This window comes from Peromyscus californicus, unplaced genomic scaffold, assembly GCF_007827085.1.
Source record: "Peromyscus californicus insignis strain IS unplaced genomic scaffold, ASM782708v3 Scaffold_22__1_contigs__length_63687245, whole genome shotgun sequence".
NCBI classification, from domain to species: Eukaryota; Metazoa; Chordata; class Mammalia; order Rodentia; family Cricetidae; genus Peromyscus; species Peromyscus californicus.
Genome location: NW_026294525.1, coordinates 35,247,546 through 35,319,634, shown reverse-complemented (window position 1 = coordinate 35,319,634; position 72,089 = coordinate 35,247,546). Strand labels below are relative to the sequence as shown.

General features: G+C 43.4%; 1 protein-coding gene and 1 pseudogene across 17 annotated transcripts in view; one reads left to right on the top strand and one right to left on the bottom strand.

Moving 5' to 3' along the window:
* The window catches only part of Ptprk (protein tyrosine phosphatase receptor type K), a 536,300-nt gene extending 522,058 nt beyond the window's left edge, over window positions 1-14,242 (bottom strand). For 5 of the 17 annotated variants that reach the window (XM_052751250.1, XM_052751252.1, XM_052751256.1 and 2 more), the window contains exon 1: window positions 13,788-14,234. In XM_052751250.1, the coding sequence (XP_052607210.1) occupies window positions 13,788-13,884 (97 nt within the window). In that variant the 5' untranslated portion in view covers window positions 13,885-14,234. Of the gene's footprint in view, window positions 1-13,787 lie in introns of all 17 variants that reach the window. The other 12 variants (XM_052751253.1, XM_052751251.1, XM_052751255.1 and 9 more) reach the window with 6 other exon arrangements.
* Window positions 14,243-17,531: 3,289 nt separating this feature from the next.
* Window positions 17,532-50,867, top strand: LOC128118750 (40S ribosomal protein SA-like; annotated as a pseudogene).
* The last annotated feature ends 21,222 nt before the right edge of the window (window positions 50,868-72,089 follow it).

Genomic DNA, 72,089 nt, shown 5'->3' with positions numbered 1-72,089 from the left:
GTTTTAACTGAGTTTAGGTCTCCAGGGGTTAAGTCATGTACTGTTTGGTCTCAAACTTCCCACAGCATCCGGCTTGCTTAAGAAATTGTAAATATATCTTCCAGGGCTATAGGAAGTACCCTAAAAACTAATGCTGCTCTGTACCCCTTCAGCTCCTTCATTACTATTACTGTTCTATTTTGGATTATCTCTTTTAAATGTGTTTGTTTATTTTCCCAATCATTCTTCACTGTGATTCTGAGGCTGGAGTAAAGGCTCAGCAGTTAAAGGGTACTCCTGCTCTTCCAGAGGACCCACAACCACTTATAATTCCAGCTCCAGGGGGATCCAACACCGTCTTCTGACCTCCACAGGTACCTACCCACACACGTGTGCCACAGAGATGCACACACACACACACACACACACATAATCAATTTTTTTGTTAATTTTTAAAGATTCTCAGGCTCAGGAACTGGTGTAAATTTATTTTCATAAACATTGAATTACACATTCCTTACAGTGCTGTGTGTGACCTCTATTGTGCTGGTTTAGTTCAGGTTACCTTATTATCTTCTCTGCTGGCTTATTTAAAAGTTAAAAAAAAAAATCTGCCCCTAGAGGGTTTTGAAAGAAAACAGCAAGGGATTAGTTACTCAGCAAACATAAGTTGACTTAGTCCAGTAGTAATGAATAGATGTTATCAATGGGCGGGATACTCTTTTAAGTACTCAAACTCAGTGCTCCTGAAAACACATATCTGGAACAGATATCCCCATTTCCTCATTATGCAAATGAGAAAATGAAAGTCGAGGGACTGAAGGAGAGATCAAGAAAATGTCACAACCCACCTTTGAACTTACGCTGTCCAGCCCAGTGCCTGTGAGCCTCTATATTACCATATACACTGAACAGACACCAGCATGTGGGTGTGTTTTACTTAAATATGAAATGGGCACAAAATATTAGTGACTAGGTTAAAAGGGATTTGTTTTCTATGCTTCTGTTTTTAATGCTTATGTCCATGGAATTTGGAAGTTTGAGCTTTGCTTAGAAAATGTTTACCCATCTCTAAAATTGCTTCTTTTCTAAATTCACAAAGAGCAGACTGCACAGGTCTCCCTGAAGAAAGAAATTCCAGGGTCTCCATTTCCCATTAAAAATGATGGGTGTGTTTAAATATGAATATCAACGTCTCACCATAATGGGCGGCCAAAGGACCAGAGTGCATGTGGTGTTTCTGGGATACAGGTGCTAGCTGGGGCATTAGGAGGTTGGATGTCCTCAGCCTACCTTCATTCCCGAATGTCAGAAATGGAAGGCACAGCAGACAGAGCCTCCAGGCCCCTGGAGTCCAGGTAACGAAAGCCATAGGTCACAACAGATAAAAATCCAGCCAAGAACTCTCTCTGCCTAAGAGCGTGCAGGATGTAAATGTGTGATTATGTATCATACAGTGGAAGCCTAGGCCGAAAACCCTTCCTGTTCCTGCCTCAGGCAGGAGAGTCAGTGCCGGCCAGACTCTAGAACACAAAGATGTTCTCTCCTCCTAGGTCTTTGTTTACACTTCAGGTTACTCAACTTTGGGGAAATTCCACTCAGTGGAATTTCACTATCATGATGGCCATTTTTTTTGCACAATTCTCCTTCTGCAGCCTTTGGCTTTGGGGAGGAGAGGGTAGTCTCAAGGACAGCAGACTCTAATGGACTGGAATTATCCTAGGCAAGTTCTGAAGTGGATCAGCAAATTGTGAGAGACAGCCTGAACTCTGAGACTTGCCAAATCATGAAGGGATGGTCAGTCACAAAATAGCCTCGGGCTGCACTGTGAGTCATTAGGTATGAAGTTGACAGGGATGCCTCCTCCGGGTCAAATACCTGCTCCCCGTGCTCCAGGACAAGGCCTTGCTCACCAGCAACCTTAGTACTAGCCCTGGCACTGACACATAGCAAATGCTAAAGATATGAGGAACAGAATTAATAAAGGTATCAAAATCATGCCCAGAAGCCAAAAAAAATAGAAAAGCCAGCTTGGATGGAGAAGACTGGGTTTTGATTTTGTAGTTGCTTTTCTTTGTTTGTTTGATGATTGTGTTTTTGTTTTTGTTTTGAGACAGGGTTTCATGTACTCCAGGCTGGCCTCAAGCTTGCTACGTGTTCAAGGATGACCATAAACTCCTGACCCTCCTGTTACCACCTCCCTAGCTGGAACTACAATCGTGTGCCACCACGCCCTGTTTTATGAGGCGCTGGGGATCAGCTCTGTGCATGCTAGGCAGGTACTCTGCTAAATGAACTATAGCCTCAGCCCCCAAAAGAGTATTTTGTATCTCTTCATAACTATAGAAAGGAAAAACTATACATATAACATGTTATGCATGATTACATACTTAACAACATATGCTTATCCGTGTTCCATGGGAAGGACTACCTTATCCAGTGTTTATTGGCCTAGCTAGAAACCATGTAAATGTATGTATCTGTAAAATGAGATGGGGGAGCTACATTGGGTGATACATGACGGCAGGATTATCCATTGTTCACCGGAACCATATAAACGCTTATTGACTATTACAGCACTTTCGCCAGCATTTACATAGGCACTGTATAACTCAGACATGAATATATATGAAGCATCTATGGCTCTCATTTCCATTCTTCAGCATACACACTTCCTATGCCTTCAACAATAATTTATTTATCACCAAAGTTTATACCCCAAACGGAATTTGCATTTTATGTGAGCTTACAATTATAGGAGAATTTCCACATACATTACTCATCTTATCTTTAAAGGTGTCTGGCTGAGTAACGAGAGAAGACGTTAAAATCATTCTTCATTGGAATAGGCCCACGGTACTGTTAGGAAATGAAGGATTAAAGAGAGAGGAATTACGGCTAAAGCTCAGAAAGTTCCGGGTTCCCTCTTGCTGCAGGTCCAGTACTCTGGGCCCAATCTCCAACGCCTTTTGTTCCCGCATTTGTTCCTAAGTATCTAAATATGAATTTAGGTCAAGAGGTAAATATGAACAATCTGCTACCATCCAGCCGAATCGTTACAGCAAATTTTGACAAACTTCAAAGCCATTCAGACACAGTTAACACAACCCATGCTGACATAAACAGAGAGACAAAATCAGAGAGAAAGCAAGAATGCACAAGAGAAAGCATGGTCATTGAAGGAGTTCTCTATACCAACTAGCAAAGGGATATTAAAATAAGCTCTGGTGGCAGGGAGATGCAGAATGAAATCAATAAGCATCTAGTTTGATTGCTGTCTTCACTTTTATATGCTGAGCCAGATGCCTAGGCCAACACATCCATTATGGGTGATGGAAGTATCTTTGCCTAAGCTGGTACAGTCATGTTCCTCAGTCAACCCAAAGCTTGACGCACTAGTACAAACATTTATCTAAGTGAAGCTGGGTGTGATGGTTAAGTGTCAACTGTTATATTGACACAGCTTAGAATCACCTAAAAGAGAAAAAAAAAAATCTAAATGAAGCATGGGTCAGCAGTTAAGAGCAGTTAAGAGAACCAAGATCAATTCCCAACACCCAAATCGCAACTTAAGAATCATCCAGTTCCAAGGGACCTCTGTGGCCAGTTCATGCACATGGTACACAGACTCTCCCAAAAAAAAAAAAAATTAAAAATTAAAACAAATCTCAAAAGAAAAAGTCTTTAAGAATCTCAATGAGGGACTGCCTAGATCAGGTTGGCCTGTAGCCATGTCTGTGGGATTATCTTGATTACAATAACTTAGAAAGGAAGACATGATCACTGTAGGTGGCACCATTCCCTAGGCAAGGGATGCTAGATTGTATGATAGTGGAGAAAAGGAGCTGAGCATTTAGCAAGGATGTATTAATTCATTGCTCATGACTATGAATGTAATGTGACTCTCTACCCTGGGTTCCTGACACCTTGACCTCCCCAGCAATGTTGAACTGTAACCTGGAATTGTGAGCCCAAAACACCCTATCTACCTTAAGTTGTTTTTGTCAGGGTGTTTTATCACAACCAGCAACAAAACTAAGATCCTGGGTAACTTCTTCACTAGAACAGTAGTTCTCAACCTCCCTAATGCTGTGACCCTTTAACGCAGTTCCTAGTGTTGTGGCAACCCCCAACCCATAAAATTATTTCGTTGTTACTTTGTAACTGTAATTTTACTACTTTTATTAATTGTAGTGTGAATATCTGATATGCAACCCCCAAAGAGATCTCAACCCACAAGTTAAGAACCACTGCACTAGAATAAGAGTAACTGTGCACGCAGCTGCTACTTATCTTCATTTTACTCATTACCCAATACCTCAGATGTTTCTGATAGCATCTCTTCCTAATTCCCATGTTCTACAGCTATGTGTCACAGGTAGCAGAAATGAGTAGACAAAAATCATGCAAATTCACCTGCACTTCACAGTTTTCAATATTAGTTCCCAAAGAGTAAGGGGTCAGTAGGTTTTATTTCACTGTATCAATTGTAATCATTGACCATAGCTTAGATCACACTTTGTACTCTATCAATTCTGTTATACATATACATATATGTATAAATAAATCCTACCATGATACCTGAAAAGCAAGCAACTACCTGACCAGATCTTTCATTCACTCGCATTATTGTCCCTTTGGATCACCAGATAATTGTAATCAAAGCCCAATGGATAAAACAGGTTTATATTTTGAAAACACTATTTTTAAAATTCTAGATACAAAAAAAAAATTATAGAAGACTTTCTATCCATATAAATTACCAATAGGCAAAATGGCACGTGTGTTGTAACAAACGTGACTCAAATAATAAATCAGTTTGGGTTCTGTTCATTTCGTGAGCCAAGGTCTTCCCAGATAGCCTTGACTGGCCTAGAACTCACTAGGTAGACCAGGCTGGCCTAGGTCTCACAGAGACCCACCTACGTCTGCTGGAATGAAAAGTATGTACCACCACACCCAGCATCAAATACCAAAGCTTAAGTTCTTCCAGGATATACCACTCTGAACAAATTGTATCAGACGTACAAATCTTTCCTTTAATGTTGGATTTCTTCAGTACAGAGAATAAAACAATGAAAATAACACATTCCTACTTTAAAGTAGGGTTTAAGGGAAAATAAAAGACTAAAAGTTCCCTGACTACAAACATCTGCTCTGTCCTGCACAGAAACCTGTCAAGATAAAAACTCCTTCCTCTCCTCTCCTCTCCACCATCCTTAACAGCTAAGACACAGATGCCCCAACCCCTCACCCCACCCTGTTCCCCTGATGTGGTATCTGACCCAATGTCTCCCCGATATTCCCCACCCTTCACTATCTCCTTCATGCCTATCAGATAAATTATAGACACACACACAGACACAGACATACACAGACACACAGATAGACACACACACACACACACAAAACACACACAGACATACACACACACACACACACACACACACACACACACACACACACACGCGGTCCTCCATTTTTTCTTCTGACTGTTCAAATCTAATGTAATTCCATTCCAAGTGACACCCTAGCTGCCTCTCCAGTTTGTTGCATTTTCTGCTAATCTGAAACTAAAATGTCTAATCACCACATGTGTGTGCATTCACTCAATAACGAATCTTGTCTCAACCAGTTCCTCAGGGGATCTCTCGAGACAAGTGACTCCCTTCCCTCTCTAAGTCTGTGTGTAGAATGGATACAAAAGGATATCGCAGAGATTTTAAAATATGTAACACATTGATCCCAGCTTTTACTAGGTCATAGGCCCTCACCAAATGGCAGGTCCTGCTGTTTTTGTAATTGCTCTGGGGAAATCTTTCTTTTCCAACAGATAAGAGAATAAATGCACCTAACTATGGCTAACAAAAATAAAAGGAGACCTAGTAAATTGGAATAAAATCAGAAAAAAAAAATTGATGAGACCATTCAAACTCCAAAGCTCTTGGAGGTGTATGAAAAACTCTGAGGTTTTCCATGCCTGCTTGTGATTTGTCTCTAATTAGATCTCCCTCTTAAACCCCAAAGTATTAAGTAGATATGGAATTTATCAATCTGCAACTTATTAATCCCAACAGCTCTGTTTCTCACAGTTCAGACACTGTAGACTAAGTTGATTCTTACTGACATCATCAAAAGCACAGAGAATCTTGGTATCTACCATCCCCAAACTCCAGCTTCTACGATCACAGTATCATCAATGAGCAGGGGTTCGCATTAATTTAAACTTCTTGCCTCTCATTACTCGCTGCTGTAACCATGCCATTACGCCAGTATTTTCCCAAATCACCAGTGAACAGCAAAAACAAATATAGCAGTTGTGATTTAATCAGAGACTTCACTGTTAAAACAGCTAGCAAAAGTAGACACATTTAGAATAGTAAATGGATAGCAAAAAAAAACACTTACAGACTCATTAATAAGAAGGCAATTAGGTCTTCTGGGGAAATTCATTTTCTGAAAGAATGCTCAAGCAAACTATAAAATGCAAGGAAAACTGTGTTTTGACATGAATAGTGTACATTGTCTATTACATCATAATTTTTCTCTGGAGAAAACTGACAATCTCTGTTCTTAAATATGAGCAGAAAAAAACAGTGTAAAAAGAATCCCTGTGAAATTTAATGTATTCTACCTACTAACTCCAATTCATTAAATTTGACGGACCTACAAATGCGCTTCTTACTACAGAGATCTTGGAAGAAAGAGAGAATGATAAAGTAAGAGACAACTGGTACTCATGTGAGAGGGAATATGATTTCCTGTACTGACCTTAAATCAAGCAAAAAGAGTTTACACATAGTATTTTCAGTTCCTTAGATAGTATCTGTACCTATAAATATTCTTTTAAGAAACATCAGTAACTAAAACCACTTAGCTTTATATTTGTCTTCTTGTAAAAAAAAAAAAAAAATTCTTCTCAAGTCTGAGAGTTCATTAAAAAAAAATCTATGTAATCTTAATTATTTTGATGTGTCTGGGATGCTAAATTATTAACAAGTAAATATAAATAATAACTATGAATCTGGGTCTAGATAGATGGCTCAGGAATTCAGAGGATTTGTTTTTCAAAGGACTTGGGTTTGAGATTCCTAGCACCCAACAACAGCTCACAACTGTACATAATTCCAATTCCAGGAGAGCTGATGTCCTCTTCTGACTTCCATAGGCACCAAGCAAGCACTCAGCACACAGACATACATGCAAACAAAACACTCATATTCATAAAATAAAAATAATAAATCTTTTTTAAACCTATAAAAAATAATTATAAGCCCAAAGATATCTATTTTATGTCATCATTTAATTCTTGATGAAAACTCTTACAATAAAGTGCATGTGACAATCTTTTTAAGCTCAGTTTTGTTTGTTCTAATACGTTTCCAAAAAATTAATGGTCAAGCAAATCACCTGATTGAAATATAGATCCCAATTCAATATGTGTAGGGCTGGATCTGACCATAAATCACCACAAGGTCCCAAGCCGTGCTAATGCTGATGCTCCACAGATGAAGCAAACACCAGGATACCTTTGAGTAGAGGAACACAATGACCAGAAAGCAATCAACCATGACTTCTTGGCCCCAGAAAGCCTTCCTCCCTGCTCTTGCCTTTGCTGCCAAATCACACCGAAGAGCTGTGACCGGTCTCCCACTTAGGCAGCGGCTAGACCTGCCCACTGCCCAACTATGATTAGGGGAATTTCTGTAGCCAGTCCAGGAACTGCCGAGGACAAGGTCTGGAGCTTCAGCTTGGACGGCCAACTCAAGAGCAGGATGCACTGGGAAAGTTGACTACACAGATGCCAATGACACAATTATTAACAATGTGTAATATGCAATGGGATGGGATACTGAAACAGAAAAAATTTCACTTACTATCAAATTCAATTTCTCCATCTACAAAATAGAAAAAAAAAAATACTAATAGACTTTCAGTAGTCTTTCCAAGAATGTAAGTAGGCACTTTCAATCCATCACCTCTTCTCCTTAACATCTTCCTAGTATGAGTCTTTGGCAATAAATCTCACACTATCATTAAGATATAGATGCTTAGAGCTTTCAGCTCTCCCAACTAAATCGCTGAGAACTACAGTTCAACCAGAACACTTTCCTGTGGTTTTGTTCAAACAGCACCCCCACCCCATGATGCCTGTGGAAGATTCAAGCAGCATCGCCCGGTTGATCGCTTTTTTATTTACTGAGCTCTACAGTCACATAAGTGGAAACATGAATTATTTCACTTAAGACCACTTACTCTGCACCTAAAACAATTGTAAATGACAAAATACGGCGATAATATTTTTTTCTGGACCAATACACAGCCTAATGAAAAAAACCAAAAACTTTACACCAGTGTTAAGTGGGGAAATGGCAGTGTTCCACAGCAGGATCAATACAGTCCCTGCATCCCTGCCCCAGGGATTTCCCAGAACCTCAACAACCTGAAATAGAACATAAAGTTAAGTTTTTATAAAAGGAAAACTGTGCTTTCATTAAGGGGACTTACCAAGACATTAACCACAAATCAAACAACAGAAAAGACAACAACAACAAAAAAAACCCACAAGAATTCGAGACGAATACAGACACACCTCTCATAACAGACTGCATAAAATGTGTCTTATGAGTAGCTATGATTCTTTAAGGGCATTTCCATCAATCATGTTTGTACTGAGTGGAGTCTGAACTTGGCCAAGTTTCTACCTTAGGCTTCATACTATAAGCATCCAAATGTAGAAACTTCCAAAAAGTTTTCCAAAGCACAGTTGTGTACAAATTATCTCACTTACCTCAGAGCATTAAGCAACCTGGTATTCAAATTTTCTACCCACTCTTACAAAAAGCACTATGAAGTCTCTCATTCAGAAATGGATAAACACAAGAAACAAACATTCTGTGGCATTAAAAAAAATTATTTCATGGATAGGCGGGCTTGTTTTGGCTTCAACTGAAATAAAGAGCAGTCTGATCGATGCATTATTCATTAGCTTTGTAATCAAATGCCATTTTAAGATATAAGGTGACTTGATATGTTTTGTGCAATTTTTCAGTAACCATGACAAACAGCATGGACTCTGATGAAAAAACCAAGTCATGTTCAAAAGCAATTACAACCTTTTTAGGCAGAGAAACACCATTTGATAAAGGAACACAGACCAGACACAGATGATCAAGGGGAAAGTCTGAGAGGCATACACAGAGGGAAATGTTTACATTCACAGAATAAGAAATGAATCTGTTTGGACAAAGGCAAAAGGGCCGATTCTAATAAACAACTCAGGAAAAAAGAAGCTTTTCCCTCTTCTGAAAACTAAGTAAATGATCTCACACATGTACGCGTGCAGGCGCGCGGGGACACACACACACACACACACACAAGCAGGCACTCGTGCGCCCCCTGTATTTTGTCTGCACATTCTTTTGATACTTCCTGCTGTCAGCCTTCAGCAATCCCTTGTCCTTCCCTCTTTAAAGAACAAGTTGAGGAAATGGGAACAGTGCAGATCCACACTCACTATGACCTACTCTGTCTAAATACAGTCTTGGGAAGAAACAGGCCAATGCACTGGAAAACAGTGGTAGACACGTGTTCTCTATATAGAATTATCTGAATATAAATTTATTATTGACACTACACACATGGGCACCAATATGGACAATGCTGGACACAGGCGAGTGTCTCGAACGTGAGAGAACTGTTCTAGCTTTGGATAGTGGACTGGTCATATGGCTAGTATTTAAGAGCATAGGCAGTACCTAAAGATTATTTGATGAAAACGAAGAGCTTCTGATTGGGTGAATACGCAGGGGGAGCTAAGTCGTTACCGGGGAGGCGTGGGAGGAAGTGTGAAAGAGGGGCAGAGTAGCAGAGGGGTTGATTTATTGATTTATTTTTCAGATTCACATTCATGAATACAAAGGGAAGAGCTGTCAGCAACACACAGGCCAGTGGCCAAAACAGCAGCCAAAGCTGCCTCTTTCCGTCTGGGCAGGCCAGACACAAAAGGACATCTCACAGGCTAGGAAACTCCGAGAGAAGGGAACCAATCAGAGAGAAATGGTCCAGGAATGAGCTGTATCATTGCTAGGGCGCCCAATTTGGAATTTTAATGTATTTAGACACATACAAAGAATACCAGTCAATCAAAACTAGAAACCGAAATGGCAAGCCCTAAACACGAGCTGGCTCCAGTGACTCTTCCCAGAGGATAATCAGAATAAGAGAAATTTAATTTTGGACTAGAGACAACAAGAAGCCAGACGCAAGGCAAGTGGTTCTGTTCAGACGAGTTGCAAGGCCCTAAGGGATGACCAGGGTGATGTGCCAGGACCTCATCCAAAGCAGGATCTTGAGCGACGTTCTCAGGCTCACTTCATACCAGACACAATAGTCCCTCTCTAGGTCATTGATAAGACTGCATCCAAAGTTACATGTAATTCTCCACACTGAGAAAATGCTGAGCTGGGAGTTCAACAAATTACTTTCAAATAACAAGACTGTACAAGTAGTTTTCCTGCAGTTAGGGTACTGGGAACATTAGTAGCAACTCTTCAGTAAGTTTCTGAAAGATCTGCATAGTTAAGCTAAAAAAGTGATCAAAGATAATTCTGATATTGTCGTAAACTCATGGTCTAAATCAATCTAGGATGTTTATAATGGAAATGGATGACCAGTAGAAAATCTCTCTCTCTCTCTCTCTCTCTCTCTCTCTCTCTCTCTCTCTCTCTCTCACACACACACACACACACACACACACACACACACACACACACACACACACACACCTTGCTGAATAGCCTATAGTTACTGAGAGTTCTAAGATTTTAAGAGCCGTAAAAGCTGAAACGCTGGCACTCCAGCTACCTTAATTTATGATGATTACACCCCAGATAGCTGCACTGTGATTTACAGTTGACGGTGCTGGCTCACATCAATGACTTGACTTGATCCTCATAAAAACTATGTGCCAAGGTCAGGACGCGTATCATTATCCCCATTTTATAGATGAGAAAGCTGAGTTTCCAAGTGAGACTGGTTCTGTCGGATGGGAGTTCTGCGGAAAGCCTGCTCGCATGGTGATATCAACAGAAACAGCTACGCAGCCCAGTAAATAGACTGTAGTAACACTCTGGTCTCCCACCCTTCCGTTGCCCTGGGTAGAACGCAGATGCAAGGGTTATTTTCAGAGACTAGAGTGCAAGGTGAAATTTAGAAAGCCCTGGCTTTAAAGATGTTCCCCATGAAGCAGTTTTACACTTTTAACTGCAAACAGAAAAAAAAAAAGTTGCGATAGGAAAGTGTTACATGTGTGATTGAGACAGAGAGAGATTCAATGTATATAGGGCGTTTCAAATTCCCAACTACAGTATGCTCCCAAGTTTGTTTTCAAGCTTATGACATTAACAGCCCACACAATAATGGTGAAAAGTGGGGAACTGACCTTGGCAATCATGATTCCAAATACATATTCAAGAGAATGAACTACTTTACATACTATATAACTACTATACATCTCTTTAGATCTTTAAAGCATGCTCATTTAGATTTCTCCAGAAGTTCATCATTGAAAATAGAATATCAGAAGAAAAAAAAACAGCAAGAAAGAAAACACGTCCAATCTCTAATTCATCTCCATCTCCAATCAATATTTTTTTAAAAATATGCCATAGAGTCTAATGACATTACAATACCAAATGATTTATGACAACTAGAAAGAAAAAGAGAGAGACAGATAACTACAAAACCAACTTTAACTCTCTGGAAAAAGACAGATAAGTCCACAATCTGACTTTTTAAACTTGAGAGATAAAAGACCTTCGGTTATGAGCATGCATGAACATCCTGAATAGCAAGATGATGGTAGCTAGTTCTGTGAGGACTGACCACATTCACAATAAACTCTCTGAGGCACATCTGCACACTGTGATGATGCAAATCTCAGTACTCGTTGATTAAAAGATAAATAACACTTTAAAAGAGAAAAGTTTCTCCAATGATGAAAATATATCCATCGGCTGTCAAGACATCACTGGTCTTCAGTCCTGAATACATGAGCTTAATCGTGCAACGGGTAAAGTTCAATTAACAAACTGCATGTCTTCTCAAGCTACGCTCTCCGTGCAGTGACAAGCACTGTGTAGAAATCAATACTCCCTCCAACTTGCTGCATATAATGAGTCACATCAAGCATGGTTCCAATACTAACAGCATTGTATGGCAGAGACGCAGGCGGTAATGCTGAACCCGGAGAGAATTAAATTAAGTCGTCGGAGCTCATTGCATAGAGCTAGTGCCCTCTGCACATCACCCAGATACATGGTCTTTCCTTTGCCTGCTACCATTTCACAGTATCTGCCTAAGAGGAGGATATGCTCAGACAGCAGAATCTGAGGTCTAACTCCCCGTATACAGTTCTAGAGGGGGAGGGGAGAAGAAAAGCTAAGGAAGGATTGCTCCGGAAGACAACACGGTGAGTTTATTTCCAGGAAATCAGGCAGTCTCAACAATGAAACTGTCAAGTACAAAGTAAGTTCGGTCCACGCATCCTGTCGGTTCAGCCAGGAGCGCGGCTGTCGCGTTTCCCGTCCCCCTCCGGCCACTCGGCGTTTCCATCTGCACTGGGAACCCAGGCAGCAGAGGCGCCCGCCAAACGCGCTGGGCTGGGTGGGCTGGCCGGAAAAGTTGTCAAGCCCTGCGGGAGGCAGAAGCTCAACCCGGGAGCCCGCTCCCCAGCGTCCACCTGGTGAAACTTCAGAGCCCGCAGAGGCTACACAAAAACAACCGACCTACAGGAAGGATATCAAAACTGGATGGGAACAGAGACCACCAGTCCGAGAGACTGTGGGTCCAGGGTCTTCGGGGAGGGGGGGCTTTACTTAGAACTCAAAAGGGATATCAAGGAACACCGCCTCGCGTCTCTCTCCCGGGGTCGTCCTGGCGGGCTGAGAACGTTCCCAGCTCGGGCCAGCCAGGAGGACTCCGGGAGATGTGTGTGGAGCCAGCTTTGTGGTGGCTTCGCTACATAAGCAGGGTAAGCCTTCCGGGAATGGGCGCCCCAGACCTCGGTGCCCAGGACAGCTCTGATCCTACCCTAAGAGCCACATTTCCAAACGTCGTACGGGCTCCGCCAACACACACATGCAACATGCTCCGTGCTGCGCCCTGTAATCAACCCAGGAGCAACTCTCCACCCTCAGCGGAGGAGGAAGGAGCCTCCGGGAAGCACAGGGAAGTAGTTGGACAATAGTCAGAGGAGGGTTACTCCCGGGACAAAAAGCACCTGGCAGAGCGCGCCGAGGTCAGTCCCTACGCGTCCCCACATTTCTGACAAAGGCTTCCCGGGTAATTTTTGAACAGTCCGGCGGCAGAGAGCCACCAGCCCGCTCGGCGAGCCAAAGAACCGTGGTCCCGGGAGCCCTAAGTACTTTTTCTTTCTCTCTTCCCTAACTAAGGCTGTGGGAACTGCGCCGGACGCCCAGGCTATCGCCGGTTCACCCAAGAAAAGCAAGGTCGCCCCAGGCTCCATCCAGCATACCCGGGGCTGTCTGCGCGCCGGGCCAGCCTCGGAAACAATGGGTCGCGAACCTAAAAGTTACCTGCGCCCGGTGGCGCCCAGCTCCTGGCCCCGCGTCCCGCCTGACACAAACTCCCAACACAGACCTGGCCTCAACCTGCACCCCCCCAACCCCGAGCAAACGCCTCCTGGATCCCCGGCCCCGGCCCCGGATCAGCCAGTCCCTCCTTCCTCAGAGTCTAAGGCTGAGGACAGCCACAGACCCAGATGCCCCCCACCCCTGACCACTCACCTGCGGAAAACTGGCCTTGGACCGACCCCAGGAGAGGCCACGGGGACAGGAGCCAGAGCGCCACAAAAGCAGGCAGCGCCGCCGCCGCCACATCCATGGCGAGTTTTGGGAGAAGTTTCAAGCAGCTTTGCAAAGAGCCTCCGGGGGGATCGCGGCGAAATCCACCAGCCAGCCGCCCGGCCGGCCTCGTGGGGGGCTCGCGGGGACGCCGCGGCCACCCGCCAGCACTTTGGTCCTTGCGCAACGTCGGCAAACTACCTCGCGGGCGAAAGCGTCTCCCGCGCCGCCCGCCAGCCGCGGCCGCTGCTCTCCATGCTCGGCAGAGGCAGCTCAGGGTAGTCCGGAGTTACTTTGCTCGGGGAGGGACGGGGGCGGAGCCTGGGGTGACGTCGCCCCGCGGGCTCCGGCCGCTTCGGTGGAATGCGGGCTCCGGCGCGCGCCGCCGCCGCCGCCGCCGCCTGCCGGGGAGACGCGCGCTAGCCCGGCCACGCGCCCCGCGCCGCCTTTGTTCGCCACCTGGGCTCGGTGGCCGCGCGGCTCCCCGGCTGCGAGCCGGAGAGAGGGACGTGGCGCAGCTCACTGCCGGATCCCCTAGATGCGACTCTTGAGAGGCAGGAGTGTGGGAGGACAGTGGGCGGACCACGGAGGAGGCGCCCGAGAAGAGGCGTCCTGGTCCTGGGGTTCTGTCCCCAAGGTGGCGGTCCCGCCGGAGCGGTTGGTGGTAGGAAGAAAGGGGAGCGTAGACGCAACCTTTAGAACGCCGAGCTGCGCTGAAATTTCACTAGTCCTTATTGCTGGGGTAAGGAATAAGACTCCCTACCCCCATTGAAAACTTAACTCTCGTTTGTTCTCGTAATAAATAAAACTTGGACCAAAATAAAATGTTGGGTAAGTTTCCAGTGTGAACAGCTGGCGTGCCTCATTTCTGGTTTGTCATTTACGGAATATCTGAATTTACTTGCCGCGTCACTGACTTGGCTTGTTGCTGGAGAAGCGCCTGGCCCCTCTGCCTTCCCATAGCCTGGTGGAGTAGAACGGGGTTGGGGTTTTGGTTTGATTTTTATTCTCTTGTAGCTATTTAAGAAATAAGTATTTAATAAAAAGGACTTTATCCCGACGGCGGTCACAGCATGATTGCTTTAATGGAACCCGATGCTGTGATTCACAGCATTAAAGTCGGTCAGTTTGCTACCTTAGGAGCTTGGCGTGATTTCACCAAATGCCATCCCGAGTTGCTTCTGTAGCAACGCTGTAGAGTTGCTTACTTTATTTATGTCTGCAGAATACGACATAAGTAAGTGTGATCACAACTGAATAAGCATAACTTTTACTTCGAATGTTGATGCCATAGACACAACTTCTAACAATAGTCTTGATTGACGCCTGTCAGTCACTCAGACATCTTTAGCCTTTTAAAATCAAAATGAAGTGAGATGCAATTTGATATAACATTCTCACCATTTGCCAAGCCACATATTTCTGTAATAAATATATGCTGGTATGACTAGGCTTTGAACAGGAAATATAAATGCAAGTAACTATGCCATCTATAAATACATATATCTAGATACATACATATATGTACATATATTATACATATAGAACAAGAAGGAGAAAGTAGGTTTCTTTTTTATTTGCTGAGGATAGAAATTCCATTAAACTCCAATCGTGATTGCTCATTAGTACCTGTAACCAGCCCAACACTTGTCAATTCAGTTCAAAACAGTTCAGTCATCCACCCTCAGGGTACAATGTAGATGTGTCTTAGCTCGTTAACCTATAACTTGAAGCACAATGGGTCCCCATTCCTTACACTAAGGAGCTTTTCTAGATCACAGGTAACCAAAACCTATTGTTTTCCATTCTGAACACTTAGCAGAACTTTGTAAATAATTAGCAGTAATTTGCCACAGCAAAAGCACAGGAAATTCCTCTGTCCGTATATGAATTCATCTGTTTTATTCTTTCAGGAAAGATGAAAGATGGCCGTGACTTGACAGTCTGTTTGCAAACAAAGCCCTTTAGAGATCTAGACAGTGGATAGTACCACACTTCTTATCATAGCCATTCCCTGGAACAAGGGATAAAGAATTTGTTCTATTTTCTCTATGATGGAGTAGTAACAGTACAGATAATGTTTTGGGAGTGCTCAAGATGGGCCAGGCGTCTTAGATAGGCAGTACCACATGGAGGAATCAAGACTGTACCAGGTCTCAGTGAGCTCAGGCAACAGCCTCATGGCATACATTCAAGGAAACAAGACTAGGGGTGAAGCAATTTACCACCACCACCCCAAAAAAATTAGGGGAGAGGAAAAGGAAGAAAAAGAAGGAAATCTTTACAAGGAATCAGCAGAGATGACTTCTCAATAAAACCAGAAGAAAGGCAGTAACATTTTGAGCAAGCAAAGTGGTCCTTTTACCCTTAGGGCTCATGTCACTTTAGTAGCAAGCTGTTCTTGAAGTCTCTGCTCTCCTGCCTAGGCATTTTTCATTTAAAAAAAAAGAAAGAAAGAAATCACCAAAATGTTCATATTCTTTTATCTACTTGCTGTCCTAAGACTAACACAAAATATGAAAAATATTTTAGGCACTCAGGTGTTTACATAAAAGAAAAATGAAAATAATCAAATGTCCACTTACAGGCCAAGCCATGAGCATATTGCTTAACAGGCTATCTCTCATAATATGAAAGACCCCCGAAGGTAGTCTTCCCTCTGGAGAGACCCTCGCCCAGAGATCACACCGAGACCACAAGTCAGATGCAAACAGCAAGAGGCTTTATTCTGGAACACGGGTACCCGGGGCGACACAGTCCCTCCAGAGGCTGAAGAGACTGGCGCGCCGACGACGGGCTGGAGTGGAGGGTTTTTATAGGGTCGGGCAGCAGAAGGGCGGGTACAGAAGCAAGAAGCATGTTTTACAGGGTTCTGATTGGACGACTCATATGAGGCCATGGTTTACAGGGTTCTGATTGGACGACTCATATGAGGCCATGGTTTACAGGGTTCTGATTGGACGACTCATATGAGGCCATGGTTTACAGGGTTCTGATTGGACGACTCATATGAGGCCAGGTTTACAGGGTTCTGATTGGGCGATTCATATGAGGCCAGGTTCAAACTCAGGACAGCTCGTGGTTTTTCCCCGAGCTCGACACGCCTGCTGACCTGGCCCCCATCCAGGGTACAAACTGTCCCTCCGACCCTCCAGTTCCCTGTTCTGGGGCCAGGTGGCCGACCGCAGACACCCCGCTCGTTCCTGCGCCCATGTCCTCCAACTGAACCCTCCCCGCACTCCTCAGGCCCTGCTCAAAATGGCGTCAGGCCAAGCAAGCATGCTGGGGCCCCTCAGCACCACCCCAGAAGAGTCCCGGGGTCCCGGCCTGCACCTCCCTGCAGGGCTCCCCAGTCCTCAGGCCGCGCCACCCCCACAGGGTCCCCAAGTCCCCAAACTGCGCCACCCCGGGGGCACCCAGGCCCCAGTCTGCACCGCCCGGAGGGTCCCCGGCCCTTGGCCTGCTCCACCACGCAGGGTCCCCGGCTCTCGGCCTGCTCCATCACTCAGGGCCCCGGGCGCCCGGGTCGCGGCCTGCACCACCCTCGCCGGCGGCGGCACCGGGCGCTGGCGCCGGGCAGCGGCGCCGATCGGGCTCGAGGACACGGCGGGCCCGGGCTGGGAGCCTGCGGTCTCCGCCCGCCGCGCTACGACACGGGGCCCGGGCGCGCGGGCCGCTGCGGGGCGCATGGCGGGCGCGGGCGGCTGGCGCGGGGACGGGGATGCGGCCCGGCCTGCGCTGCCCGCGGCTCCGCTCCTGGCGGCCTTTCAAATACACCAAACTGAATTTTATGGAAAAGGAAATTGCACAGGGAAGAGCGTTTATGATTGAACATTAAGGAAGGTAAACATAAGACAATATAGAATTTCAGTAGAGCGAAAAAGACTGGGGGGAGGGGGATGAGCTATAAAGACAATTCAGTGAAGAAACCATACTGCTCCTCTAGAGGCCCAGGGTTTAGCTCCCACTTACCATGTCAGAGGGCTCACAGCCACCTCTAACTCCAGTTCCAGGGGGCCTGACACCCTCTTCTGAACTCCAGGGGCACCTGCACTCACAGCGCCACAAGAGACATCCATGCACTCGCACACTCAAGTGCACACATGTACACATGACTACAAATAAAATCTTTTTATCTTATTTTATATTTATTTTATTTCTTCAGGAAAAAAAAACAAACAAACAAACCTGGGGAGGGCTACTGGTGAAGCCTGCCAGGTATGATCGTGGATGTATTTAGTGCCACTAAATGACACACTCAAAATGGAGAATACAGTGAAGTTTGCGTTCTATGTGATGTATGACAATAAAGCAACGAGATGATAGAAGTCTACAGGCAAAAAACAAAGACTGACGGCTGGAGAGATGATGGCTCAGCAGTTAAGAGCACTGGCTGCTCTTCCAGAGGACCCGGGTTCAATTCCCAGCACCTATGTGTCACAGGTCTCAACTGGAATACAGCGCCAAGTGATTTGACACCCTCACATAGACGTACATGCAGGCAAAACACCAATGCACGTAAAATAAAATCATTAGAAAAAAAAAAAGACTAAAAAACAGTCAACAGCAAAAACAATAAAACATAAACTTGAGAAGTAGCTCAGTGGTAGAACCGTCTTCCGGCATGTTCAAGGTTTCAACCACAGCACCATGGGGGGGCGGGGGGGGGAATACTATTAATTCAATTACCAGTTAATTTAGCTTAGTTAATTTTTATAGCTGTACTTTTTTTCTGAGGTATTCTTTGGCACAGGATTGGTTAGGGTATATGGAAGTGTTGGTTACTAAACTAAGTAACCAGCCAAGATTGGTTGCTGTTATTTGCTTCTTTCTGACCTGGAACTCACCTGTAGCAATCTTTCTACTGGAATTCCAGGTACGGGCCACTATTTGAACTATAAAGTGTCTTTTATTCTTGTGGATCTACCACCTATCAGTTCCAATCATGAACTTAGACCTGTTGGGTAAAAGTGGCCAAGGAACAAAAACACCCTGACCCTGATTTGACCCCGGGACTAGGGCCAAGGAAAAACACCTTTACCCTACAAGACCTGCATTTGGCCAAATGCTTCCAACAGAATCCCAGTTCTTTCAAATTTAAATGAGCATAACTGAAAAAGAAGCGCTGGAGAGCAGCATGTTTGTAGAACTCAGGATTGAGCAAAACTAAACAGGTTTCTTCACCATATGACCTTCTGCATGATTGCCAATTTGGAATTGGGTGCTGTGCAGCACCCGGGTGATAAGGGAGAGAACAGAGACTTCTCACAGTTTAAGACCCTGGAACTCTAACAGAGCAAGGTGTTAACCATCTTTGTGACAAACAGCTTAAGTAATCGCCCCCCCCCCCCCCCCACGCCCCTCCATGTACTCCTGGCTATCTTGGAACTCTTAAACTCAGAGATCGTCCTACCTCTGCCTCCTGAGTGCTGGATTCGATGTATGGTGCCACCACACCCTGCAAGTAATCAACTTAAAAACAAATTTCTTTTAAGGATTATTTTGGCTCAAGGCTTTAGTCTACAGTCATTTGGGCCTGTGGAGAGGCCGTAGAGTAGTGACGAAGTATATGGTAAAGAATGGTGTTCACTTCCTTGTAGCCAGGAAGTCATGGGTAAGAAGCAGCCAAGGCACCAACCATCCCCTTCAAGGACCTGATTTCCTCCCACGAAGCCTTCCTACCTCTGAAATGTTCTACTACCTCCCAGTGGTACCATAGACTGGAAACCAAGCCTTCTATTATATATAAGACTTTGGGGGCCATTCCAGATCTAGTCTAGGATGTCTCTCAAGACCATTGTTGTGGTTTGAATCGGAAACCCGCTCTACCATAGCATATTCTGAATGGCTTCCCAGATTGTGAGATGCTACTTTGGAGGCCATAGGGCCTTTAGGAGGTGTGGCTGGCAGATGCAAGTCACTAAGGTTTGGCCTTTGTAAACTACGCACACCCTTGGCCCCTGCCTACTTTCTCTGGTTTCCGTAAATTATTGCATGAAGAATCTCCACCACATACTCTGGGTGCCTTGAGCTACACATTTTCCCACTCTGATGGACACAAAGAACTCTTGAAACCAAGAGCAAAAATAAATCATTCTTCTTTGGTGTTGCTATGTCCAGTGATGTCTCACAGGGACCCAACAATAGCTGATACAGCCAGGGTTACAGGGAACAGAATTTGGAAAGCATTGCCTTGAATATATAATGTCACTGTAACCCAGGGTGTGTGAACTCGCCGCAATCCTCCTGCTTCTGCCACCCAAGTGCTGGGACAATGAGTCATGAGTCCCTACACCTGGTCAGTGGACTGTATTTTTTCAGAAAAACAAATGAAATACATATTTTTGTAGTGCTGTTGGTTTACATAGGTATAAGTAAATATACGGGCTTACATTATAATAGCTGCATATTGAATGTTACTTTCTTCCTCTTGTTCACTCAGCAAATCTGTACCCAGCAGACAAAATGTTTTATTCCTTTAGTGAACTGATCATGAGTGTACACACAGCAGGCACTTATAATCAATCAGGTAAAATTTCAGCTAGTTATAGGAAGTAGTTAGTTCTGCTTTTTCCTTCACAAAACATATTCCGTGTATACTCATCCATCTCAGTCTAAGCACGTGAGATAGGCAAGGCAGGTAGCAGTATTCCAACTACCTAGTTAAAAACAGCCTCAATGCAGAATTAAAATACTTGCCCAGGATTCTCTAGCGAGTAAACATGGGGCTGGGACTGTGAGTATGTTCTTTTGACTCTGCATCTCATTTTTCACCCCTGTTTCTCTGTCCTAAAATCTGATGCCAATTTATCAAGCGGAGCGTCTTGGGCTGGTAGGTGGAAAGAAGCTTCTATCACCCCCACCCCTTTGGAAAGAGAAAAAGAAACTGAAATCCTTGTAAGTTTTCCTCACAGTAAAGTTGTTACAAGAGTCTATGTGTTGTTGACGAACCTTTAACCCCACCCAGCACCAGGGGTGGATCTTTTGAGTTTGAAGCCAGCCTAGTCTACAGAGTGAGCTCCAGGACAGCCAAGGTTACACAGAGAAACGTTGTCTCCAAAAACAAACAAACAAACAAACAAAAAAAGAAAATTAAAAAGAAAACACTTTATGTGTTGTCAGCAGAGACCCAGGGGAACAAGGAGCTGGGGAATGTCTGAACTAGAAAGTGCTGGATGAAGCAGTTTCCTGAGGGAAAAATAAAGTGTTTGCTACCCCCTAGAGAGCTGTTGCCCGCACTGGGGTTGCTGCCTTGGACGGGACAGGAAAGCCCCTTGTCTCTCCAGGACCGCCATGGCCAGGCCTGTTACAACTTCAACCCCAACACCAGAGTGTCTAGGAAACCAGGCACTAAGGATGGCAAACTGCTTACCTCCATGGGGAAACTCTCATCTGTCTGCTTTCTCGGGCAGTTTTGGATCAAGTTACAGAAACACACTGCATTCAAACCCAGAGTTATTTTGTGAGCCCCTTGAACTCTTTAAAATATCCATCACTGGGGATTATTTCAGAAACACTAGTCAAGAAAATGCATGCTCCAAAGGTTTTATCAAGGGAGAGAAAAAAAAAAAAAACGCCAGCAGCTTGAGAGCTCAGAGTTGCCAAATTGGAAGAGCAATTTGCCTACAGCTGGATATAATTAACAAGCCTGGGTCAAAAAGGAAGCCAATCATAAAAGTGTGAATTGGATTGAGGTGGAGGAATGGGACAGGGACAGTAATTCCAGAGCTGGCATAGTCTCACTGGAGACAGCCTCTCCTTTTGAGAAAACAGCCCAGTGATGTTATGAAAGATTAAACTGGGGGTGGGGAGGGGGTGGCCTTACAATAACCTAGTACATGTTTGATAAATTATCTTTTCTGAATATTAAAAAGCACGCCTTGTTCCCTTCTTTTATACTATGGAGTATTTTCCATACCCTGCCACTGAAAATGTCTTTTGTTTTTCTAGATTAACTGGAGGGGGGAAACAGGCCTATCGATGAAAGAAATGGTTAAGATGACCCAAGTTCAGTTCTCAGCAACCACAAGTGTCTCCCAGCTGGCTGTACCCCCAGCTACAGCTCCCTCTCTGGCCCCTGCAAGCATCCACACTACCATTCACATACCTATACACACACACACACACACACACACACACACACACACACACACACACACACACACAAGAAATCTTTCAGAAGAGGCTTAAAACACCCCAGCTATTAGCATCCGCTTGAACACTGTTTGAATTCCATTGGTTTGAATACGCGTGTTATCCTGAGATGTTCATTATTTCAGAAAAACTAGAAAGGAGAGGATTCAAACTAATTAAATACATCATGCATTCAGTGATACATTTTGTGGGTTTAGGAGCCTCTATGCAAAGTTGCAGGCTGATGGGAATTAACAGAGCTGAGAAATTCTCTAATGATTCTTCTCCTCTCGCCTCCCACTTACTTCTGAAGGGGGCTAGGGGTTGACTTCACATATGGAACCCTGTGGATCTTGACGTCTTTCTTCTCTGCCTATTCTGGTCTTGAGACAGAATGAAATAGAAGTCTAAACACAAACTGTGATGCTTGCAGAGCTCTGGAGGATTTTCTAATCCTCCAAATGCTCTCCACAAAAATCCTCCCTTCACACGGCTGATGCTGCCACCGCCTTCATAACGGGGGAGTCTGACAGGAAAATGAACCATTGGAGCCTACACACAAACACAGGGGCTCATTTCCATGCAGAAGTCCTCTTTAACCAAGGCAAAGAATTCATTTTGTCATTTGCAAGCATTTATTAAGGGCACAGCACAGTGCTCGTTACCCTATGGGGAATACGGGAGAATTAGTGGTTTACATTTGAGATTAGCAGACAAAATAAATAAATAAATAAATAAATAGATAAGAGACAACAAGCTGCTTGAGGGAAGAGGAAGATAAATGAGTAACAGATGAATAGTATTTGTGGTGCTCGAGCTCAAACACACACACACACACACACACACACACACACACACACACACACACACACAAATATTCCACAGGGACATGTGAGTACATGCTTCCTCAAACTGTGAAGGAATAAAAAGTAAAGTACTAAGTCCCGTGACATGTGGGTGGTGGGAAAAAAATCTGAAAGGGTGACAATTTTTACCAAGCCCTTGGAGTAGGTGACACTTCCGGCAAGCAGGAATATATCATATCATATCATTTAATAATATAATATATGTGCCTTGGGTAAATTGTCTTTTTGGAACATGAATTTTTGAACAGGCTTCCTGGTAAGCTACTGACTTATTATGACTGACCAGAGTGTGTCTCTCTCATTATGATTTGTCCATCTTGGGGATGAATTCTTTTATTGAGGAATTTTGAAATTACTTGAAAAGCTTTGTTGGAAGAGGCATAAAATATATGAAAATATATAGTATATTTCTTAATACTATTAAATAATATGCATTTAGAGCATCACAACTGGCTTAAACTGAGTAAACCCAAGAAAGAGTCCTAAGAAATACCCACAGCCTGGGTGTTTAACACAGAGGCAGGTGGAGCTCTGTGAGTTTGAGGCCAGCCTGCTCTACATGGTAAGTTCTAGGGTAGTCAGAGCCATGTAGAGAAACCTGTCTTAAAAGAAAAATGAAAAATACCCACGGGAGCACAATAGATTATCAAAAATCATATGCTGTTTCTTTGGCACCATAATGAAATCATCAACTCGGAAACTCAACAATTAAAACTCATGGTCCACTAATCCAAACAGAGAGTCAGAGGTTGAAGTCAAACCGTGAGTTGGTCAAACTCTAGCATTATTATTTCTGTTTCTCCATGATGACCAGTGGCTATTGAACTACTTTGTGTAACTTTACAGAAAATTTGAGGAGGCTTCTTAATTAGGAAGGTAAATAACTCAAAATAGCTTCAGGAAGTCCCTGAAGCGGACCAGATTCACGAGGCCCTTCCCTGGCAGGGTAAACAATAAGAGTTACCCTATGGCCCCGAGTGTGATGGATGTTGGGGTGTTGCTGGGCAGACAGTTGTAAAATTGCACAGGCACAACCTCCCAGTGCAGAATGGGGACTGCCTTCCATTGTGAAATCTCATACTGGTTATGCAGGAACCAACACATATTGTATCAGAACATTCTATAGATGATCCTGAAAGACCCCCGCAGGTAGTCTTCCCTCTGGAGAGACCCTCGCCCAGAGATCACACCGAGACCACAAGTCAGATGCAAACAGCAAGAGGCTTTATTCCGGAACACGGGTACCCGGGGCGACACAGTCACTCCAGAAGCTCAGGAGGCTGGCGCGCGCACGGGCTGGAGTGGAGGGTTTTTATATGGTCGGGCAGCAGAAGGGCGGGTTTACAGGGTTCTGATTGGACGATTCATATGAGGCCATGGTTTACAGGGTTCTGATTGGACGATACATATGAGGCCATGGTTTACAGGTTTCTGATTGGACAATTCATATGAGGCCAGGTTCAAGCTCAGGACAGCTCGTGGTTTTTCCCCCCGAGCTCGACACGCCTGCTGACTTGGCTCTTATCTAGGGTACAAGTTGTTTTTCTGACCTTTTAGTTCCCTGTTCTGGGGCCAGGTGGCCGACCGCAGATACCCTGTTTGTTCCTGTGCCCATGTCCTCTAACTGAACTTTCCCCGTACTTTTCAGGCCTTGCTCAAAATGGCGTTAGGCTAAGCAAGTATTCTGGGGCCTTTCATTCCCCCATTTTCTTATCTCAGGGAATGGAATCCTCCATTCATGGGGAAGAATAGGGATGTGGCTCCATTTCCACCTGGTTGAGTCGTTGGTATTGTTGGGTCAATACCAAGGTCTGAACAGTAGAAACACGTTCCCTGATAAATTGGACAAGTCTGTTTAGGATACAGGGCCCGAGCGTCAGAAGGAGCAATAAAATCAGAAGGGGTCCCATAAGGGTGGAGGTGAGGGTGGTGAGCCAGGGGGACCTTCCGAACCATCCTTCAAACCATCCCTGCTGTTTTTCTAAGAGTTTTTGTCTTTGTTCTAATCTCTTTTTTAATTTAGCCATGCTATCTCTCACCACCCCAGTATGATCCGCATAGCAGCACATAACCCCCCCCCCCTTGCAGGAAGAGGAGGTCTAATCCCCTCCGGTTCTGCAGAACTACTTCAGACAGGGAGGTGAGTGACTTTTCCAAGGCACTCACGGATTCCTCCAGTACCTGGATGCATGGCAACCTGGAGTTGTCTGAACTGGTTGGTTTCCATGAGGGCAGTGGTACCTGTGCCTATTCCGGCGGTGACTCCTCCCATAGTTAGGAGGGGGAGGAAGAGGAGCCGCGGGCCAACCTTATTTTTAGGGGGTTTCGTGTGCGGCGCACTGTCCATGTTGACTTTCTGGATCCTGCTGGGTCGGGTTCCCTGGCAGCCTTCACATGAGAGGCGTGGACCCATGCAGCAATCCCGTCGACCTTGAGTGCAGTGGGGGTGGTCAGCAAGACAGTGTAGGGCCCCTTCCACCGTGGTTCCAGATCCTTGGTCTGGTGTCGTCGGACCCAAACGGAGTCCCCGATCTGGAAGGGGTGGGGCACCACCGGCTTGTCTAGCTGCTCCTGATAAGCCTTGGCCAGGGGCTTCCAGATCTCCCTCTGCACCAGTTGGAGGGCTTGAAGATGTGCCTCTAAAGTAGGGGTGGTGGCAAAAGATGAAATATCAGGATGGAGAAAGTCTACAACAGGAGGTGGGGCCCCGTACATGATCTCAAAAGGGGTTAGGCTGTGTGGGCCAGGAGTATTTCGGGCTCGGTAGAGAGCCAAGGGAAGTAGGAGCACCCAATCTCTAGTGCCAGTTGCAAGCGTTAATTTGGTTAAAGTCTCCTTGATTGTTCTATTAGCTCGTTCTACCTGTCCTAAGCTCTGGGGGAGGTATGCACAATGGAGTTTCCAATCAACCCCCAATAGTTTGGCCACCTTCTGACTTACCTGAGAGACGAAGGCAGGCCCATTATCCGACCCCAATATTTGAGGCATCCCATACCTGGGGAAGATTTCTTCCAACAGTTTCTTCTTCATCTTGTTTTTGCTCAAATGGGTCAATGCATGGAGGAATCTCAGCATGTATCGGGTATGGGAGGTTGGCATGACCATCCGGTCCCCTAGTATATATGCTTGTCTTCCTTGTTCCCAGTCCGCCCCCATTTTCTTTGCTAGCTCATGGTCTTCTGGGCTATAGGGCACGGGGTCTCTCTCAGGCTGTGGTTCTTGTATGGCCATCAACTGGCTGCTCCCTGCTGGCTGGGAAGCCACTGTTCGGGCAGTCAAATCCGCCAGCCGATTCCCTCTGGCTACCGCAGAGTCATCCTTTTGATGCCCTGGGCAGTGGACAATACTGAGTTGGAGCGGGAGGAACAGGGCCTTTAGGAGGTCTAGGATCTCTTTTTTGTTTTTGATTTCCTTACCCGCGGACGTCAGCAGGCCTCTCCGTCTGTAGATTTCCCCGTGGACATGCGCAGTGGCGAAGGCATATCTGCTGTCAGTATAAACTGTGAGCTTCTTACCTTCTGCCATCCGGAGAGCTTGGGTGAGCGCAATCAGTTCTGCACGCTGGGCCGATGTCCCGGGCGGGAGTGACGATGCCCATACCACTTCCGATTCGGTGGTTATAGCTGCCCCGGCTCTGCGTTCCCCCTCCTCCAGGAAACTGCTCCCATCTGTGTACCAGACAGATCAGGGCGGGTGCCATGTGCTTCAGCTAGAATCTGGAGGCAGTCATGCTCCTCGGAGGGGCTAGGCAGTGGCAGCAAGGTAACAGGGTTAAGGGAAACTGTCGGCCCAAAATTTACCCGGTCTGAGTCCAGTAGTAAGGCCTGATAGTAAGTCATTCTGGCGTTAGAAAGCCATCTGTCCGGTGGTTGTCGGACCAAGGCCTCCACTGTATGGGAGGCCAGCACAGTCAACGGCTGTCCCAGAGTCAGCTTCCCGGCATCCTTGAGTAATATGGCAATGGCTGCCACCATGCGGAGGCATGATGGCCATCCTGTAGCCACCGGGTCCAATTTCTTGGACAAGTACGCTACAGGTCTCCCCCAAGGTCTTTGCACCAGTACCCCTTTGGCAAAACCTGAGTTCTCATCCACAAACAGCTCAAAGGGCTTGGTTAGATCTGGCAGACCCAGAGCCAGGGCCTCGAGTAAGGCCTTCTTGATCTGTTGGAACGCTTTCTGATGCTTCTCCTCCCATTGGAACATGGCCCCTGGTTTAGTGAGGGGGTACAATGGGGCTGCCAGTTCGGCAAAGCCGGGAATCCAAAGGCGGCAGTACCCAGCCGTACCCAGGAACTCTCGAACTTGGCGGGGGTTCCGAGGAGGGGGGATGGAGATTATCGTCTCCTTCCTTGCCCTTGTTAACCATCTTTGCCCCCCGCTCAGGGTGTAGCCCAGGTAGGTAACCTTGTCTCGGCATATTTGAGCCTTTTTGGCTGAGGCTCTATAGCCCTTTTGTCCAAGTCTGGCCAGTAAGGCTCGAGTGCCCTCCAGGCACTCGGTTTGACTCCTGGCCGCCAGGAGTAGATCATCCACATACTGGAGCAGAGTCAGGGTTGGGTGTTCGACCCGGAATCCGGCCAGATCTGCATGTCTTGGGCTTGGGCCGGCGGGGTCCTTGTGGCTTAAGCACATTGATCTTTATCAAGGGGTGGCCTCCTTCGCTCTCCCGACCTATCTCCCTCTCTCCGCTGTCCCTGAGACACAACGGCGGCCAAAACCTTTTTCATCTCCCTATGCTGTTTCTTGTCCCTTTCCTCTTGTTTCTGCCATCTCCTTTCCTCGCGCTCCTCAGGAGTTTCTCTCTTATTGAACACTTTCTCTGCTTCCTTCAATGAGTCTGGCAAACCTAGCGCCTGTAAACCTTCCAGCCGCTGCAATTTGGTTCCGATATCTGAGCTAGACTGATAGATAAATGATAGGATGACACCTGGTGCTTGCCCTGGGTCTTCTGGATCATACGGAGTGTACATCCTATAAGCCTCCTTCAGCCTCTCTAAAAATGCAGCGGGTGTTTCTTCCTTTCCCTGTATCACATTCCTTACCTGAGCCAAATTGGTAGGCCTTCTGGCGGCCGCTCGGAGACCCGCTAAGAGCAACTGGCGATAGAGACGTAGATGCTCCCTACCTTCAGGTGTATTGAAGTCCCAGTCTGGGCGGGTCAAGGGAAAAGCTGCATCGATGATATTTGGGAGTTGGGTTGGCCTCCCGTCATCGCCCGGAACCTGCTTCCGGGCCTCCAGGAAAACTCTCTGCTTCTCCTCTACTGTTAAGAGGGTCTGCAGGAGCTGCTGACAGTCGTCCCAAGTCGGCCTGTGAGTCACTAGGATGGACTCAATTAGGCCGGTCAAGGCAACAGGATCCCTGGAGAAAGGGGGATTATGTTGTTTCCAATTATAGAGGTCTGAGGCTGAAAAGGGCCAGTACTGCAACTGACGATTCGGCCCCTCTCTGAGCGGGAAGGCCCTGGACTCATTAGGGGGGTCATCCCGGCGGCCGCGGAGGCGGCCGGCAATGGGGGACGGGGCTGCGTCCTCTTCTCCAGCCCCGTGGGTCCTGCGAGTCGAGGTGACTTCCGGATCTGCCACGGGCACGGCCGGGGACGCCGCCACCGGGGCGGCGGCTGGGGCCGCTTCGGCTGGCTCTCCAGGTGGTCCGGCTTGATATGGTGGTGGGTCCTCCGTCAGGAGATCTATAAGGGGGGTATGGGGGTCTGGGGGAAGGACTGGAGGCTTAGGAGTCTCCTTGTGAGGGAGCACGGGGTAAAGGGAGGAGTCCGGGTTGGGGGGCGCAGAAGGCCCAGAGACTGGAGGGGGCTGTGGAAGGAAAGGCTTAACCCATGGAAATGGGTTCTCGACCAGTGATCTCCAGATGGCGATATATGGGACCTGGTCGGGATGCCCATAAGGGCTAGGGGCAAAAACCTTACCCTCCACCTGCGAAATAAGAGAGAGGTTAAAAGATCCCTCTCGCGGCCAGCCGACATTCATCATGACCCATTCGGCCCCGCAGAAGGTGATCCATTTCTTCTTCCTGACAATGACACCTTCATTGTTTCCTCGGGCCTTAACATCGGACCAGTGGTCCATGGTTAGGCTCAGTGGGGTGGCGACAGCCTGTCCCATGGTGGTCTCTAAATAAAGAAGGGTTAGACACACAACGAGAAACAAACAGACAAGACAGACCACAGAATTTTTCGCTGCGCGGCTCCGGCGTAAAACCGAAAGCAAAAACTCAGATGGGGACGCGGAGTGTTTGAATTCTCCGTCCCCTGCCAGTACCACGTATCCTTCTGATGCGTGGGTGGCCCCGAAAAACCGTGCCCCAGAGGGGACTTCAGATACCCGTGGAACGTCTTCCAGGGTTTCGGTGGGCGAAGTCCGAGCTCGTCAGCTCCTTCAGCCCCCACCGACTCAGACCTGACTTAGGACGTCCGACGAAAACGAAAGACAAGTAAACAGACTGAGACAATACAGACAGACAGTGGCCGGCCAACTTACCTCCTGACGAGGCGGGGGTCTCCGATCCCGGACGAGCCCCCAAATGAAAGACCCCCGCAGGTAGTCTTCCCTCTGGAGAGACCCTCGCCCAGAGATCACACCGAGACCACAAGTCAGATGCAAACAGCAAGAGGCTTTATTCCGGAACACGGGTACCCGGGGCGACACAGTCACTCCAGAAGCTCAGGAGGCTGGCGCGCGCACGGGCTGGAGTGGAGGGTTTTTATATGGTCGGGCAGCAGAAGGGAGGGTTTACAGGGTTCTGATTGGACGATTCATATGAGGCCATGGTTTACAGGGTTCTGATTGGACGATACATATGAGGCCATGGTTTACAGGGTTCTGATTGGACGATACATATGAGGCCATGGTTTACAGGTTTCTGATTGGACAATTCATATGAGGCCAGGTTCAAGCTCAGGACAGCTTGTGGTTTTTCCCCCGAGCTCGACACGCCTGCTGACTTGGCTCTTATCTAGGGTACAAGTTGTTTTTCTGACCTTTTAGTTCCCTGTTCTGGGGCCAGGTGGCCGACCGCAGATACCCTGTTTGTTCCTGTGCCCATGTCCTCTAACTGAACTTTCCCCGTACTTTTCAGGCCTTGCTCAAAATGGCGTTAGGCTAAGCAAGTATGCTGGGGCCTTTCAATCCCATAAAGAAAAAAACGGAATTCACATCGACTAGTGTGCTTCATTGACAAATATGGTTTCAATAGAGGAGAGACTGTCATACAAACCACACCCCCAGGACCCAGAAAAGCCTATTCTGAACCAGGAGGACTCGTGGTCCACACTGTATCTTCAAACGACAGCAAAGGCTTTGAAGCAATTGAATGGGTGGGTCATTAGCTGAACGCTGAGGTTGAGGAATTTTCTGTCAACAAGAGAAAGCCTTAGGACAACCCATGGTAGTGGTGCTGTTGGAGAGGTGACTGTAAAAGTTGATGAACAGTGTCAGGTTCCCCGGGGCTTTCCAAGCTGACTCTGTGTGTGTGTGTGTGTGTGTGTGTGTGTACATATATATGTATATAACTATAACTATTTTATTTTAGGTACTTTTTTTAAAATGAGCTGTGGTAAGGCTGTATCACTTTTGAATAAAACAAAAGGATCTAAGACTTCTAAACCAAAAGAACCATCTGAGGTTAGTATGGCTTAAATGACTATGTTGGAGAGTTCTGGAATTTATATGAACAGTTAAAAGAGTATTATTATTATTATTATTATTATTATTATTATTATTTTAAGTACTTAAAAGAAGTTGATGTCTCCTTATGGTAGAATCTTAAAGCATTTCAGACAGGAACTCTGCCTGGCTATGGACCAGCCCAGAACAAAGCCCAGCACCCTCATGCAGAAGGTGGCCTTGCTGTTGTGAACTGGAAACTCCCCAGTGAGGAACTCACTTTAAAAGGAGAGACTGTGTCATTTCCAATGACATTAATTTGTATAAAATAACTTTCTCTGTTGAAAACTTCAGTGTTTGGATTGGCTACTTACATGATAATTTTTAGTGTGAAGATTAGCACTGAGGTATTATATGACTCTTAACAACAAAAATATTATTTTATTGTGTTAGAGTACTATATTGACATGCCAAAGTTTTGTGATGTAATAAAGACATTACCTTCCTTGGATTTGTATTTTGTGATGCTGTACTGAGAGCTAGTTATGTTAACTGGAAAAAAAAAAAAAGAAAAGAAAAGAAAGAAAAAGAAAAAAAGCTGTTACCCGAGTGTTACAGCACTATTAAGCAGAAATAATAAAACACTACATGTTTGTTCTGGAAAACAGAGAAGAAGGGCTTACAAGATGATGGCTTAGTGGGTTAAAAACACTTGTTGCCAAGCCTGAAGACCTGAGCTCAGTCCCTAGGACTCAAATAATGGAGGAAGAGAAGAGACTTCATAAGTTGTCCTCTGACCTCCACAGGTACGCACAGTCACACACACAAAATGCTTAAAAAAGAAACAAATGCAGGTTAAAAAAAAGAAAGAAAGAAAGAAAGGGAGGAAATGAAGACAGGGCTAAGAACAAAGAATGCAAGAAGCTTCTAGAAACTGGAAAAGCAAAGAGAAGTGATTCTCCTTTTGAGTCTACAAGTCAAATACGGACCTGTTGTTACCTCTCTGTACTGCAGCCTGTCAGCCATGATGGGACAGAGACAAAGCATCTTGCTGTGATCCCCAGAAGGAGTTCCCCTGGTCTTTTAGGGACCTCCACTCAGGCCAAATCATGGCTCATGGCTTTGACACTGAAAAGAATTTAAAGTAGCCAGTCTGTGAAGCAGAGTTAGGGATTCCATTAAGAATAAAGTAAGAGGCGAGAAATGCTCAGAAGAATGGCATACCCAAGGTGGGTTTATATTTCCCAAAGGAGGGTAGGGGGAAGATAAATGTAGCCAAGTGTAGATACGGGCTCATCAAAGGAGAGTAAGCATTAACTCTTTCAACATTGGCAATGTATGCAATTTTGGCAGCTCTGAATCTGCTTCTAAAAGGTTGCTAAGAAACCTTTTCCCCCTCCCTCCCTCCTCTCATGATGAATGAGGTAAGTAATGCCTTGGATGGAATCTAATCTGATAAGGGAAAATCAGGAGCCACTTCATTGCGCAAGTTGCTACTACGTACGCATCCTTTCCCTGTAAACTGAGTGTCTGGTGAGATTCCTAGAAAATTGCAGGTTTATGCCTGGAAAAGGGGGAAAGCCATAAGCAGTTGGTGATAGTTGGAATTCTTGCTTCTCTGCTGGTGAAAGGCTCCAACTTTATTCGAGGGTGGGGCCTCCTCCTTCTCTTCTGATGTCCCCCAGTTGTGTCTCAAATTTCTTCCTTGCCTCCAAACCCTTTTCAAAGGGAGAAGAGAATGAACTTGTGTATTTTTAAGTCACTGTGTCTGTAGCAATTTATAATAGCACTAGGAAGCTCATGCACCTGGACGGCCTCATTTGATCTAAACAGTAAACAAATTTCATAGATGAGAAAACTAATGCTCACACGCCTAAGTTAAGCAGTTTATTTAGGTGGTGGAGCTAAAGTACAAATCTATGCTCTCCAGTTCCCTGGTCTACCCCTGTAAACATAATACTGTTTCTAAGCACAAACTTTGATTCATGAGAATATACTGGGGTTAGGGATGAGGCTCTGTGCTAGACCAGCTGCCTAGCACGCACCAGACTCTGATATCAAGCCTCAGCACTGGAACAAATTTAAAAAAAAAAATTAATTGAATTACTACATGAAGGTGCACTGTGATCGCAAATTTGTACAATTTTACTGAATAGGGTTGCAATTTTCTGTGTAGTCACAGTTAATGCAATTTCTAAGATTTAAGTTCAACTCCTTTGCTACAAAGGCCAACGATTATATACTGATCTTGTACAGCTATTGTGCTGGTTAGTTTTTATGTCACTTGATAAAAGCTAGAGTCATTTAGGAAGAGGGAGTCTCAATTAAGAAAATTCCTCCAGCTGGGTGGTAGTGGTACACACCTTTAATCCACCCCGCTAAAAAACAAACAAAAAAGAAAAAGAAAAATCCTCCATAAGACTGGCCCACAGGCAAATTGGTTGAGCATTTTCTTCATTAAAGATTGATGTGGGAGGGCCCAACACACTGTGGGGAGTGCCAACTCTGGGCAGGTGGTCCTGAGTTGTATAAAAAAAAAAATCAGGTTGAACAAGATATGAGGAGCAAGCTAGTAAGCAGAGTTCCTCCAGGGCTTCTTTGCTTCCTGCCTTGCGTTCCTGTCTTGGCCTCCCTCAATGATGAACTATGACCTCTAAGCCAAATAAACCCTTTCCTCTCCAAGTTGCTTTTGGTGATGGCCTTCATCACAGCAATAGAAACTCTATGACAGTTGTATTATGTAGTCAGAGGAGCACATAAATTAGGACCTAACCTTGGTCAGGTTGGCTTGAAGACTAATCATCATGTATGATTGGTGTGTTTGCTGCCAAAACTATTCTTAGGTTGTCCCCTGTGGACTGTAAACTACTGAGAGCTGAGAGCAGAGCTTCCCAGTGTTCCACAAGGCTGTCATTCCACCTGCTTCCTTACGTCCTTAAGAGATTGTTGGTCATTGATACAGAAGGTCATTTCTTTAGGAATCAATCTTTCGCCTTGCATCAGGTGGTAGATACATCTCAGTTACTCAGGAGACTGAGGCAGTAGGATCACAGGTTCCAGTCCCACCTTGGTTACAGAGTCAGTTTGAAGACAATTGAGGCAACCTAGCTGCCTGTCTCAATACAAAATTTTAAAAGATGGAGGTTGGCTGGGTGTAGTCATCCCAGAACTCAGGAAGCTGAAGCAGGTTGATCTCTTCGAGGTCAAGGCCAGCCTGGTCTACATAATGAGTTCCAGGACAGCCAGAGCTACATAGTGAGACCCTGTCTCCAAAAACAACAACAAAAAGGCAGAGGCTGATGCTTGCGGTGTGTGTGGCTTAGTGGTAAAGTGTTTGTCCAACATGTGTGAGGCACATGGCTTAAACTCCAACACTGAATAATAATAGAAGAGCAGGTGTAGTCTCAGCGCTAGGGAGACTAAGGCTAGATAATCAGTGAGTCAAGGAATTTCAAACCAGCTTGACCTTTCTAGGTAGATCCTGTCTGAAAAAAAAACAAAAACAAAAACAAAAAAAACAATGCTTATAATAACCACAACACAAGGTTCGAAAAGCAGAACTCGTACAGCCATTGAAAGGTTTAAAATGCCATGCTGGGGCTGACTGGACAGAAGCTCAGTTGGGAAGGTGCTAGCTGTGTGCCAACCTGAGTTCAGATCCCCAGCACCCATGAAAAAGCTGGAGGCAGTAGTGGAGCATGTCTATAGTCCTAGTGTTTGGGATGCGGAGACAGGAGGTCACTCTTCAGTCAGTCAGTCCAGACATTTGGTCTGCTCCAGGGTAAAACACATGCAAACAAACACCCACACGTGTGCATGTACTCACATAGCATAGATCTCTCTTTCTCTCTCCCTCTCCCCCCTCCCCCACACAGAGGCATACATGCACGTACACGATCAACCCTGATGCTGTATGCCTACCTTTTCATTCTTACTCTATCTGTTGCTTATTTTATAGCTCTAACCTCGTTAATTCTTTGTATAGTCTTCATGAGTTTGATGAGATGTTTTCCTTGGGCATGGCAAACAGCAGTGGGCATCACTTATTTACACGGAGAGACACCCAAGGCTTATCGTTGTAACTCATCAGGTGGTGCTGTTATTGGAACCAGGCGAGCTGTGCATCTACTCGAAGACATCCAGGATAAAGTGAGGCAGCACATGAAGACATTGCAGGACCGATTGGGTCGCTTTTGATCTCAGCTTTGGGGTTTTCCCCCTCCCTCCTAACTGCCAGAAGCAAAAGCTGCATCTACACTTCTTCCTCCGAATTACCTTTAATGGGAAAATACTTTAGTAAACAAATCGTGATTGGGCAGGGGGTCCTGGGACCCAGGCTGTACTTGAGGGTGTCTGACGAAAACCTCTCTGCTGCCAGCTTGTCCCAGCTTGTCCTATGCAACTCAGTTTTGTAGATACAGTCTCTGTGGGCCTCACAGGAGCCAGCTACTATTTGGGATACTGCTTATTCAACAGGGAGCTGGCAGACAAAAACTATTAGTTTTCACATTTTAGTGGAGAGAGATGGACAATAACAAAAGAAGCAGAGCATATAGATGGTCCGGGAGGAACAGCTGTCTCCACAATATTGTAATATATGAAAGTGATCAGAAAAGGAGGCGTCTTATTGGACTTCACTTCCCCAAACCAAGACAAGCTTCGGTGTAATCATGTTTGCTCAAAAGTAAAATTGGGCTCAGTATAAGAAAAGAATGTATGGTGAATAGATTATATGCTTTTTCTTTTTAACTGTGGATATTTATATTTTGTGAATAATTGTGTAGCCATCTGGGTTTCCTTTTTTACTTTGGCTGCTAGGAAACTCAAGTCTAATTTTGCAGTTATAATAATTGGTTCAACTTATAAGTCTGTATTGTTTCAGATTGCATTTCCACTGATCTTATTTACAATTTTATCCTGAAATTCCTCTTACTTTGTTGGAATTTTGAGATACTTGTTTCAAGAGCTGTCTCCTTGGTCAGCTAGCAGAACTATCCCGGTAGGACAGATACATGATTCTTGTACATTCATAGAGCAAATCAAATGTTTCTATCTTCTTACTTCTTAAATCTTTTTGAAGAAAAATAGAACGTTAAGCTGGGGATGTAGCTCAGGGGACAAGGTGCTTTTATGAAGCCCTGGGTTCAAGTTCCAGCCCCACATAAACTGGGCAGAGGTGACACGTGCCTGTAATCCCAGCACTGAGTAGGTGGAGGCAGGAGGATCAGAACTTCAAGGCCAGCCTTATCTAAATAGTAAATTTGAGGGCAACCTGGGCTAAATGAATTTTTAAGTCATATCATGAGACATCAAAGTTTCACAATGGATCCGTGAGCATGGGTCATTAGCTGACTGTTAGATTTGGCTGGCTCAGCACTTGTCGTGGTAAAATGCAGGTGGCATGATTTCTCTATTGTGAACACTTCAATTAAAATGCCATCAAAAGTTATTCATCATTAAGTCACAGAATTATTCTCCCTTTACAGTTTTTATCTACTTCACCAATATTCTGAGAGTTATCACTGAATTTTGTCTAAGAGAAAGAAATTAAGGTGATTGACAGAGTCCTCTAAATGCTCACCAAAATCGTGGAGAAAAAGAAATCTGGGTACAGAATCTACAAATCATAGCGGATGCACATGTTTATGGAGACCAGGGAGGGTGCTTGGAATGCCTCTAAATGATTGCAACCTACCTCTTTATTAAAAAGCAATTATGCGGCTCTGAGTCAAAGATGTGATTTCTCAAAGAAAGATGACACCTGAGTTAAGTGAAGAGAGCCAGCACAGAGCTCTTTGTCCAGTGGCAGCCACGCAGTCGCTGATCAGCTTACCAAAGAGCCCACAGGAGCAGATTAATGACTTGGCGGTGGGATGAACCGAAAAGCTGTCCCTAACTACTCCGCTATAAATTGTAGCACCACTCTTTTCAGAACTCCCTGTTAACAATCACAGAAAATGCAAATGAACCTGAGTAGGGTCCTGCGACTTGTGGAGCATCCTGATCTCCCGTTCCCTTCTCTTAATTGTATACCCCCCGTTTCTCCATTCAGCTCAACGGCCAGTGACATCATTTTCTCTGGGTCATGCTTCAGAGCCTACTCAATATGGTACAATTCATCCCTGCATCTTCTCTCATATGTGTATATATATATATATATATATATATATATATATATATATATATGTAATGCTCTATGTGGAGGCACTGAGGATACGGTGAGAGTGATTTCCTCTCTCCAAGAGCATGTTACCACATAAGAGTAAGAGTCGGGGACAAGGAGAATGCCATGTGACAAGGATTAAATACAAAATCTACAGGCATGAGTGAGACACACATACCCTGCTGTGAAAACACAGATGCAGAAGCAATTAATTTCTGTCATTTGCAAGCAAGGGTAGGTGACAAATATCTTCACTCCGCGATTCTTCCATCTGTTTCTCTCACTTCTAATGGGGACCGTTTGGGATCTTGGTTTGTCAGGATTTGCTACTGAAATGTGGAGGGTGAAATTTATTCTGATGTCAACCCAGTAGATACTGTATGTAACTTAAAATAACGAAGGAGCCATTTAGTGACTGGTTTTCAATTGAGAATAACTGTCTTAGGTGGCTGCTACTACTTAAGGATGTGGGGCTCCCAATATCAGTGGGTTGCTGACATGTTTTCTCACTTCTCCCTTTATCCTACTTTCCAGCCTCTTCCCAGAATTCCCCAGTGTTCTGCTTTTCCTTCCTCAACAGTGCCTGAACTGGGCTGTCCTAGCTAATACAGACCAGTCTATGTATCGAGATAGCCCGTTACCTCTGTGTTATGAATTTAATAACACTTCCAAAATGCCACATTTCTATGAATCTTATATCCCTGTGACAGGAGAAGTTCTCTAAGTCATTTACCTCTCCATTAAAATTATTTCATCATATCATTGTTTTCTAAGCATAAGCAGTGGTGGGTAGGGTAATTCACAACTCAACCTCCATTTTCTCAGAGAACTATTATATGTTAAGTTGGTTCAGAAAAAAGAATAAGAGGTGGCTGACTCATACGCCAGTAGGGCATACATGTGCAAGGAATACAACTGTAGTTTTAATGAGTGACAATTTTATAGAAAAACCTCCACACTGCTTGGGGCATTGGGTAAAACCTTCCGAGAAGACCAGAAACTTGCAATAAATCTTTAAGCCTAAGTTGGAGTGGGCCAGAGTGAGAGAAGGAGGGAAAAACAGAGAATGAATACCCTGATGTAGGGAAAATGTGGCTGAAGACTGAGACAAAGACTTGAAGAATCCCGGAGAGGAAGCAGACATTTCCAGGAGGGAGAAGTGGACCGTTATTAGGGAGAACACGACAGAAGAGAGAAAGGGTCATGTGAGGACTCTGAGACATTCTGAAAACTATTTGAATTTTTGCCATTGAGTTTGTTTTGAGTACTGAGAATATACATGCCAGGCAAGTGCTCCACACTTAAGCAACAACCCCAGCAGAAAGCCTGTCTTAAGAGACAGGGAAGTGTAAGACGGCATCCCAGAGTCGTTTTGATTTGCACTTCCCTGATGACTAAGGATGTTGAGCAATTCCTTAAATGTTTTTCAGCTATTTGAGATTCTTCTGTTGAGAATTCTCTGTTTAGCTCTATAGCCCATTTTTTAATTGGATTGTTTGGTATTTTGACGTCTAGTTTCTTGAATTCTTTATATGTTTTAGAGATCAGCCCTCTGTCAGATGTGGGGTTGGTGAAGATCTTTTCCCATTCTGTAGGCTGTCCTTTTGTTTTATTGACCGTGTCCTTTGCCCTACAAAAGCTCCCTCCCACAGCTCCAGAGAAGCTAGCTATCAAGGAGGATCCTAAGAGGGACACAGGGATCACCCTGTGAGGAAATAATAGATGAGATCTCCATGAGCAAACTGGGGAGCCTTCATCCAGTAACTAATGGAAGCAGATGCAGAGATCCACAGCCAAGCACCAGGCCAATCTCCAGGAGTCCAGTCAATGAGAGAGTAGACAGATTCTATGAGCAAGGGACATCAAGATCATGATGGAGAAACCTGCAGAGACAACCAAACCAAACTAGTGGGAACTCATGAACTGTGGATCAACAGCTGTGGAGTGCCCCCATGAGCCTGGACTAGGCCCTCTGTTTAAGTGGCCCCTTGGTAGTGGGATCAGGATCCACCCCTGGTATAGGATCAGGCTTTTTGGAGCCTAGTGCCTATGGTGGGTCATGTTATACAGCCTTGTTGTGTGTGGGGTGGGGGGTGGGGGTGGGGGGGTGGGGGGGGCTTGGATCTGCCTCAACTGAATGTACCAGCCTCTGCTGACTCCCCAAGGGAGGCCTTGCCTTGGAGAAAGAGGGAATGGAGTGGGTTGGGGTGGGGAAGCCTGGGAGTTGGGAGGAGGGAGCTCTGTGGTTGATATGCAAAATGAATGAAAAATTTCTTAATAATAAAAAGAAGGAAAAAAAAGAGACAGAGAAAGAACTCGGGTTCCGATTAGAGAATGTGGAAGTAACTGGAAAAAATGAATACTGGAATTAACAGTGTAAGAAACCTTCCTTTTTTATGTTTAAGATGTATTAATTTTTATTTTATACTTATGAGAGTTTTGCCTGTCTGTAATGACTGTACACCATGTATGTGCCTGGTGCCTGCAGAGTTCAGAAGAGGGCGTCAGTTGCCCTGGCACTGGAGTTATGAAGGGTGATAATCCCTGTCCTGATGTTGGGAGTTGAACCAGGGTCCTCTGCCAGATCAGCAAGTGCTCTTAACCACTGAGCCACCTCTCTGGCCTCCAGCACTCCCTTTGATCAATTCGTTGGCCGACAGAACAGAACGCTGACACGTGTTGTTGACTTACTTCTGCCTATGACACCTCAGGATTCAAGTTTTCATTTTTCACAGGGAAGCCTGAGGACCAAGATCCTTAAGATTCCCATGTGCTCTAAAGCCTGTAATTATTTTATATTTTAAATCAACCGTGCTCTGTCTAGCACTGTCTACATAGACATGGCCTCCTACTCTTAGGAGCAAAAGCATTATCAGACATTGACATGAAAACATCGAATGCATTTATCACTTTAATTTGAAAGGTAGTTGTTTGACTCATTACAAAGATAGTCCATATTCGTTACAGTAAAGTTGAAAAGGAAAAAATTGTCAAACAGTACTTAGACACTACCATGGCTCTTATTTAGTATATAACCTTACCAAGAAGAATACTGTTTTGAATACGATTATTTTCAAGTAGAAATATAAAAGGCACCCTTGTTTGTTTCTTCAACAGCTAAGAGATTTTCACAAACAATTATTAAGCATCTTCATGAATTTAGGCAGATGCCATCCTCTCTGTGAGATCTGTTAGTACTGAGTAAAAGCTAATAGAATTAAAAGTCAATATAGGTATCTTTCCTGGAACTTCAGAGTAGTGCTTTCTTAAGGCTGTTTCAAAGCACATCCTCAAACATCAATAAAAACATATGCCAAGCACTTGTATTAACTCTTCTTTTCTCACTGCTGTGACAAACTACCTGAGGAAAAGTGAGTAGAGGGAGGAAGGTTTCTTTTGGGTCACGGTTGAAGGTCCGCTGGTCACATGGTATCCACAATTGGGGAGTAAAGAGAGCTTAATGTTGCTGGTCATGATGCTGGCTTCTTCCTTATTATTCAGGCCAGAACTCCAGTCCACTGTGTTGGTGCCCACATTTAGAATCTTGCTCATGATATAAACCTCTCTACAAGCAGCCTCACACCTAGGAGGTGTGTCTCCTAGGTGATTCAAAATACACTCAACTTGATGACAAAGCCAAACCATTCAGGGGATGTACAAGATACTTTGTTTCTGTTAACTGTAATCATATACTAATGCACCAGATGAATTTATTTGTATCCCAGTTCTATAGATACAATTTCAGAGGCTTGAAGACAGCAGTGGAATTTATAACAACAATTTTGCTGGTAAAGATCTGAGCCCCCAAATAATCTGACCACTGTGCCAGCATTCAGCAAAAGCTTTCCCTAGAAATATTAGTATCCAGGAGACAATGTTCTATGATAATGGCTTCATTGTCAACTACATTTGGGACACAGACACATGGCAGCAAAGAAACATGTTTAATGCAATTGAATGCTTAGATTCTTAATCTAATGTGTTAAAGAAAAGAGCTTTCCAAAGGAAGTACTGTGTCAGGGGCTGGAGAGACATCTCAGAGGGTAAGAGCACCTGTTACTCTTTCAGAGACCCAGATTCAGTTCCTAGTACCCACATGAATCTTCACAAACATCTATAACTCCAGTTCCAGGGGATAAAACACCCTCTTCTGGCTTCCATGGACATTGCACACACAATGTACACATACAGAGGCAAAACATTCATATACATAAAATAAAAATAAATAACCCTTTTTTTTTAAGCTAGTGCTGTTTGAGGAGAATGTATTTGAGAAGCATAAGGAGACTTATCTGGGTAACATTATCTTCTTAATGAATGAAGTTGATTAGGGAAAGATTCAGAAATTTCCCTTTCTGTTGCCAAGAATTCAGAGGTAATCCGAAATTGAGACTTGTTCAGTCCTCTGACTTATTAGATATTTCCCCATGGTTTCAGTATTGTGGACTCAAGGGAATGCATATTATCTGGGAATCAAAATAAGTTTATTGCCTGGGTCTCACATTAACCTTCCTAATGGATTTCAGAGGCAGAAGTAAATTTGTAAGACAATTTCACTGTACGATATTTTTCTTAATAAATTTCCATTTCTTTTTTTTTTTTTTTTTTTGGTTTTTCGAGACAGGGTTTCTCTGTGTAGCTTTGCGCCTTTCCTGGGACTCACTTGGTAGCCCAGGCTGGCCTCAAACTCACAGAGATCCGCCTGGCTCTGCCTCCCGAGTGCTGGGATTAAAGGCGTGCGCCACCACCGCCCAGCTAAATTTCCATTTCTTAATAACCTTAATTTACAGTTAATATTGATAAGGAATAAAGTGACTGGAAGGTTTGAGGGTTCTAACTGCCTTACTGTTCAGTGTAAAGAGTATACCTTTGGCTTTTCTTTAAGAGATGGTCCTTATACCACTATTTAGCAGGTTAGTTTCAAGAAAATTGGTATGAAGACAGTACATAGCAGGGGCTAGAACATGTCTTTTCGTACCTACACATTTTCAAACTCATTTTCTTATTATTTTATTTTATATGTATCAGTGCTTTGCCTGCATGTATGTCTGTGTACTATGTGTGTGCTTGTTGCCCACACATTTAACAAGATAAACTGTCAAATATGTTTACTTCAATAGCTCTCAACTGGAGATTTTGCCCTCTAGGAAACATGTTTAGATGTCACAAACTGGGATAGGGATTGAGAATCCTTCTGGCATCCAATGAGCCAAAAAGTGGGTTGCTGCCAAACATCTTGGGATTGACAAAGTGTCACCAACCTCAGTATAGATTTATCTAGCCCCAAATGTCTGTAGTATAAGGATGGAAGAGCCCCTGGTTAGTGGAGGGCATTGTTGAGTGTAGAGCCTGCTTCTCGGGGTACTCGGTGTGGCCTTGACCAATGTCCTGATGTAGACATACCGACTACAGATCACATCCCTACAGGAACTTGCCATGTGGTGATTGGCATCAGACACATGCAACTGGCAAAGGGAAAAGGTTTGAAATAAGGCAGAAGCTGGTCTCAAATATTTTTCCCAAACACTGAATCTGTACAATTAAGAAAATCAAGGAAAAGATGACTACTTACAAACAAATATCATCTGTCAGAAATGTAATAATTATTTTGTACAATATCAAATGCACCACGATTTTTCTCTTTTGTTGATCAAAACTATGTAAAATAGAATTGACAGAAATTGTGTAACTATAGGGTACAAATGTAGTGGTTCTACAAAAGCCATGTGTTTTGCTTGGTGTGGTGGTGCGTGCCTTGAATCCCAGCACTCAGGAGGCAGAGACAGAGGCATGTGGATCTCTGTGAGTTCAAGACCAGCCTGGTCTACACAGTGAGTTCCAGGAAAGCAAGGACTGTGTAGGAGACCCTATCTAAAGAAACAAACAACAACCACCACCACAACAAAAGACATGTGTTTTATGGATTCCAGCATGTAGGAAAGTCACCAATAATTGTGTTCAGAGTTTTCTAAGCTCTAATTAATTTAAAATATATTTTAACCTATTATGCTAAAAACATAAACCAAGTTTTTTGTGAACTAGCTATAGAAAACATTACAGAAATTTTCATATAAATAAATGATCCATTGCCCAACAAAAAAGGCTCGGAAAACTGTACCAACTATGCTAGGCACTTGAGTAATTAATTAGAATTTTTTTCTTGAAATTTATGATGTTTATTTGTCAACTTTGAAAAATACATGACTTGGGGCAGGAGAGATGGTTCAGTAATTGAGAGCGCTCTTCAGAGGACTAGAAGTCGATCCCCAACATCCACATCAGGTGACTCTTATATAACTCCGTACCTCCTGCTCCTGGGGACCTGATACCCACATCTGTCCTTTAGTAGCACTTGCATGGACATTGGCTTATACTTACAGACACACATCCTTTTTGTGAGACAGGGCCTCACTGTGCAGTCCTGGTTGGTCAGGAACTCACTATCTCAGACTCACAGAGATCTATCCACTTCAGTCTTCTAAGTTCTAAAATTAAAGACATGCCAAGACGATCACTTTTTCTCATCTTTAAAACATTTAATTCGTAAGTGGGATAAAGACTTGATGGGAGGAAGAAGGACTCATTGGGCAGGGTTATAAAATAGGGGACAGGGGTAAGTGTAACCAGAATGGATCATAGATATGTACAAAGTTGTGAGACAATAAATTATATACATAGCATGCCTTTTACTATTTTAAGTACCGATTTTCAATGTGTAAATTTAATTTTTTTCTTATAAAAGAGATTGCAATGTATGAATTTTAAGCTTCACAAAGCTTCAATGTCATCTGAGATTTGAATTTTATTTTGCAATAAAACTTTGAATTGTTATTTCTTTTATTTTCTGAACAAAAATATTTGCTTCCAGCTCTTTTCTCCTTTTAGAAAGCAGCTGGATGGAGAAGTCTCTATTTCCCCCCAATTTTCCTGTCTGTCTTGAGCTACGGTGTCCTCTTCCATTTCCCTCACTTAATGGAAAATGAAGATGTAAGAAAAAAAAAATTCCATTACCTCTGTGACACTTGATGCCCTAAAGTCACAAACATAATTTATAGATTCTGGCCATGCTTGCATTCCTTGCCATGCCAATAAAGTTTATTGAAATTGGGGCTGGAATTGAAAAGCTTAAGCCAAAGGATTAGTCAAGAGGTTGGAAAAAAAATATGTATTTGTAGGTGACACCCAAACAAGAATATTGTTTTACCTGCACCCAGGGTGTCATGTAAATAAATTACCAGGAAGTAGTCTGTTTTATTTTGAAAGCCAAGCTAAACACATTAGCAATGAGGAAGAATTTCACTTTTACTTAATATTCATACTTAATGTTGTTCTACATTGAAATGAGGTTCAAGGAAAAGGAACATTTTTGCTTTATCCTTCAGACTTCTAGGGCTTTAAGATTTAGAGAGAACATGACAAAAAAAATCTATGTAAGGCTAAAATTACTATTCAGGGTGAAAATCATAAGAATGTAAGTAAAAATGAATTTTAAAGTGATATGAGTACATTGAAATGGCTGAAACATAAAACCCCACAGAGAAGTATTTGTGGATGGCTGCAGGAAATCTGCATTAAAGGACATTATTTCCTGTGGAGAGAATTTTACTGAAATTATAAAGAACTCCTATGGCAAAAAGGAAAGAAGAACCCACAGCTCTCTAGCAGCAGCCAGAGCCATAGCACACATCTCAAAATAAACCATACACGTAGTCCCAGGGACTACTCCCGCTAATCAAATGTCTCCAAACATCTGGACCCAACTTGGAGTTGCAGGAACGTTCTGGCCAAAGAGCAGGGAATGTAGGTTGTGAGAGCGGAACACTTCAGAGATGCAGCTTTTTAAGCATTTCTAATTTTGTTCTATCCCAGAGTGCCCCAGACTCATCAAGAGATACCAAAAGAGTGGGTGTGAAGACCCCTCAGTTGCAGGTGAGGGAGGCGTTGAACCAGTGGTCAGGTGGGTGTGGGAACACTACGGCAGGTGAAGCTCTTCTGAACTCTTCCTGTCATGGCTGAACTGTCCTCTGTGAGGCTCTGACGAAATGTGCCGGGCTCATCACAAATGCCTAGGATGTGCCTATATACATTGAACTTGGAATTGTCAAATTTATGAATCCCACCCGTCCCTAGCCATTAAGAACAAGAGCTGGTTACCTCCAAAGAATAATCCATGGCGCAATGAATAAAGGAAGGATGTCATATACAGGTTGTCTTATAAAGATAGAAAATTCATGCATAACCATGACCTGGATAAATTTCTTGATCTCATCAGTAATACAACGATAAAGTTCTGAGGGAGTAGTGATGAAGAATAAGTGTTGTATGTGAACCTACTACACAATAGTCCTAAAAGATACTGGCATTGTTTTTTTGTGGTTACTGTGGTGGTTTGAATAAGAACAGCCCCCATAGGCTCATATATTTGAATGTTTGGTCATCAGGGAGTGGCACTACTTGAGAGGGATTAAGAGGCAAGGCTTTGTTGGAATAAGTGTGGCCTTGTTGGTGGAAGTATGCCACTGGGGATGGGCTTTGAGGTTTCAAAAGCTCAATCCAGGCCCAATGACTCTCTCTTCCTGCTGCCTGTGGATCTAGATGTAGAACTCTCAACCTCTCTAGCAACATGTCTGCCTGTGAGCCACCATGATGGCAATGGACTAAACCTCTGAAACTGTAAGCAATCTCCAATTAAATGTTTTCTTTTGTAAGAATTGCTGTGATCATGGTGTCTCTTCATAGCAATAGAATAGTGATTAAGACAGTTACTCTCATCTCTTAGTTTAGTTGGGTCAGTGACTGTGTGTGTGTGTGTGTGTGTGTGTGTGTGTGTGTGTGTGTGTGTGTACATACACGTGTGTGAATTATTTCTTACCAAATAAGTGCAACATAATCTTAATTTAAAAAAATGCTATTATGTTGAAATTAATTCAAAGCACAGTCACATTGACAGAAGTCAGTTTATATTGTTATTTGAGCAGGAAACAGGTATTCCAGTCCTAACCATCACATAGAAATGACCAATACTATACCCCCAAATGAAATATGTGGTGGTATTGTGTTCCCCAAAATATTGTGCACCCTAATAAACTTATCCGGGGTCAGAGACAGAACAGCCACAATATTAAACATAGAGGATAGGCAGTGGTAGCACACGCCTTTAATCCTAGCATTCCAGAGGCAGAAATCCATGTGTTCAAGGATACAGCCAAGCATGGTGACTCATGCCTTTAATCCCAGAAAGCAAGGCTTTAATCCCAGGGAGTGATGGCAGATAGCAGAAAGGTACATAAGGCGTGAAGACCAGGAACTAGGCTGGTTAAGCTTTTAGGCTTTGAGCAACACAGTTCAGCTGAGATCCATTTGAATAAGGACTCAGAGGCTTCCAGTCTGAGGAAACAGGATCAGCTCAGGAACTGGCGAGGTGAGGTAGTTGTGGCTTGTTCTGCTTCTCTGATCTTCCAGCATTTACCCCAATAACTGGCCTCAGGTTTGATTTAATTAATAAGACCTTTTAAGATTCCTGCTACAGAAATATATTTGAAATGGCCTTTATTTTATTAACACATTTCTGATGGGACAGAAACAAGTGGGGCTTAATCTCAGTGTACTGAGTTCCACAACTAAAGATTTCACCATATGCATGAAGAAGCAGACCACATCAATAGTTCATGAGTTGTTTTCTCCAAAGCTAGAGGTACTAATATATACTACAACATCTTCACTCTCTTTTGCTCAAAGTTTCCCTTCAGTCGCTTAATTAATTAATTAATTTTTGGTGATTGTTGTCTATTTATTTATCCACCTATTTATTCATTTATTTATTTATTTATTTATTTATTTATTTATTTATTTATTTGCAGGGTAGAGAGGGCCCTTATAGCTCAGCCTGCCCTCAAACTCGCCATATCTGTATCTGAGGGTAGCCTTGAACTACTGGTCCTCCTGTCTCCGTCTCCCAATTCCTGAAATTACAGGCCTGTATTAGCATACATGGCCAAATCATTAATTTGACCAGTTATTATTTAATTATAATTTTTAATCTAAAATAAACAAAACATAAACGTGGGTTTCACAACTCCACAGCTGCGCTGTGTAATCTAGAAACTACATGGCCACTCTGAAACAACAAAATTAAAAGACAATCATTGGATCTTCTGTCAGGCATATTTTATATTATTAACTCTTTGAAAGTCAAAGAAATGTGTTAAAGTGTGTGTGTATGTATATTTTCACAGTGAATATTCTCTAGAAGAGTCATTGAGCCACATTGTCTGCTGTTTTTTTTTTTGAAGTATTAAAATTACAGGTGGATAAAGCCCCATCTGTAATCTGAAATGCAATATTACTTGAATACCAAGAGGTTTTCTAAAGTTGACCAATGGCAACTGTCTAGAGGTTCAACATGGAGGTGTCTATGATTCATGGCTTCCCGCTAACATGGCTGTAGATGTATCTTTGATAACACAGGGCTCAGATATTCTCTAGTCTACATCTTACCTTTGTTCTAAACCCACCTGTTCTACAATTTGCTACACATTCCAGTTACCTAGATTTCTAGAAAGAGATCATAGCCCTGGATTTCCTTCAGCAATACTCCCAACAACCTATGTTTTCTACTTTTTAGTATTTTTAAAACTCAGGCAATTTGCACTACTTTAAAAGATCAGCTGTTGATTAGAGATTGGTAGTTCAGAACCTCTTGTGAACTGTGTTCTGTTAGTTTTATGTCATCATGACACAAGCTAGAGTCGTTTGAGAAGAGGGACTCTCAATTTAGAAATTGCCTTTGTAAGATCTACCTGTAGGAATATCTGCAATGTCTTTTCTTGATTAATGACTGGCATGGAGGGCCCAGCTCTGGGGGCAGTGAAAACACTGGGCAGATGGTCCAGGATGGTATAAGAAACCATGCTAAGCAAGCAATAGGGAAGAAGCTACTAACCTCCACGGCTTCTTTTTCAGCTGCTATCCCCAGGTTCCTGCCTTGTTTGAGTTCCTGCTCTGACGTTTCCTCAGAGACGGACTGTGATGTGGAACTATACGCTGAAATAAACTCTTTCCTCCCCGAGTCTCTTTGGGTCATGGTGTTTTATCACAGCAATAGAAACCCTAACTAAGACATTTTTAAAAAGCAAAATAGAGGTTATTTCAGTTGGAGAAGAAAAGAAAGCCTTCACTGTCCAAGAGAAGTATGCATTGGAAAACCAACGAAAAGCCAATCTTTGTCATAGCAGGAAAGAGAATGCTAAATCTGAGATGAATTTACTTCAATGTAGGGATTGCATTTTACTAACACATCTCAGACAGCAGACGCCTGATGCTGTGTGATAACTTCTCGAGTTCTATGGTTCTGTATGGTAGGTAATCAACTGTTTTCAAAGTTTTTGATGGATGGTACTTACTGCTCTGCTACCCTGCTCTGTGAGTCATGTAATTGTTTACTGTCCTGGTCCATTTAACTCCCATTTAGGACCATATCTCATACATATCCTGAGTATTTGTATTTCTTTTCTTTGATCGTAAAACAAAACATTTCATATTTTCTGCAAGAGATTTCAGAAGTTCAAGTTATTGATACTGGAGGGTGAAAATTCTGGCGTGTAGTAGGTGGCTTCCTCCTTCCGAATTCCTCTCCCTCATCCCCAACTCCTCTTCTCTCCTCCCTCCCTCTCTCCCTTCTTTTCTGCCCCCCCTCCTCCCTTTCTTCCTTCCTTTCCTCTCTTCCTTTTTCTCATTCATTCTTTCATCCTTCCATCAGTTCCTCACAATCTCTTTCTTCCTAAAGCAATATTACACTTAATGAACAAAATTTTATGCATGTGGAGTCCATCTCTTAAAATACCATGTGTCAGTTCCAGGTCTTTTGTCTAAAATAAGGTATAAAATACTGTGCTGTCTTACTCCATATGGAAGTTAAGTGTCCATACATACCTCTCTAACTAAAACAGTTGTATAGACATTATCTTTACTGTGAGAATGCTTTACTGTGTAAACACCAAGTCAAATGATACGATTATTTAAAATTGGGCAAACATGTATATTAATGACATTTATAATGAGTTCAATAAGAAATTTGCAAGTAAACAATCCTAACTTAGTAAAAATCTCCAAATCAAGTCAGAAGGATGAAAATATCTTTCACTAAACTGTACAATTTTAAAGTGCAAAATCTGATAAATGATGACAAATACATAGAGTTATAAATATATAATATACATATTATATGCACAACAGGAATCTTCTTTGTTTTTAAATGGCTTCATTTATTCAAGATAATTATTTTGAGGTCCATTCATGCTATTAGCAAATTCTATTTTATGATGAGGAGATTACATTATGTGGATAAGACAACTTTTTAAAAAGATTTATTTATACTTATGTGGGTGTTTGTCTACATGAGTTTATGTGTACCATACCATATACATGCAGGTGCTTGAGGAGGCCAGATCCCCTGCAGCTGGAGTCCTAGGCAGTTGTGAGCCAACCGGTGTGGGTGATGGGGACTGAACTGGGGTGAGACGTGTCTCCAGCCCAAAGGCACGAGTTCACATGTACACTTGTTCATGAGTCAGCTTGACTATATTACACTTTTCTGTATTATGAATAAAGTTACTGTAAATATTTTTATAAAGGTTATGTTTTCATTTTTCTCCAACCAATGCCTAGGAGTCTGATAAATGGACCATATCATGGGCACACATTGACTTTTCAAGCACTTGATACTTTGTTTTTCAGAGTAGTTATTGGAATTCTGTCAGAAATGCTAGAGTCCTGTGACTCCATGTCTACACTAACACTTGGTGAGGTCAGTCTTTTACTTTGAGAAATTCAAGGTATAGTGACATCTATTCATGGTTTAATTTGTAATGATTTAGTCAGTAGTGACCTTGAGAGTCTTTATGGAATATTAAATTTTATGTTTTCTTCTGTTAAAGCAGTTATTTGGTTTTTCACAAGTGGACTATTTATTAGAACCATTTTATATTTATAGAAAAACTAAGATAAAAGGCCCCAGGACTGGAAGAAAGGCCGCTGTTGGCAAAGTTCCATTTTCGTTATACCACAGCAGGCATTCTTATTATCAACTTCCTTTTCCACTGCGACTGTAGCATTAACCACCAGATCAAGCTGGCATTTGTCACATGGCCTCACCTCAAGAAATTGTATTTAGGGTGTTGTTTTTTATTTTTTGTTTGTTTGTTTGTTTTTGTTTTTGTTTTGTTTTTTGAGACAAGGTTTCTCTGTGTAGCTTTGCACCTTTCCTGGAACTCACTCTGTAGCCCAGGCTAGCCTCGAACTCACAGAGATCGGCCTGCCTCTGCCTCCCGAGTGCTAGGATTAAAGGTGTGTGCCACCACCGCCCGGCAAGGGTGTTGTTCTTGATCCCTGTTATAACTTAAAGGGAAACTTAGACAACGTCTGGAGCCCTTGATGTCCTGCAGATGAAGAAGGAGGATGTTTGTAAATTCGTTGCAGCTGGAACCCTCTTAGGAGGCACCAACCTTGACTTTCAGAAGGAGCAGCACATCTGCAAAAGGAAAAGTGATGGTATCGACATCGTGAATCTGAAGAAGACCTTGGATTGAGACCCTTGCTGATGTCAGCGTCAACTCCTCCAGGAACACTGGCCAGGTAGCTGTGCTGAAGTATGCTGATGACTCCCGGAGCCACTCCAATTGCTGGCCGCTTCACCCCTGGGACCTTCACTAAGCAGATCCAAGCGGTCTCCAGGGAGTCATGGCTTCTAGTGGTGACTGATCTCAGAGCTGACCCCTCACAGAGTCGTCTTGTGTCAACCTGCCCACCATTGCTCTGTGTAACAAAGACTTTCCTCTATGCTGCATATACATTACCATCCCATGTAACAAGGGAGCTCACTCAATGTGTCTGATGTGGTGGATGCTGGCCAGGGAAATACTCCACATGCGTGGCACTATCTCCCATGAGCACCCATGAGAGGATTATGCCTGATCTTTACTTCTACAGAGACCAGAAGAGATTGAGAAGGAAGAGCAAGTTGCTGCTGAGAAGGTTGGGCCAAGGAGGAATTTCAGGGTGAAAGAACCACACCATTTCCTGTGGTCACTGCTGCTCAGCCAGAGGGGGCAGACTGTACCTATCCAAGCTGTTCCCTACTGAAGACTGGAGTTCCCTACTAGCCAGCCAATGAGGACTGGTCAGCAGCTCCCACAGCTCAGGCCACTGAGTGGGTTGGAGCCACCACTGAGTGGTTTTGAACCGATCTGCAGACACCTTTGCAAAGGGAAAAAGAGGTGGAAGGAAAATAAAGTTCCTAAAAGCTGGAGAATATTGTATGGTATTATGTTTGTATTTTGACAAATATAGCTTGCCTGGAGATCAGAGAAGCAGAGTAGCAGCCACTTCTTACCTCTATGAATCTTCAGACCGAATGGGGGAGTTCCTTTCTCTACAAATCCTCAGACTGAATGGGGGCGGAGATCCTGTCTCCACCCACCTTATATTCCTATCTCAAACTCCCATGTGCTGGGATCAGAGGCATGATCCTCCCAAGTGCTGGGATTAAAGGTGTGTGCCACCACTAGCTCTGTTTCTGTTTTAGACTAGTTCGATCTCGTGTAGCCCACAGTGTCCTTGAACTCCTGATCTTCCTGCTTCTTCCTCCCAAGTGCTGGGATTAAAGGGGTGTGCCACCACTGCCTGCCCTCTATGACTAACTAGTGGCTAGCTCTGCCCTCTGATCTCTAGGCAAGCTTTATTTGTCAGAACACAAACAAAATATCACACAACAAGAGAAAAAAAAATAAATTGTATTTATCATTGGTGTGTGTGTGTGTGTGTGCATGCCAGGACAACCTGCTACCTTTAAGTTGTGGGGATCACCCCCAGGCCATTAGGCTCCACAGCAATCACTTTTACTTGCTAAGGCATCCCATCGGCCCTTGTGTCTTTCTTCAGTATAATCTTTGCAGAGAAGTCTCTCTCTCTGCAATTTTTCAATGATATATCTACTTGTTTAATGTGTGTGTGTGGGGTGGGGAAGGGGTGGAATTGTGTACGGGAGTGCAGGACAGAGGACAACGTGCAACAGTCAGTTCTCTCCCTCCACCCTATGGATCCTGGGGATCGAACTCAGTCATCAGGTTTGGCAGCAAGCTCTTTGACCTGCAGAGACACCTCACTGCCCCCAAAGTCATTTTCATTGAGAGTAAATATTTGTATATATGATCCGTAATTCTGCACAGATGGGGTTTATTTCTTTCCCCTGGTGCTTATTTTAATTGTTTGTTTGATAAGAGAGATGGGTTCATGAAAGTGTATGTTCGTGAATAAATTTTTCTGTAAGCAATCCAATAATTCATTGCTGTCATTGCCTAAGTCATTACTGTTTCAACTATTGGAAGCTCTTTTAGCGGATTCAATATATAGCCTTGAAAAATCACCTTCCAGAGGGTTACAGTTTGCTTTGTTAGGTTTTCTGGCAAAAAAAAAAAATCACTGATTTATCATTTTGTACATTTTAATAAGAATTTTTTGTGCATAAAATTTTAAACACAGACACACATGTTCTTATTGCAGTTTCGGGAAGCAAACCCAGGACGCTGTACATGTTAGACAAGTGAACTTTTCACTGAATTACACCCTCAATCCCTAGAGATAGTCTTTTTTTTTTTTTTTTTTTTTTTTGGTTTTCCAAGACAGGGTTTCTCTGTGTAGCTTTGCACCTTTCCTGGGACTCACTTGGTAGCCCAGGCTGGCCTTGAACTCACAGAGATCCGCCTGGCTCTGCCTCCCGAGTGCTGGGATTAAAGGCGTGCGCCGCCGCCGCCGCCGCCGCCGCCGCCGCCGCCGCCGCCGCCGCCACCGCCGCCGCCACCACCGCCCGGCTGCTATTCTTGATCTAACTCTTTCTCCAAAAAAAAGTGTTGCCACACATTTTCTGGCATCATGTGGCTTGTATTTTTATTTTCTTAATAATGTTCTTTGGGATTTCTGATTTACGGAACTCTCAACTAGAATTCTTTTATTTTCAGTCTGGTATCTAATTCAACCTAATTCACTCCTGATTCTAAGAAACCTCTGTCTACTGTCATCAGAAATTTCTACCGCATTTCTTCTGGAATCTTGTAGGTTGAAGATGGACATGTTGTGGGGCTGTCATTCATTTTGGTTTCCTTGATGAGGTGTGAATTGAGGTTCAGCCAGTCAGCTTGTGGACTTCAGTTGCTGTAGCACAATTTGATGGTGAGAATGTACTTTCACTAGGAATTTCCTTACACCTTTGCCCACACACTCTTGACTCGGCCTTCCTTCCTGGGATGTTCTTGTGTCTTCATGTCATGATCACACTGGATGATTTCCGTGCCCTTACACTGTCTGGAAATCAGGCCATATAATCCTTCTAATTTTGTTCTTCTTTCTATAATTGGGTTAGAACCCATTGTGAGTACACACTGCTTTTTGTGTTTTCTTTGTTAGCACTCAAAAAGTAAAACAAAAACAAGTTTTGGGAGGTCCCTTGCAATGATGGCTAATACACTTATGGGCCAAAGAACATCAAAGAAGAATGTATTGAAATTATAAAAGTATCTCTACAAGCGTGTGTGGAGACCAAAGGTCAAGGTTAAATATCTTTCTCTTTTACTCTCCACCTTGTGCTTTGGGACAGGTTCTTTCACTGAACCCGGAGCTTATTGATTGGTTAACTGATTGTCAGTGAGACCCCATGTTCCTCCTGTCTTGGCCTTGCAGCTCTGGAAATACAGACACATACTGCCACACTTAGTTTTATTACATGGGTCCTGAGGATCCAAACTTAAGTCTTCAGGTTTGTGCAGCCTGCATTTACTCCACTGAGCCGTTTCCCAAGGTCCAAGATAACCATTTTGAAATCTACAAATATCAAAAGCTGAAGAGGGATTGGGAAAACAGGTATTACCATTTAGTCTGCTTGGGGTAAATTGTCAGTTTTGTCTTGTTGGAGTCATGACTTGTTGGAGTCATTGTGGACACTGACAGTGGAGAGCAGGTGTCCAGTGAGGTGGGGGTTATAACTGCTCAACACAGGCTCTCCTTTAAGCAATTCTTACTTTAAACTAACGTCTCAGTATTCCTGCCTGGCTCTGTGTCTTCTGCTAGAGTTGGCAAACCAATCTATAGCGTTAGTGGATTCCCAGACACATGTCTGCCCTGGAAGCCCATCCAAGCTCCTGAAGGGTGACGCAGCTAGCTACTTCTTAAAAGTCTCCTTGGCAGATCTTCAATTTCGTTCTTGCTCTTCCAATTACATTACTACTCCTCTGTCTGCTTTTCCTCTTCCAAAATTTTGTTCACACCCCTCACCTGCTGTTGTCTTCTCTCTAATTCTCCCTGTCCTTGCAGGTTTATTCATTTATTAGCAATACTTCTCATCACTTTCATTTCTAGAGGGAGAGGACATAAACAGCCGAGTTCCATCCACCCTGCTGAAACGAAACCCGTTTCCCCAAATTTACCACAAGAAATATGATGTCATTTTAAAATTTAAAAAGTTACTTTAAAATGAATGCTGGATCTGACAGGTGAGGCCTGCCTCATTTCTTTATGGCTGTGATTTTTAATTAAGCATGAATCAAACACAGCAAACGCTGACAGCTTTATAATGTCCATTTGTTGTATGTTCAACCGAGCCTACCAGGGATGCTGTTTTCACAGTTCCCTCTCTGGCTTCCCATGGAGGTTTGACTCTGGCCCTGTTGCAAGCAGGATGTGAGGGAGACTCTGCAGGGCCACATTCTGGGAATGTGTGTCTAGTTCGTTTACATACATTTTTAAGTCCACCTGATAGGGAGTTTAGGAAAGAAACGATTCACTAATATTAGAAATGTAACAGTAACAGACCTAGGAAAGTGAAATGTATACTGGTGCTAGAGAGATGGCTCAGTTGATAAAGCAATTACTCCACAAGTGTGAGGACCACCAGAATTCAAGTTTTAAAAAAAAAGTGGGCAGGCAAGACAGCATGGAATCCCAGTTCCTGGGAGGCAGAGACGGGGAAGCCTCAGAACAAGCGGGCTAGCTAGACAAGCTGGAATTTGCAAGTACTGGATTCAGGGAGAGACTCTGCCTCAGTAATGGAGAGCCCTTGAAGAAGACTCATATCTGCTTTGGACCTCTGCATGCACACATGTGCCCTCCACGTGTTTGTACTAACACATATGCAAATCATAAATACACACACACACACACACACACACACACACACACACACACACACACACATATATATATATATATATATGCTTGTAAAACACACACACACATACACACACCAAATCAAACAAGCAGAGCACTCCTTGGCTTATGTAGGATGTTACCGAGTTATGATTGTGCGTCAGCTTTCACAGAGATGCCCACAGGATTGGGAAAAGAAACTACATTTAATTAGAGTCATCAGCTATATAAATACCTACCATACATGAATTTGTCAGTTGATTCTTGAACATTGGACTTTCAACAAAACCTTTATCTCTTCTGCTTTATAAGTTTTCATTTCCATTAAAGAGGGAAAGCACAACACCGAATGAAAGCCTGTAATCTGTGTTATGTCAGGAAATCCTCGATGTCTATTAAAACCCCACCTAAACGTGCAGTTGCCTTGACAGGCCACGTAGGAAGGCCTTTCTCCAGCTGCTGTTTTCTGCTGATGAGATGCCAAATGTCTTTACAGATACATCTGCAAAAATAAAGAAATAAAGAAAATAAAATAAAGAGAAGGAGTGGATGATGGGAATTCAATTACAGGCGCTCTGTTCTTCAAAGAAATGGCTCAGCAAAGGTGAGTGAGTTTGCACGTACAAGATCACCACACAAGGATGATTTTAAATGATGTCCGTGAAAGAGAAAAGGGTTTTTAATCTGATTTTTAAATATTGGTTTATGCTTAATAAATGATGTATGAAATGTCCGTCATCTGCAAACGCAGAACTGGAGTGCTTCCTCCTGTCATGGTTTTATTCATTTGAAAATCCTAGAGGTTTCAAACGTTATACATTCTTTATTATTTATGTGAAATCCAATTTGTTTTTCACAATATTGTGAGCTTTACTCTGTAGACCTGTTATATAGCAATGGATATAGAGACATTCGATATATAAATATTACTTATTTCATACACATCCTGATTTTGATATAATAATGTGATAAAAGATCAGCTAGTGCATTGCAACTTTTTTTTGTTTGTTTTTGTTTTTGTTTTTTCGAGACAGGGTTTCTCTGTGTAGTTTTGGTGCCTTTCCTGGATCTCACTCTGTAGACCAGGCTGGCCTCGAACTCACAGAGATCCTCCTGGCTCTGTCTCTCATGTGCTGGGATTAAAGGCGTGTGCCACCACCACCCGGCCACATTGTAACTTTTAACTCTGCAGACTCAATAGAAAGTTTCATTAATTTCTTGTTTCCAACTAAAAAATTTCAAATAATTTCTGTTTCTCCTCCATCTCACACTATGTACCTTTTGGAGAACTTGCTTTTTATATGAAAGGCACACTGGTTTTGACTAGTCGTGTAGCTAGAGTTTTCCTGCCTGGCCCACAGTCAGGATAAATCTCTCTCACCTGCCAGTCCCACAGCCGTTCAGACCCAACCAAGTAAACACAGAGACTTATATTGGTTACAAACTGTATGGCCGTGGCAGGCTTCTTGCTAACTCTTCTTATATCTTAAATTAATCCATTTCTATAAATCTATACCTTGCCACGTGGCTCATGGCTTACCGGCATCTTCACATGCTGTTTGTCATCATGGCGGCTGACAGTGTCTCTGACTCAGCCTTCCACTTCCCAGCTTTATTCTCCTCCTTGTCCCGCCTACACTTCCTGCCTAACTACTGGCCAATCAGTGTTTTATTTACCAACCAATCAGAGCAACACATTTGCCATACAGAACATCCCACAGCATAGTCATTAATGTTTGCGAGTGTATTATTGGTCCCAGTGATCTTTTAAAATAATACTTATTTGTTCTATTCTGTGTGTGTTCCTCAGCATATCTGTGTGCACCATGCTTACAGGAGCCTAAGGAGGTCAGAGGAGGGGGTAGGAATCCAAGTTACAGGTGATTGTGAGCTGCCATGGGTGCTGGGAACCGAACCCACATCCTTTGCAAGAGCAAACAAAGAGATGTCTCTTAACGGCTGAGCCATCTCTCCAGCCCAGGCACCAATCATCTTTGCTGAGGATCAGTATATTATGCAACCTCCTCACTTAAAACTTGGAATTATAGAAATATTTGGGCACTGTCACAGCACAGTCATGGAAAACTTCAAAGGTAATAACAAAAAGGTACAGTTCCCTCTGCCTCTCCTTCATTTCTCCCTCTCTCTTTCTCCCTCCCCCTTCTCTCCCTCTAACCTCTCTTGTCTCCCTTTGCCTTTTATTAAAAAAAAAAAAAAAAAAAAAAAAAAAGCAGACAGCAAATTTAGTTCGCGGCTAGTTGAGGTTGGATATTTTTACCCATCACTTTCTGAGTTAGATTACACATCTGTTCTTTAAAGCATCAAATTGTTACCAAAGTGTGTTGGAAAATTAAACTGCCTCTGAGGCTGGATGACACACGTTCAGCGTTCTCCGAGATAGGTGTAAATTGAAATGGAACGAAACGAGCAAGAGCAAACAGAGTAAGAATTAAAAACACGTTGCCTTTGTTCCTTCATTTCCTTTACGACGGAGTGTAATCAATACTTTACAACAGGGTTAATACACTGTCTTCAAACATGGTATTATTCTTTCAAGAGCACACAATAACTTTATTAGTTATGCTGTCTGCAGTCTTTCCGAAGTGAAGTGACAGCGCTGTGTGGGTGTGTCAATCACAAACAATTCCTGCTACCCTCTGGTGGAGTGTTTCCTTTGTACACCAACCTTAGCCGTGAGAGCCATACAGCTGCAGGTAATTTTAATGGTGGAAGTTCTAATTTTAATTAGTATAATTAGCTGAAACAAAACAAACCAAAAAAAAAAAAAACCCAGAAAAAACACCCCAACCTCTTTTTGCTTACTGGTTATTGAATATTCAAATCTTACATCTGTTCTCTCTATTCAAGTGGAAACTAAGTTGCTCAATTTTGTTTCAAAGGAGTCCTCGTCTAAATCCATATCAGGACACTAATTCAACTTTCCTCTGGATATTTAGTAGAATTGAATGTTACTTTTTAAGTGCTATTCACATACAAGTTTTTGTGTTTCTAAAAATACGTTAAAAGTAAAAACAAAATTATTGTATGAGTAACATTTCTAAGTTTCTTCATTATTAGAATTTGTATATTTTGATGTGTATTTTAGGAATGAAAGCAGAAAACCCTTTTTTATAGTTAACTTATTAATGACCTCTCTAATCATAAAAATGTTCTACAGAATACAAAGAAATCAAATATTTTGAGCTGAACATCTACAGGGTAACATCTTGTTAGGCAATTCAAACTGTGATTTCAAGTGGAGAAAAAGTTAAAAACAACCTATTGTGGGTTTTTTTGTTCGTTTATCTCATCAAAAAAGGCAGGACAGTTCATATTAGAGTGATACCTGATACAATGCTGGTGTCATGGTTGGGCCTAAGGCCAACTTGCCACAACTTAGAACCACCTGAACACCACGCCTTAAGTGAGGAATTGTCTTTGATTGCCTTAGGTGTAGTAGGAAGTCCTACCCCCAATGTGGGCAGTACCCTCTGGTAGCAGCTCAGACAATAAAGGCCTCAGCAGAAGGGAGAATGGTCACCTTTGACTCACTTGGCTCGCCACAGCATTAACTTACCCTGCTGCTGCCGCTGCTGATTCCCTCACTGACATCAGAACCAGCGTTTTCAGACTTCCTACATGAACTGTGGATCAGTAGCTCTCCAGGAACCCTCCATGACCTCAACGCAAGACTGGGAATGCTGAGGCTCTCAGCTTCGTAGGCTGGACAACTACCAGGTTTTCAATCTTTCAGGCGTGAGACAGCTCTTGTTGCTACTTAGGCTGTATGGCATAAGCAATTGTAATAAATTCACAGAGATGTTAGACATAGGTCTGGGGTCACAAAGAAAGAGACCATCAAACACATCTAAGTGTCTGGAGAAGGCAAACTTTATTCTTGATCAAGAAAGCATGCTGGAAAGAGTGAACAGACACACACACACACACACACACACACACACACACACACACACACACACACACACACACACTCGCGCTCGGGAAATACACTTGGTTTTCCCCATAGGCTGGAAGCAGAGCTCACAATCTGACTCGATTGGCTGGTCTGAAAGGAATTAGTACACAGGAAATGAAGGAGGAAGAAGGGTCGCTTTGTCATGGGAAGAGGGCCAGTGCTCCAGGCCATCAAATTCCTGAAATGCAGACCTTTGTGTAAACAAGGGTTTGATTGGGTGGGGGAGGGTGTTAACATATTTGCATAAAAGTCTTGTAAGTGGGGGAGATCAAAAGATTTGAATTCCTTGTCCTAAACACAAGTTTTATCGTGCTGGATTGGAAACATTCACTTTACATTTCTTACAAATAAATATTCAGTCTACCAGTTCTGGTCCTCTAGAAGACACCAACACAGCCGGGTTCCTTGTCAGGGAAAATGGCTACTCGGAAACACAGATATGTAGACAGACAGGAAGAATTTACACAAAGAGGAAGGCAGAGGTAGTGGGGGGGTCACTTTGCCACAAGCTGAGGAGTCCTAAAGATTGCCACTTATCGCCAGAATGCAGGAAGATGCAAACACAATCCTTTCCGTACAGCCTACACAGAAAATGCAGTCCTCGCACAAAGCGGGATATTGATTTGTAGCCTCTGAAACTGTGACACACTCCTCTTCCTCCTCCTCCTCGGTCGTCTCGCCTCTCTGTGCTGTTGGGTGTCTTTACAGTTGCAGCCATAGGAAGCTGGCACAGTGTCTCTGACTATGTGGCATTCCCTGGAGTCAAGAAGATTTGGTTAAAGGTAACATTCCTAAAGCCCTGTTGGAGCACAGGCTCGGGCTGGCTGTGGGGATGTTAGGGTAGGAATGGAGGATATGTCCACTGCCTTTAGTGGATCATAGAGGACATTTAACCAACATCCAGTTGCTGAAGCCAATAAATAATACTATAGTATATATTAAATCATAATAATAATACCACAGTTTGTTATCTTGATGTTCCTCAAAAAATGAAATTCTGAACAAGGAAAATAAACATATTTATCATCTTCTCGATGATTTAACAGAAATGACATTCACTTTAATTTTTCTTTTCCCCAGGACTGGTGAATGTCATGACCCTGGGCCATGTGAGGAGAGGGGGGAGGGTAAAGAAGAAGGGAGAGCAACTGCTGACCAAGAGGGGCAGCCTCGGCCAAGAGACTGGCCAAGGGATTAGACCAAACAGACCAGGCAACCCAAATGGCTGGATTATATAGGGAAGGGCAGGTGGGGCAAGGGCAGCCTAGCCCCTGGGCTGGAGAAGTTTAGGGTGGGGGCTTGTATGCCAGCCAGTAGGGCCCTGTCATAGGTAGGGACTGAGGGATGCAGGCAGAACCTAGAAGCCAGCATCCGCTTTTGATATGTTAAATAGGCACCTCAGCCATTTGCCCCGGGTTCCTGAAACCTAACAGAGGGCATTATGCATGCATGTCGTGCATAATCATAAATGCAGGCAAAGTACTCGTACACACAAAATTAAATGAAACAAAACGTATTTTTGAGCAAGATCAAAGTGGAGAATCATCAGCTATAAGACAGACCACGGAGTAGAAATTTCAAATAAAGTTATGGCCAGAAGTCTCAGTATCAATAAGCTAACCTACTACAGTCCGGCCTTTTTGCCTGGCCCTTCCTTTTCTCACTTTGGCCTTGGCTTATTACAATAGTGTCAGCTTGCAGTATTGCTTGGAAACACTAGACTCCTTTCATACCGAGAAAGCGAAGCCTCTATGATCTAGACAGATCTTCTGCTAGTCTGAGGGAATGGAGGACGAAAACAGAGCAGAGCTGACAGACTGGGCACAAACATAATTAGAGGATGGCACATTACAACAAGAGGAGGAAATAAACAGTGTGCAGGAAGCCCAAGAGTCAGAGGAGAGCAGAGAGTGCCCTGGAAAAGTATAAGTGGGCACAATATTAGACTCCCCCCATCTGAGTAGTATTTGAAAGTAATATTGTAAATTAATAGAGGATTATAATCCTAACTATATCTTTGTATAATAATTTAATGGAAACAATTAGGTAATTACATTTTTGCTGTTTGTTTTATAATCAAACATGAAATTGAGAGGTCGAGAGTGCTTTTGCCCGAGGTACAAAGGGGAATAGATATTAAGAGATCACGTACTATTATTAAATGTTCAACAAACTTGTTTTCTAATCTCAGGACTCTGGGCTTGCTGGGTAGTATGGCCTTTAGATATTACTGATAGCAGTATGATGTTTAATTTGTGTTTATAAAATAATCATTTTTACAACATGTAATATGATTGCAGATGACAATTAGAATTTTCTCTGTGTGTGTGTGTGTCTACATGTAGGCTTGCAATAATATCCACCAATAACCAATACAATACCTTTCTCCCCCCAGAAAGCCTTATCTGCTGAAATGTTTATACTCAATTACTCTTGATGGGGATACACTCAGCTGCTGGTATGAAGAGACAAGAGACACAAAGTGTGTGAGAGGAGAAAGGAGTAAAAGGGGCATTTCAAAATTTCTCAAACTCCATTGTAAGCAGGTTATTAAAAAAACAAAACAAAACCCACTGCCATTAGTATTGGGAGACCACACTGTGTTCCTGTATGCTTTTCTATTCTCTATGCTGTGTTCTCCTTTGTTCAAATTACCTTCCATTTTCTATATTTTGTCTATTACCTTAGTCCTTGAAATCATTAAATTTTAATATTTTAGTCATTTTCTTCCCTCTTCTCTAGTCCTGGGAGAACTATCCATTTTGTCAACATTTACCCTGCTGTTGATAATTTCATAGAGTTCATGGCAAGCCTCCATTTATAACAAATACATGAGGGATGAGTTTAAAAAAATCTCCTCAAATTCCCCTATATTATGGGGATATAAAATATACATTTGGGAGGGCATGGCAGAATCCATGTAGAAATTAAAAATTGAGGAACTACATCCCTTCCCTCCTGTCGAATGGGCTTTACGTCCAATTAGACAGCAGTTAGTGACCACCAACATGTGCGTGTCGCTTATGGCCCTCTTTTAAATGTCTTGCCATGATTGTCATTATGGTGGTTCATAGGTGTTGCAGCTGCGTGGGACTATTTAATTGCTTCCCTCAATTGGCAGCTTGCATAGTATTTTCTGATACCAGGGAGACTAGATGATAGGAAAGAGGCTTTCAGGTTAGATGCAGCTCAAATTATATCAGTCTTGAGTCCTAAGTGTGTGGTTTCATAGGGACCTACCCTCAACGCCCCCCCACACCTGTGGTGATGTATTGTGTTCCCCAATATATTGTGCATCCTAATAAACTTATCTGGGGTCAGAGGACAGAACAGCCACTAGATAGGCATAGAGGCCAGAAAATGGTGGCACACACGCTTTTAATGCTATCTCTTGGGAGGCAGAGATCTATCCCGATCTCTGAGTTCAAAGCCACACTGGAAACAGCCAGGCATGGTAACTCATGCCTTTAATCCCAGGAAGTACTGGCAGAAAGCAGAAAGGTATATAAGGCGTGAAAACCAGGAACTAGAGCTGGTTAAACTTTTAGGTTTTTAGCAGCAGTTCAGCTGAGATTCATTCTGGGTGAGGACTCAGAGGCTTCCAGTCTGAGGAAACAGGATCAGCTGAGGAACTGGCAAGGTGAGGCGGCTGTGGCTTGTTCTGCTTCTCTGATCTTCCAGCATTCACCCCGATACCTGGCCCCAGGTTTGTTTTTATTAATAGGACCTTTTAAGATTTGTGTTAAACATACCAGAGACAACAAAGGCTTCTTTGGATGATTTCGTTTAAACGTTTCTCATCTGTTCTATTCCTACCACCCGACTCATGGTCCTTTGCTATGGCCTTCTTTGATGATGTAATGCACTGATGATTGCACCGATCCTCAAACATCTTTCTGCAGTCTCTGTGCTCTCGCTTCCTCTCTGTGGTGGCTTGAATGAGCATGGCCTCCATAGGCTCCTGTAGTTGAACACTGGGTCCTCTGTTGATAAAACTGTTTGGGAAGGATTAGGAGGTGTGGGCTTGTCGGAGGAGGTGTGTTGGGGATGGAAGGTGGGCTCTGAGGTTTCAAACACCTATCCCATTCCCAGTTAGCTTTTTCTATCAGCCTCATGCTAACGGATCAGGTGTGAGCTCTCACAGCTGCTCCAACACCAAGCCTGCCTGTGTGCTGCCATATTTGTTGCCATATTTACTGTCATGGTGGTCATGGACTCACCCTCTGAAATGGTAAACGAGGCCCCAACCAAGTGCTCTCTTTTATAAGTTGTCTTGATCATGGTGTCTCTTCATAGCAGTAGAAAGTAATTAAGACACTCTTTTGATTTGTCTGGCTATTATCTATGTATTTCCTGTCTACTCTTTTTAAAATTATTTATTTTAGTTTTTGATATTATAATATTTCCCTGTTGCCTTTCCTCCTGATAAACCATTCCATAAACCCCTCCTGGCTCTCTTTCAAACCTATGGCCTCTTTTTTCATTGTTGCTGCATACATATATGTATATGTATAAGTATATGTATACATATATGTATAGACATGCATATTCCTAAATATATAAACACAACCTGCTCTGTCTGTATAATGTCACTTGTATGTGTGTTTTCAGGGCTTACCATTTAGCACAAGATAATCTATAGGTGCAGTTTTCTATCCTACCACCTGCTCTCAAATAATCACACAGAGACATTATTAATTATAAATGCTTGGCCAATAGCTTAGGCTTGTTACTAGCTAGCTCTTTCAACTTCAATTAACCCATATTTCTTATCTACACTCTACCATATGGTGGTACCTTTTTCAGCATGGCATGTTCATTTCCTGCTTTCTCTGTGTCTGGCTGATGACTCCACTCACCTTCTTCCCTGCCCTCTCTTTTTTCCACAAGTCCCTTTTCCACAAGTCCCCCCTAACCTCTGCCTGCCTAGCGATTGGCCATTTAGCCTTTTATTAAACCAATCCGAAGGTACCTTGGCAAAACACATCTTCACAGTGTACGAAAACATGATTCCATAACAATAACCAGCTGGCATGTTCTTTCCTGTCAACTCTTTACCATGTTCTTAAATAGACTTTGGTAATGCTATGCTTTTACTAAGATGTCTCCCTTAGGGAGCTGATCCCCAGTGCCATGGCTAATCTTGTCTGTCAACTTGACACACCTGGGAAGTGGGAACTTCAGCTGAGGAATTGTCTCCATCAGGTTGGCCTATGGGCATGTCTGTGGGAAAAATTTCTGGATTGCTAATTGCTGAAGAAGGCACCTCCGTCACTGTGGGGTGGTGCCATCCCCGGGCAGCTGGCTGTAGGTTGCATAAGAAGGCTACCCAAGCAGAAGCAGGGAGCAAGAAGTAAACAGGAACAGCATTCCTCCATGATTTCTGCTCCAAGGTCCTGTCCTGCGGGAATTCCTGCCCTGATTTCCCTTGAGGATGGAACGTAACCTGTAAGATTAAGTAAACTCTTCTTTCCCAAGGTGCTTCTTATCATGGTGTTTTATCACAGCAACAGAAACCAAATTGTAACACCCACCTGTATTTGGTACTATTTGATTGAACCTCATGTTTCCACTTTTTAAAAGCCTTTGGCATTTTTCACTGACTCTTAGGATGAGCATCAAATTTTTCAGGGATTGCAAGACCACTCACATTTTGGCACAATGTACTATAGCTCAGGGGATGGAGCAGGAGGCAGGGATGACTGATGTCTCAGTGTACAGTGCACTTGTATATAACTCACTGTCCAGTATCTTGCAAGACTTTCAAATGTCCCACAAATGCCCCAAGAGGAAAATTTCAGCTAAACCCAGAACCTCTGCTTTTCATAACATGCAAAGCTCTTATTTAACCTAATTTTAGAATGATTTTAATATGTACCAATTTTTATGATAGTTTAAACCAAGATACTGCAGTACATCAGTTGTGGAAACTTTCCATTTTTAGCTTCCTAGAAAGAAAAACAGGAAAAATGAAAACATGACAAAACCCTGGGGCATCGCCACTCAGTTCCCTTCTTGCAATATGTTAAGGTATATGTGCAAACATGTGTGTGTGTGTGTGTGTGTGTGTGTGCGCGCGCGTGCGTGTGTATGAAGTTAGTTTCAGCCGGGGCAGAATGTAGTGTATGGAGTGTTCAGAAGGTGAAGTACACAGGACACACTTGTAACCTGTTCCTTCCCCACTGGCTTCCATTATCTTGGCACAAACAGTGCCACCTCCCGATCCTCACAACTCCCAATCCCTACTCAGAACCTTCACTCCGGTGTCTTCAGGACTCAGTGCCAGGCAGTAAATCAGTTCTTTCCTTCTGGGGCACTAAGAGAAACAGGCGGGGTCAATGTGACCGTGCGGAGTTGAGTCATCACCCCTCATTATCCAAATTACCGGGACAGTGGTACTCAACCTTGCTGCACAGTGGAAATATCTACGTATTGTAAGAAGTGCTAACACTGGGTCTCTCCCTCCCTAACAGCTTCTGGTTTAGTTTAGAGTGTAAGCTTGGAGATTTTTAACTGGTTCTCTCGGCAGCATAGATTAACTAAGGAGCATCTTCTACTGATGGTGATTCGGTCCAGGGTAATTAAAGGTAGAAAATGAGGATTTAACTTTGGGATGTTTGGGAGTGTGGGTGGGTAGGTGGGTAGAGTTAGAGGTGCACCCCCACCCCAGGTATCTAGATCTCCTTTTCAATCATATTGGATTGACGTAATGCCATGTACTCATTGCCTGACAGGAAATCCAGTATACCTGGAGAGTTAGATCCCAATCCACACACCTTGGAGTCACCTGGACACTTTAAAAGAGCAAGAAATATGAACAAAAGAAACGAGAAATCCCACTGGTACTTGACTCCCACTTGTGCACATGTCCATTTAATCGATACATGGTAGGACTTGGTGTACGATGTTAAGAATTTGCACAATTCTAATGGGAGACAACAGAGTGGGGAATTCCAACTTTAGTGCAGAGGATATCCCAGAACAATACAACATCCCAGCTGAGGAGCACAGCCACTTAAAAAACTTCCATAGATTATCAATCCCAAAGGAAAAATAACCTGACAAACAGAACCTGAATAAAAGGTTGATATTTGAAAGTATGTACATACACATACACACACACACACACACACACACACACACACACACACACACACATATATAATATATATATATATATATATATATATATATATATAAACAAAGAAAGGAAGTAGGTAGCCAAATTCACACTGTGTACATGGAAAAATGTTTCCAGACCATAATGGCAAAAAGAATCTAAAGCCGAACTGATAACAGTTTCTACTAGAGCAACTAGTAGGTGCAAAAAGATGAGGAAAGGGTATTTTATAAGAAGTAAAAGAAGCCAGCCTAGTCTACAGAGCGAGATCCAGGACAGGCACCAAAAGTACACAGAGAAACCCTGTCTTGAAAAACCAAACCAAACCAACCAAAACAAAAAAACAGTAAAAGAAGCTGCACAGTGGTGCCACACACCTTTGATCCCAGCACTTAGGAGGCAGAGGCAGGCAGATCTGTGAGTTCGAGGCCAGCCTGGTCTACAGAGCGAGTTCCAGAATGGCCAAGGCTACACAAAGAAACCCTGTCTCAAACAAACAAACAAACAAACAAACCTAAGTTTGGATCCCCTGCATCTATGTAAAAATCTGGGCAAGGCAAGGTGTCACACCCCTGTCATCCCAGTGCTGGGGAGGTAGAGACAAGAGGAACCCTAGGGTTTGCTGGACAGCTAGTCTAGTCAAACCAGTGAGCTCCAGGGTCAGTGAGAGACCCTGCCTCAAAAAACAAGCTCAGTGGCCAGGTGGTGGTGGCATAGGCTTTAATCTCAGCACTCAGGAGGCAGAGGCAGGCAGATCTCTGCGAGTTTGAAGACAGCCTGGTCTACAGAGTGAATTCCAGAACAGCCAGAGCTACACAGCTCAAAAAGAAACAAACAAACACAAATCAAACAAACAAACACAAACACAGCAAAACAACCCACAAGGTCGGAAGCAACTGAGAAAGACACCGAATATCCACCTGTGGTCTCTACATGAGTCCACATCCATGACGTGTGTGAGCACACACAAAAGAAAATTAATAGTATATCAGTTATTTCCAGGAAAATGTCAAATGGCATAGTATAGATGCAGTTGAAGTTCTCATAGGGAACAAAGCGGAAAAAGAAATACTTTAAGAAATAGTGACCGACTTTGTTTCAAAAATTATAAATTCACAGGTTAAATGAAAGAAAGAAAAAAATAAATAAAAAGATGGGCATGGAGGCACCAGCCCTTGGGCAGGAGGCAGGGGAATTCAAAGCTCACACCTGCTCTATAGGTTGAGGGTTGCCTGGGGCCTGAGGAGACTTTGTTTCCGAAAATAAAAGTCAAAAGAACCCACTACAAACATTAAAACATTGTGTGGTTTTCTAATGGAAGAGTCAACAAAGTGTCTCCTCCTGATTCATCATTAGTTCCTCTCTCAGCACTGGTCAGAGACCCTTCCGGAGCAGGCAATGGTTCTGACCTTTAGAACTACGTGCTGAGGGAGCGGCACATATGGGAAACTCAGAAGTCTAGAACCAAAAAATCATGTGTCCAAACAGCCAAAAGAAAGATTTTCAAAGACGCTGTGGAAGAAAGAAGAAAACAGAAGTGAATGCAATGTGGGTACACACATCAGAACTTTTGGGCATGCTAGTACAGGTCCTTAGGGAAGGTGAAAGCAGGAGGAACAGGAGTTCAAGGCCAGCCTCGGCAACAAAGAAAGTTCAAGGCCAGTCAGGACTATTTGAAGCCTTGTTTCATAAAAAATAAATTAGAATCTTTCTTATTGTGCAAATACCTCAAAAAGAGGATTGGTGGTTTAAAGGTTCTGCCGTGTGTTTGGGAGGCTTCTGACACAGGCAAAGTGAGATCTGTGCCTATAACTGCAGAAGACGGGAGAGGAAAAAACGGAAAGATATGGGTATAAGGGTACCACGTGGGTTGGCACAGTGTCACCAGGAGACAGGCTGTGACAGGAACAAAGGCCCAGCCAGAAGAAAACAGTCAAGTATCGAAAGGAAAAGAATGGCAAAGTATAGATAGCATAGGTGTATTTGGACCCAACGGAGGACATTGAAAGGACCATTGGAGCATCATCGCACACTGGTCAACGTTTTCAAAATAGCTATTCATCTGATGCAGTGGTCAAAAATCGCTTATGGATTACAACCTGTGTGTGTGTGTGTGTGTGTGTGTGTGTGTGTGTGTGTGTGTGTGTGTGTGTGTGTGTGTGTGTGTGTATAGGCCAGAGGGGACATTAGTTTGTCAGGCTGCCAGCCACCCAGCTCCAGTCATCCTCCTGCCTCCGTCCTTCCCTTCCTTACCTCTGAATGCTGGGGTTTAAGGGCATAAGCCACACCTGGCCTTTTACATAACTGCTGAGGATCTGAACTCAGGTCCTCATGGTAACCCAGCAAGCACTTTTACTCACTGAGCCATCTCTCCAGCCCAGATTTTAAGTTCTAATGCTAAAAACCTAACATCCCTCTGGGCAGGTTTTCAGGTTTCTAGAAATGCCATGGGCCGCAGTGTCTTTCCATACCCAAATAGAACTTTGGACTGACTACCTGTTAAAAGTTCAGCTCAGTTTGCCAGGGTCCCATGCTCCATCCTTTCCTCCCGTGGAAACTCATTTGTCATCCTTGCTGACTCTCCGTCTTACATGAATAAGGCTGCCTGCTTGCTAATAGTATTAATTTTCTCTAGCCATGTAGCCAATCATCACAACCTTTCTGCTTGATACAACAAAGGGTCATTCTCATCCAGTCCCATAGGTTAAGACTCTGACATGGGTGTCACTGGCAAAAACCATGACATTGACAAGACAGCATTCCCTCCTGGAAGCACAGTGGATGAGGTGGCCTCTTCGTCTTTCCCAGCTTTTAGAGGTTTCCAGTATTTCTTATCTTATGGCCTCCTACTCCATCTGTGCCCCTCACATGCTTATGTTACTGGTATGGCTTCTGCCTCCACATCTGTTTCTCCTCGGGTCCCTCTTTTATACTTTAAATTACCCCGTGATTAGATAAAGCCCACCCAGACACTTCAGGATAACAACCCTATTTTAAGGTTAGCTGTCTCAATTCTATCTGAGCAGCCCCAGTGTTTCTTTGCTCTGTGCCAGAATGTATTCACAGATTCCAGGGACAGGGATGTGGACATTTATCACTTCCTGGGGAAGGGGGAGGCATTTTCCCACCTACTAAATGTTTCTAATATCAGCTTTTGTTATTAGTAACACATACCTCCACCCCTTTTTATCTCCCCATGGCTATATAAAAACAAGTTCACATGGCTACCCCCTGTCACTAATCAGATTTCATTAATTTCGTGTAGTTTAAAGCACCTGGCAATTCCATATATCCTCCAGTGGAGTTAGGCATGTACTTTCATGTGCTGAAATAAAATTGAAGTTTATATCCTATTATAACAGATGTTCTCCTGTCCTCCCTGCTTGCCCCTCTCTCTCCCTTCTTCCTTTCTACCTCCTTTAGTTTCTTTTTTTTCTTTCATGATATTACATTGGTATGAGTTTGACTTTCATATTTGAGAGTAGTTGCTGAACAAGGGTATTATTAGGTGTGTTACTATTGAAATACGCTCTATCAGAAGCAGGAAGCTGACTGTTTGAACTGTCTGAAGAAACTTCTTCAAGGCTAACTGAAGTGTTCTGTCCAAAAACACCTGTTCCCATCTGCAACCACCTCGGATGTAATGGCAGGTGCCACAGAGCTGCTGCCAATGGAAATATTGACCTGGTATGCCATTTCATTATTTCCGTTTTCATACTAAGACACTGTTGCAAGTCTGTGGCCAGAGAAGGAAATGAAGCTTATCAAATAAAAATACAGTTAGTTCCACAGAGAAATAATGGAAACAGAGTAAACACTTCAAATCCAAAATAAACTAAGTCAAACTTTTGTGCATGAAATTTTTAAAAAATCTGTCTTAATTTTGTCTTGGCTACTAAATGGTAATTTTGACACATTTAAAAAATAAATGATTAATTCCTGTTTATATGATTACTAGTGGAATGCTTACCAAAAGCTTCCTTAAGTTTATGGTGACTGTTTATGTGTAAATATATCTTTTTTTTTTTTTTCCTTTTTTGGTTTTTCAAGACAGGATTTCTCTGTGTATCCTCAGCTGTGATGGAACTAGCTCTGTAGACCAGGCTGGCCTTAAACTCACAGAGATCTGCCTGCCTTTTCCTCCCGAGTGGTATAAATACACCTTAAACTAGAAACTTTCAGGGTTGTTTTCATTCTCTGTATTTTTTTAATGGAATAAATCTCGTTCTTGGTTTAACAAGACAACACAAACACCTGTCAGATTTCTTTTTAACTTCTCTCTTAAAGCAACTCAATATTTGGCTTTCTGTTTCTCTCCCAGCTGGCTTCCTCTCTTTTCTTTCCTTTTGTTCTTTAGGCACACAGTGGTGGTGGTGTGGGAGGTACTGGTGTTAGGAAAATGCTGGCTATTGTAGTGAAAATCCTCATTACTGTGGACAGAAAGAAGACACCAGTGCATTCAGAAAGGCTTAAATAAAGATAATCCGTGCAAGTTTTATCTCCTGCATGTTCCCAGCAAGAAGAAACCAAATGGTATCTTAGAGGTCTATACGCACTTTCTCATTAAATTGTGTCGCTGATTACAAGAAACTCAGCCTCCACCCCCTACCACCCAGTCCCCACCTCCACCACGCCCCCTATCCCGTTCTGATGTAGAAGGAACAAAAGCCCCTCACCCCTCGCCTGGCACTGTTTTCCGTAATGCTTGTAGCTTTGCTATGTTCCCTAGAGCTATTATAATTTTATAAATAGAGGAAATGGAATCCGAAGTTATTTACAGAGGGAAATAAATCTCCCAAACAAATTGAGAGCCAGAAGAACAATGGTCTGGTTAGAACTAGTTTGTGTTATTCCCTTACTCATTCATAAACTAGTTCAGTACTTCCTGTCTGGGATGTGGTGAGTTAGACATTGAAATGCTGAGATCAGTAAGACAGGGATCTGCCCCCTAGAGATTTCTTTGAGAAGGAGACTAAAAAAGCAGGGTGAGAGTATGTAGTTATGTTTCTAAAGGCTGGTGAAGAAATGACACAGGAGAGTAGCTGTCCTAAGTGGAAAGCTCATGGACAGCCCGAGCTGAGACCGTGGAAGCTAAATTCGTAGCCAGAGTGTGGTGGGAGAGATTGGTAGGACAATGGAAACATTGCTGGCAGCCATGCCAACCAGTGGGGATGAGTTCTGGGCAGTGTCAGTGAGATTATAGAAGTCACGGGGACAAAGCATTTGTGGAATGTTTTTGGCAGCATTTAAGCACATAGTGTTTTGGTTTTTATTTTGAGGTAGTGTCTTACTGTGTTGCTCTGGCTGGCTATGTAGACCAGGCTGGCCTCAAACTCACAGAGATCCACCCATCTCTGCTTCCTGAGTGCTGGGCTTAAAGGTGTGCGCCACACACCTGCTCAAAGCAGACCTTCAGTGCATTTTAATTTGCTTGGAGTTCACTATTTCTCCCAGGACTACAACACAGATTTAACTATGTGAACTAGACTATACAGGATGACATAACTCTTTCCTCCCCTAAAAGCCAAGAGGGCATGGGATCCCTCTATTGTAACTGCTCTCTTTCCTTTTTCCTACCACTCAGGCTCTTCTATTTTAGATTTTTTTTCCCCTACTCTCCAGATAGTCCCTGATATTTTTCCCCCGTCTGGAATAATAGTAGGAAAATAACACACAGCAAAGCTAACACATCACCCACGGGGCTGTATTGAAGGCGTTATCATACATTTTAATTTTAAAAGTTTATTTTGGTAAACTAATATTTTTCCAGCCCTCCTAATATATACCAATGACACATGTCCTCTTGGGAGAGGAGAGTAGTGGGAAGCCATCCCAGTTCCCCTAGGGGCATGTCTGGGGAGGAAGTCAACGCTCTTCTTTAGAAGGAAGATTGTGACTGTACCAGTAAAACCTGCTTTGGTGGAGGCCAGCAGTCAGGACTTGGATCTTTGCTTTTGTTTGCCTGTAACTCACTCCTGGTTTAAGTTCCTCAAGTCTGGAAGCAGCAGGCATGTCATAGTGGCCAAACATTTCCCACGACGTTTTTCGTTGTTTATTGTTGCAGTAATGAGGGTATGTGGTGCTATAGACGAGGCGTATTTCTGTTTGCAGCTCTGCCAGGCCTCTGCATACTAGGCAGAATGAAGCCTTTAGCTAAGTACTCAGGTAGTT